Source organism: Oncorhynchus masou, chromosome 28 (assembly GCF_036934945.1).
Source record: "Oncorhynchus masou masou isolate Uvic2021 chromosome 28, UVic_Omas_1.1, whole genome shotgun sequence".
Lineage (NCBI taxonomy): Eukaryota > Metazoa > Chordata > Actinopteri > Salmoniformes > Salmonidae > Oncorhynchus > Oncorhynchus masou.
In genome coordinates this window covers 36,029,347-36,093,874 of record NC_088239.1, presented here as the reverse complement: position 1 = coordinate 36,093,874, position 64,528 = coordinate 36,029,347, and the positions used below count along the sequence as shown (strand labels likewise).

Sequence of the window (64,528 nt, the reverse complement as noted above, 5' to 3'; positions counted from 1 at the left end):
TCAACATTTGAATATGAACTGGAAAAGATTCAAACAAAACAATCTATAAAATTGATATCTGATGAAATGTACGGTGGTGAAGTTGCATACTTGACCCCAGCAGATACTAAAGTACTTATAAAACATTTACTCAGTACACAACTGTCAGAAAATGTCAGAGATACTGCATGGTTGATTTACATTTACATTTACATTTAAGTCATTTAGCAGACGCTCTTATCCAGAGCGACTTACATTGATTTCTGTATAACGTTTCCCATTGTGTGCTGTAGTAAAGAGGAGCTGTTTTGTTGAAAGTACATTTTGTCCTATGCCGAATTGTAGTGATGAGAGTTTAGAACACCTTTTATTGAACTGCTACAGAACTAAGTAAATATGGGACCTGATAAGAAGTAATGATTTCGATGTATGTATAAATCCCAAGAAAGTATTTTACTGTGTTTTTGATACTCCCATGGATGACAATACTAAAGATCTATGGTGGACAATAATATACACTTCCGTTCAAAGGTTTGGGGTCACGTAGAAATGTTCATGTTTTCCATGAAAACTGTATAGAAAATATAGTAAAGATGATGACAAGATTATAATGATTTTAAATTGACATAATAATTGTGTCCTCTTCAAAGAATCCTCCATTTGCAGCAATTACAGCCTTGCAGACCTTTGGCATTCTAATCCTCAATGTGCTGGGGTAATCTAAAGAGATTTCACCCCATGCTTCCTGAAACACCTCCCACAAATTGGATAGGCTTGATGGGCACTTCTTACGTACCATACAATCAAGCTGCCAACCGAGCGGGCCAATCAGACTGTTGGTCTTTTACATGGGTAACCCTGCGTCTTGGTCAGAACAGCTCCCCTGGGCAGAGTACGCACAACTCGCTTCCCTCGTCTGCTACCGGTCTAAAAGCTCATAAGGGTTGAGATCCAAGGACTGTGCTGGCCACTCCATTATAGACAGAATGCCAGCTGACTGCTTCTTCCCTAAATAGTTATTGCATAGATTGGAGCTGTGCTTTGGGTCCTTTTCCTGTTGTAGGAGGAAATTGGCTCCAATTAAGCACCAGTCACATGGTGTTACAAAATGGAGTGATAGCTCTCCTTCTTCAAGATCCCTTTTACTCTGTACAAATCTCCCACTTCACCACCACCAAAGCACCCCCGGAACATCGCATTGCCTCTACCATGCTTGACAGGTGAAGTCAAGCACTCCTCCAGCATATTTTCATTTTTTATGCATCTCACGAATGTTCTTCTTTGAGATCCGAACACCTCAAACTTAGTTGTCTGTCCAAAACACTTTTTTCCCCAATCTTCCTCTGTCCAGTGTCTGTGTTATTTTGCCCATTTCTTTTTATTGGCCAGTCTGAGTTATGACTTTTTCCTTGCAACTCTGCCTAGAAGGCCAGCATCCCGGAGTCGCCTCTTCACTGTTGACGTTGAGACTGGTGTTTTGCGGGTACTATGTAATGAAGCTGCCAGTTGAGGACTTGTGAGGCGTCTGTTTCTCAAACTAGACACTCTAATGTACTTGTCCTCTTGCTCAGTTGTGCACCGGGGACTCGCACTCCTCTTTCTATTCTGGTTAGAGCCCGTTTGCGCTGTTCTGTGAAGGGAGTAATAATTAGTGTTTATGAGATCTTCAGTTTCTAGGCAATTCTTCGCATGGAATTGCCTTCATTTCTCAGAACAAGAATAGACTGACAGGTTTCAGAAGAAGGTCCTTTGTTTTTGGCCATTTTGAGCCTATAATTGAACCCACAAATGCTGATGCTTCAGATACTCAACTAGTCTAACAAATGCCAGTTTTATTGCTTCTTTAATTAGAACAACAGTTTTCAGCTGTGCTAACATAAATGCAAAAGAGTTTTCTAATGATCAATTAGCCTTTTAAAATGATAAACTTGTATTAGCTAACACAACATGCCATTGGAACACAGGAGTGATGGTTGCTGATAATGGGCCTCTGTACGACTATGTAGATATTCCATAAAATAAATCTGCCAGCTACAATAGTCATTTACAACATTAACAATGTCCACACTGTATTTCTGATCAATTTGATGTTATTTTAATGGACAAAAAAAGTGCTTTTCTTTAAAAAAAAAGGACATTTCTTAGTGATCCCTAACTTTTGAACAGTAGTGTACATTGTGATCAATAAGATTTGGAAGATGTATGATGACTACAAAATAACTTTTTGTCCCCTCTAAATTATTTTTAAACAAATGAAAACGGAATTAAAAAGAAGGAAGCTGGACTCAAAAAAACAAGTTGACCTACAAAAACTTCCATGGACACTATTAAATATGTAAATCCTGGTCAGTAGCCTAATGATGAACCCATGTATTAATGTAAAAACAGATTTGTACAGTATTTATATGAATTAATCTATTATGTTTGCAAAATGTGGGATTTTTAAAATGTAAAAAAAAAAAAAAAAGCAAAATGTATAGAATTGCCAGAAATTGCGTTAAAAATGCAAACTTTTATTTCAGCTCCATGGCAAAATTTGTAGATTCGCAGAAAAATAATCTTCTCTCCACTGCCATGATGAGGGCCTCAAATTTTTGTACTCAGGGCCTACAGAATTCAGCCCATTGCCACACCCCCTGTCACGCCCAGCACCTAAACCTGTTTTTCATCCAGAAAAACTCCTGCATTGTTATAATTTCATTATTGTAGTCCATTTTACATAATTGGTCACAAAAGCCCATACTTCAATCCAGGGACGCAACTTTAGTTTATAATTTTTTTAAACTTAAACATTCCAAACAGCCTACCCGATGCTCGGAGGGGTCCGCATGGTCCTAAAGCACACCGATGCCCCATTTTATATCACATTCCAATTATAAAACTGAGGGGGGGCAAAAATGCAATTTCAGAATGTGAAGTCCCCAGTGAAAGTGGCACCCCTGCTTAAATCTATATTCTGTTAACTGTTTTGAAGGGTATTATTAATCTGTGTTTGATTTTGTCTTTCGTCTGTGTTTTTTTCCACCGCTCAACCCTTATGGTGGTTCACGACTCAAAAGACACCTCAACATGTGGGTCACGAATCAAAAAAGTTGGGGAACCCCTGCATCATCTCTCCTCCAATATCAGAGATGTGTAGTTCCTAATCTGCATATTGTTATTATAGAGCCCACCGGGAAAATGAATTCGATTCACCATTAACTTATTACAACATTAACATACTGTAACACCTGACTTAATTATTTTTGTTTCCACTTGGCCCTAAACCTGTTACTTACATGATAATTTGTTACATTACATAGTTGGAATGCAATGTGTGTGTTTATGGAACCAGATCAATGTGTAAATGGGCCCATGTTGCCTCCTTGGCATGGCCCCTGTAGAATTATAGGAAGGGCTGCGTGTTCTTTCATGTAACAGCAAGGTGATACTTGGAGTATGAAACTGTGCAAACAGGCCACTCGGACGTTAAAACATACATAGTGATTCATGCAGCTTTCTAACTAGTTCTTGAAGAGAGCTGTTTGTGTTTTTAAAGGGATGACACATTGCATTTCACTCATGGTGGAAAGGCCTCGTCTTTATCAATGTAAATCAACTGAAATGTGTTGTTGTGCAGCATCTTTAGTCCAAAATCTTTGGCCCAGAGTTCTCATGTTAACCGCGACTGCGCGGGACCAACATGACATCAATTCACTGCATTGTCACATAGTGATTCCCCTAGCTGCCTGGGTTCCCTCTCTTCTCTGTGAAGTGCTCTGTCTGATGTCATCTCTGGCACAGGACGTATTGAATTAGCTATGCCACACTCACACACACACACACACACACACACACACACACAGAGAGACAATTAGCCATGCCGTCTCGGCAAAGACACATTCAGACAGATGACTCAAATATCACATGCAAGAGGTCACATCTGATGCGAAGCCATGAAAGTAATAAAAGTAGCAAAAGAAAGCACTGCAGAAAAAAAACAGTCCATGTCTTTACTTTAACATCTTTATTAACTTCACATAATAAGTTATTGAGACTTTCACATAAAGTCTGTCCCAAATGGCATCTTATTCCATATATAGTGCACTGTTTGACCAGGGCTTACACTACATGACCAAAAGTATGTGGACACCTGCTCATCAAAGATTGCATTCCAAAATTATGGGAATTAATACGCTATAACAGCCTCCACTCTTCTGGGAAGGCTTTCCACTAGATGTTGGAAGATTGCTGTGGTGACTTCCATTCAGTCACAAGAGCATTAGTGAGGTTGGGCACTGATGTTGGGCGATTAGACCTGGCTCGCAGTTGGCGTTCCAATTCATCCCAAAGGTGTTAGAGGTCAGGGCTCTGTGCAGGCCAGTCAAGTTATTCCACAGCGATCTCAACAAAACATTTCTGTATGGACCTCGCTTTGTGCATTGGCAAGCTGAAACAGGAAAGGGCCTTCGCCAAACTGTTGACACAAAGTTGGAAGCACAGCATCATCTCGAATGTCATTGTATGCTGCAACATTAAGATTTCCCTTCACTGGAACTAAAATGAAAAACAGACCCAGACCATTATTTGTCCTCCGCCAAACTTTACAGTTGGCACTAAAATAAAGTATCAAATCAATTTGTTTTGTTATTTGTAAACTCAGGTTCCCTTTTTCTAATATTACGTTCTGATAACATTCCTTATCAAAAATATGCAAAAATAGAGAACATCAGAAAGGGGGAAAATACTTTTCCACAGCACTGAATACTGTATAGATAATAGGGTACCATTTGAGACACAAATAGTAGAATCTGTTGGAGACTGTAGATTGCGTAGATACTGTAATTACATTTCCCCACAGAACAGAAGCTCAGTAGCTTATGAAACTGCGGTTGTGCGGCTTGTTTCACAAGGAAGTGGATCAAAGTGACTGCAGTATCAACAATAAGCAGCTGTTTGCACTGTCGGTTCAGAGGTGAGGAGCCTTACATGTTCTCCCTTTGTTGAGTATCCCCTGTGGCCCCACTCTCCACAAATGTCCACAGATCCCTTACCTTACAACAATAATCAGATCCCACAGCTGCAGCCCTCTGATCTCTGGAGTAGATGCCTCTCTGGGTGACTTTGCACCACCAGGCTGGACTCAGGTAATACCTTGGTTCAAATAATACTTAAAATCTTTCAAATACTTTAAACGTTTGCATTAGCCAGCATGCGGTGCCAAATTATTAAAAATAGTATTTGAACCCAGGCATGGCTGCGGGCAGGTTTCAAGATCAGACCAGAGACGGACCACATAGTTGCTGGGCTCCCTCCCTCCCTCTCTCCCTCCCACTCCATCTGTTATCTGTTACAGGAGGCGCTTACCTCTGTGAAACCCAGTCATTTAAGGATTTGCTTTGTTGGTGTAGAGCTAGTTTGATTATGGGTTTATTACGTGCCCGAGGAGGACTGAAAGTGGTTCAGTGGGGGTACACTACCAGACATCTACTGTGTCATACAACATGACAGATAGTGTTATTGCGTCTGGGCCCTGGTCAAAGTACTGCACTATAGGGAACAGGGTGGCATTTGGGATGCAAACTGTGCGTTTGTACCATATTGATTTACGCAGTTGCTATATTTAGAAATTGCTTTATTTAAATGTTGCTGTTGTGAAAGCAGAGTTTCATAAAAGACAAGCTTTCTGGAGGAAAAAAATGAGTAGATTTAGATAGTGAGGGATAGGTTACAGCAATCTTCCTTTCTCATTCATGTATCGTCCACAAAATGGATCATTCCCATCTTTCAACATACTTTTAAAAGGTATTGAGAGATTTTGTTTTGTTGTTTTTACTTCAACCACATGTATTAGATAATAACTCAGTAGCACATTGCTGTGTTGCAGCTAGACCATGTCAGAAATGTTGAGCGTAGTTTCAAAGGGTGCTGGTTGGTTCACCGGACATTGGTGTCAAAGGCAATCAAAAGTGATGACCATTGGAAAGTACCGGGAAAAACAGCCTGTGTCCCAAATGTCATCATATTCCTTATATAGTGCACTACTTTTGACCAAGGCTCATAGGGAATAGGGTGCCACTTGGGATGCAATTCTGTGTCTGGACTAGTACTATGGCCCGATTGTTTGGGTTGGTTTGGGACATCTTGTGGTTCTTTGTGATAGAATGTGAGGATAGAGTAGCCACAGGATAGTCTTGGGTTCCTGAAATAGTCTGTTCAAATTATAGGTCCGGAGTAAGGCCTCTGAAGGGAAATGGATGGTTTTGGTGCATGGAGGATGCCTTGCATGAGGTTAGTTATTACAGATGTAGGACCTTAATTTGAGCAAGTTTACTACAGCAAAAAAATAATCCTGAAGCAAAAGGATATGTGAATTATTAGGTGGATTATAATTAATGGACATTTTTGTAGGGTTGATCTATTTTTCATAAGGGACAATCAAGACTGAAATTTCAAAGTGGAAATTACACACTTCAGAAGCATTTTCAAACCTAAAATACATTACATGTTTTAAATTTCCTGCAACAGTGATCAAATTAAGATCCAATATCTGTATAGCTCGGCCAATTTAAGCACATTTCTTTAATCAAGAAGAGAAATCTGAACCCTTTCGATGAATTCTTAGTCAAAAGTGGTACACTCCAAAACATGTATAAATTATCTTACAAACTAGGCTAGATTGTTATTGACAATTATTTTTGAGAACTTGCCCTAGACCAAGCCTATAGGATATGCCAACCAAATGCTGGACATTAAGTGCTGACATGTTTAGATTGGGTTTGTCATTGTTGACTTGGTAGAGCATGGCACTTGCAATGCCAGAGTTGTGGGTTCGAATCCCGTGGTGGACCAGTATGAAAATGTATGCACTCACTGCTGTAAATTGCTCTGGATAAGAGTGTCTGCTAAAATTACAAAAAATAAATAAATCACACCTCCCACACTAACTTTATAAACTGTCATTATTTGTTTTTTGATTCATGAGTTTGATGGCTCAGTGTTAATTTTTAGAATTTACTGCCTAAGTTTGCCCAATGAAGAAATCATTTAAATAATTGGCAACATCAAATGGTTTTGTGACAAGTAAGCCATCTGATTCAATGAAAGATGGAGTTGAATATGTCTTTCTGTTTGCTTTGTTTTGGTTTCATAATACAGTTTCTTCTTCTTTTGTTGAGTTTGGTCACATAATGTCTCAATTAGCAGGAAGTCAGCCAGTCAGATGTGCAGCCATACTTTTTAACCACTCCTTTTACCCCATCTCTTCAACCATACTTTTTTCAATTCCTCATCATAATTGGAAGAAGCAATTTCATCAAGTGTAGTGTCTCGATGCTCCTTATTAATCAGATCAGACCAACAAATATTTTTAACATCATCCACATAAGAGCAAAATATTTTAGCAAAATATTTTATGTGACCTCTTATGCATTATTTTAGATGCAGCTTTAAGAACTTTCCTGGATTTAGCCAATATATTGTGATCACTGTATCCAATGGGTAAGTACAGTAATGGGCATGGATACAGCTTTAGAAAAAAGTTCTACAGTATCAGTAAAAATGTTATCAATACCTGTGGATGATCTTGTTCCTGTAGTGTTGATTAATAACCTGAACCAGGTTGCAGGCACTGGTTACAGTGAGAAGCTTCCTCTTGAGCGGACAGCTTGATAAAAAACAGTCAATATTCAGGTCCCCAAGAAAGTAGACCTCTGTTTACACACACTATCAAGCATTTAAATTTTTTTTATTTCACCTTTATTTAACCAGGTAGGCAAGTTGAGAACAAGTTCTCATTTACAATTGCGACCTGGCCAGGATAAAGCAAAGCAGTTCGACACATACAACGACACAGAGTTACACATGGAGTAAAACAAGCATACAGTCAATAATACAGTGGGGTGGCAGGGTGGCCTAGTGGTTAGAGCATTGGACTAGTAACCGAAAGGTTGCAAGTTGAAATCCGCTGAGCTGACAAGGTACAAATCTGTCATTCTGCCCCTGAACAGGCAGTTATCCCACTATTCCTAGGCCATCATTGAAAATAAGAATTTGCTCTTAACTGACTTGCCTAGTTAAATAAAGGTAAAATAAAATTTCACACATATTATTTAAATACTGACTGTTAGCACTTGGTGACCAAGAGAAACTCCCCAAAAGAGAAGGCTTAGATGTGCCAAGTGAACCTGCAACCACAACACTTCAAACTGCTCTATCAACAAATTCATGATCTAAGTGAGTCTCATAAATGGCTAATATATACATTTTATCCAATGTTAGCAAGTTATTGATTTCATGAACATTATTTCTAAGGCTAAATATATTAATATGGACTATTTCAGCCCTTTCCTGGGTAGGAAATCATATGGAAAAGAGCAAACAAAGCAAGAGGAAAAGTATTTGACCACTATTGGCCTGTCACCTGGGCCTGTGCCTCACTTTGTCCTCAGACTCCATCCAGGTCTCATGTGGAGATTCTGAAATTCCATCCACAACCATTTTTTCTGCCTTGATTGTCCCTCAAGATAATCTGATTTCTCTGTCATTGTTATCATGGATTCACATACAGAATTGATGTCCTCTCTCAATGACTTACAGATTTCTGTCATCTTGGTCTGTAACCCGAATGAATGTGTGCAGTTTTGTGAGAAATCAGCATTTGAGGACCACATGTGCCCAGAGTGACAGAAACCTTACCTTAGGTCCAGGACCAGCTCTGTCTTGATGCCTTTGGGTTGGTGAGCCCAAGCGGATTAGTAGTTGTTCAGATGGTGACAAAAATAAACATACAAAATGGAAACCTACAAAACAGACATACCCAAACGAAAGACTCAAACCAAACGAAAGGCCTTAAGACCACCAAATCAACCAGCAACCTCATGGCTCTCCAAGCTGGCACTCTGACTGATCACTCTAATTGGCAGCACTTGGGCAAGGTTGCTGCTGCACCCTGGGGGAATGGAGTGTGGAAGTGTAACCTGGATAGTGTGTTTGTCTATGGCCTAACACTAACCTCCCCCCTATCATAACAGCTGATCTAGGATCTTTGAGATCATAATAAGATTATACGGACAGGGGGAACCTGATCCTAGATCAGCACTGCTACTATGAGATGCTTTATGAATACGGGTCTAGAACTGAACGAGGCAGATCATGGAGAGAGAGGATAAACATGCTTGACGGGTGGCACTGAGCTACGCTATGTTAAAGATAATATTGGATCGACCGGCTTGATCTGGTCTCATGTAGCAAAATTTGAACTTGTATTTTTTACATTGGATAAAAGTAGAGACTCAAGAGTTAGAAAATGGTATATCATACACTACAGTTGCGGAACAATGGGAAAGCAATTCTTCTTTGAAAGTTCATAAACTTGTAACCTCACTTTTGAGGCCCTTGAATGTTTTGTACATCTACTGGAGAGCTTTTCTGTGTGTACATCGTTTACACCCTCTTAAGCCTTAGCCCCACCCACCTGTTTAAGGATTCACATGTGAGGTCATATACTAAACAACCAAATATTTCAAGACTAAAGGCTGGTTTATTCTAAGTTTATCGACAGTTATCGCAGTGACATCATGAACATTCTATTGTCGTCCGACATCAAACTTGACTGATGCTGTCATTATGAAATAGTATAAACGCAAAAACTACATGGTGCATAACATCAGCAGCCTGGTAGTCCAAAAAACGAGTGTATTTTAACACCGATAAACCCACACGTTTAAAAATGAATTTAGTATATGTCAATCTAGCAAACCAGGCAACTAAAAGCAACTTTCTAAGCTATGTTTTGGTCTCTTTCTAGCTTGTTCAAATAATCACCATATCATATAGCTGACAACGTCTTCACTTCAGCTCATTTGACTTGATTATTACAGGAAAATAACCTCACTACAAGATCATTGTTTCCAAATAATTATGAGCCAATTACAGAAAATAGCTTTGTGTGACAATTTAAAAAAAACTTGGATACGGTCTAGTTGGCCTAACATTATATCTTAATTGGACTTTGGTGCAGGTCATGTTCTTCACATTACCGTCTCTGGTAAACACATAATATGTCAAATACATTCTAAGCGTATTTGTCACACGCAAAGGATACAGAAGGTGTAGTGAAATGGTTACTTGAAAAGTTGAGTATTTTGTTTGGACATGTAACTAGCTAGCTAGCTAAACAATGAACCATAATCCCAACTCATAATGTTACTACCCTGCATGAATCTGCAAGTAGCTAACCAAGCAGGTTCCATGTTAGCTAGCTAGCTAGCTATTATAAGGCCATAACTAGCAATGCAAATGGCTCTGAGATTTAAATAATATTACTACACAGATCATATACGTAACGGTAGCTAGCGAGCCAGCCAGCTAACATTAGCTAGCTAGCGAACAATACACTAACGTGAAATGAAAACAACTTCATGACAAAATGTGAAACGTAAAATATCTGAAAATGTAGCTAGCTAGACAATCTTAAACCATACATGGATGGATGCTTCTCCTGCTCTGTCACGAATGCCATGGTTGCCCTTAGTTTGAAGATGTAATCAGGAAACAGATGTTTTATACAACAGCCTTCTGCCTTCAATCAAACGGCAGACTTTCTATCATACTTTAATTCCATTGGGCATTCCACTGATTTCAAAATTCTGTCCTCTAGCAAGAAGAGAGTAACACTTTAGCAGATCTACTACGTGATATCTTTCAAAAAGGCTGTGTTGGAAATAATTACCAACACATACTGACCAGCTCATGCTATAGACAGAAGAGTGCTACATGGCAGACCAATCCAAACTCAACTCTCGGCATGTCCAGCCCATTCATTACGTCAGTCAATCATGGCTAGTGTGAAAGTTTCCTGTCTTTTCCCGTGGCTGAACCAACTAGGCCCGTAATTTAACCATTTGATTCGTATTTACAGATTGCATACAAGTTTGTTATTAAGGCACGTGAAATCCACATGTTCCAGAAGACATTTCTTCCCCCCCAAAAAATGTGAGGTTCAAATGCCTCTCCACTGCCATTTGGGATGCACGCCAGAACTCAGCATCGAGCACAAAGAAAGGCCTGGCATTACATCACCATCTGAATCCAGCTTGTTGCATATTACAGTGCATCACATCTTAAGAAGATATAGTTATTACAAATGAAAGTGAGCAAGAAAATTAAGTGCAGATATGAAGACAGCAAGGCAAAGACATAGCCTGAACAATGAGTAACAGATTGGTTCAAAAACAAACCAATGAACTTCAGTGACACTGTCAAACTCATCATTTATACATCTTGTTTTGTATTATATAAGCTTATGTACAGGAATTGCTAATATAGAGGACATTATGATATGATAATCTTAAATCCCATAACCTCATCCCCAAACTCAATTGCTAGAGCCGGGTGGTGGATGAGATTAGCCTCTCTCTCCTCTCCTCTGTTCAGCTTGTATCTCCAACTTCTCTCCTCCAATTCAGAGGGCCAGGTCTCAGCAAAGTCTACATGTCAGCCAAAGGTTCTATCTATACAGCTGTGGTATAGACCTACGGTAATTATTTATAAGGGTTTTATTGCACACATACAATAGAGACCATGGTGGGTCCCTTGTCACACACATACTGGACATGCACACTATGACTTGCCGTATTAATGTTGTTCTTACATATATAATGGCCCACAGGAGATGACTATGGGCTGCTGGCCACAGACTCAAACAATGGCTAGGTTACAGGAAGCAGATAAGTAAATTGAAGTTAAAGGAATACTTTGGGATTTTGGTAATGAAGCAGTTTTTTATTTCCCCAGAGTCAGATGAACTATTGGATACCATTTATATTTGTCTGCATCCAGTATGAAGGAAGTTCGAGGTAGTCCCTGAAGTCAATGCTAACTAGCGTGAGCGCAATGACTGAAAGTCTGTGGTATCTACTAGCATGCTAGCAGTTACCATAAACGTCCCATCATTGTGTTAGTGCTAATTAGCAATTGCAACTACTCAACTACTTTTGACCAGGGCCAATAGGGCGCCATTTGGGACGCTGGCTCTGTAAACATGAGCATATAGTTGGGTCAATCACCAAGGGAGCATAGTAACAGCAGGCAGAAGGGCCATTACAAATAAATTAGGCAATAGACCTATATTGAAACATTAGAATGGGTGAATCACAGACGTTATAACCTACTACTGGAATTCTTTCTGTTGTGGGAATACACAGGTTGAGGCAGACCGAAAATGCCAGTTCCCTCCCTCAGTTTTGGGGGATTCAGTTATTTGCAACATCTGTGTCAATATTATGGGGGTCTTTTGGTTTCTCTGTTCTTCTATGTGGTGGAAAAAAGAGAACAACTCTCCATCTGTGAACATTCAGCAATGAAAACATTCAGGTATGTGTGTATGGATGCGCGATTGCTGGTGTACTCCTACTGTATTTCTCTGTGTGTGTGTTTGTGTGTTAAATTCATGTGAGTTACATTCTCTTTGAAAGCAGTCTAAGAAGCAGAATATCTGTTCTATGTGCATTATTTCTATGCTTCTGTAACAGTATAACTTTAAACTGTCCCCTCACCCATACCCGGGCACAAACCAGGCACCCTCTGCACACATCAACAACAGTCACCCATGAAGCATCGTTACCCATCGCTCCACAAAAGCTGTGGCCCTTGCAGAGCAAGGGGATCCACTACTTCAAGGTCTCAGAGCAAGTGACGTCACCGATTGAAACGCTATTTAGCGCGCACCACCGCTAACAAGCTAGCTATTTCACATCCGTTACACTTCCCGTTCTTAAATTTAGTTTGAGTCTTTTACTTTTACATCAGCTTCAAACAGCTGAAAATACAATACTTGTGGTTTTGCTAAATATATTTCTAAGCAGTTTACATTTGACAATGGGTCTCTCTACACTATATAAATGCTTGTTTTGTCACAAACTGAAATTAGGCAAACTGTTCAAACATTAGCAACCAGGAAATGGTGGAGTGACTTCTGCATAGTACACCTTTAATTGCAAGGTTTTATTACCTTGTGTTTTACCTATTAGTTTCCCAATGGCATGGAGTTCGTTAGATGTTGACTTACCATTGTTAAACAAGGGCAAAATAAAAGTTAGTAACTACTTACCTAACTGTTAGCTAATGCTACTATCATGATCTCAATTAGTTAGCTAGGCTAATTGAAAAGTGAAAAAAAATCTGTCCCAACCTTAGAACACAAAAATCATCCAGCAGCACGACTGGTGAAAAATATATTCCTTGCCTGCCAATAGGGCGCTGGGGAACTGTCTGCTCCTGCGCCCCTGCAGGTGCCGCCCCCCGAATAGGCATGCTGCAAATACTCCCTACAGCACAGAGCTCTCTCAGCGGTAGATGCTGAGCGCAGGGAACTTGTACGACACGGCAACGCGACCCTACGCATCTCCAAGGTAAAAAATAAAACATGTCTATACATGCGTATTCTCAGGGTGATGATAGCCGTAGCCTATGTGTGTGAAATGTAATACAAGAAAACGACGAATTGTATATGGTATCGGGTAATATTTAGCTGTGTCCGCTGGATACATATTCGGCAGAGGGAGAGAAGGTTGAAGAATGCCGTTGGCATGAAGTAAACTGAGCAGAGGCGCATCTGCTAAGGATGCCTCGATTTGCAACCTCAGTCTGGCTGGCTGGTGATCTTCATATCTGCTGCATTTGATCTGTAGTTAGCTCACTGTGTACCGATAATAAAACGGGATGTAAAAGATATGATACAATTGGGGAATGAATGACTGAGCAACGGGGATCACGAACGAAATGACCATTTACAGATGTATTTTTCAACTTCCATATATTGAGTGCTAGCTAGCCTCGCTGAAGCAGTACCTGCAAAGGCGCTTCAGACATACCTAGCAACCTATACTGAACATTTAGCAAAATTTCGCCAGTTTACAATATAGCCAGCTATCAATAGCTTGCTGAAGATTAGAATAACAAACATTGTGGCTCTCTGTACAAGATAGTTTTCTAGCAAATGTTATATGTTTTTCCTAAAGTTTAACATGACCCCGTTGCTATCTTCACAGGGCAGTTATATTTGAAATATTTGTAACTAACAACAAATGGCAGTGAGAATAGCAATGACCCAGCCATGGGGTATGGTTGGTATGTCAAATACAGGCGGATAGCTTTGATGTTTTGTCGCACCTGCAACGTCTTCTCATTCACATGTGCTTCCACATTTACAACAACAACTAATCATCACTATTCTCATCGCTACACATTTATCCCATTTCGTCGAACTTTTAAAAACGTTTAAATGTTTTAAACCGCTTCGTTCTACAATAGAGTTATGCTGGTGGATTAATAGTGACAATTTAACGACAATAGAGACATTTACTTACAGATTTGAGCTGTAGGCGATGAGCATGTGACTGACACTGACTGTTGACAGACAGTGGGAGAACCTGCGAGTGCTGAAGTGTAAAATCTCAGGGAAATGACCTATGGCGATGATAACAGGCGCAAGGGGACAAGGTCAACAACTGATGGGATGGATGCTCATGGTCAACTAACTACGATAGCATAGGCTACTCCATTTTTAATGCGTTCATATTAGTCGGCCACACTACTTGTTAGTTCAGTCTACCACTGCAGCGAGGACCATCAGGTCCGTTTGTATTTCTTGTCCTCTTGTGAGTAAACAAAAACATAGCAAGATGGTGATACCTATATGCAACTTTAGGGCCATGATGAGTATTGCACAAAGAATGAACAGGGCAATGACTTGTTTCACTTCATTCTGACATTTCAGATTGTCTAGCCCATGGCTCATTCTGTGATGCTGTATGAAAACTTGACTCTACAACTTATTCCCACTTACTGGGTCTGTTTTTTGTCACCTAGGAGGAGAACTCAATATAAACTTTAGGGAGAGAGTGCGGTTGAAGGAAAGCAAAGAGGAAGAGAGTTTGCCAGGCGTCACTTATCTTGGATTACATGGAGAAAAGTAAGGTCTGCTTCCTGGAAAACACTGATAATGAAGGCCAAATGTAGCACGCCTATGTAAAGAGTCTAGTGATTTTATAATATTAGTAATAATAACCTCTATAACTGAGTGGTGACCAGTCCACGCAATAAGTTTTAAGATCGGCTTGTAAAATCACCAATGAGAAAACCAAAGCCCTATTGTGATTGTGTATAAATGGAAAATTATGCATACAGATGTGCTAGGCCATATGAAACGAAAGCATTCGAATGGAGTAGAGGGGGTGTTGAAAGCCAGCCAATATCTTTCTCTTGACCTTTCCCTTGGTGTCCTCTAGAGCAGCGGTCCCCAACATTTTTTGCACCACGGACAGGTCTCATATAGACAATATTTTCCCAGACTTTAGTTCAAGTAGGTCTACCGTGATATTACAAAAACATAAAGTGCATATTTTGATGACCATATAATAAAGACATTGCAACTCACCATGTCGCTGTTTGTTTCCCAGCAACAAGACGGTTGATTGTTAGACAGTGACATGTTCCTTGTGTCCAGTCTACTCTGTAATTTTGTTTTTGTTGCCGTCACTGCTTCCCAGAGATAGGATGTTGGGATTGGAAGCAACGTTTTAAGTGCTTTTGTGGCTCTCAGGATATTCAGCCTTGATTGAAAACCAGAAGGTCGGCAGAGATTAAGTTCTCAAACATACTTTTAAGGCCACCGTCATTTGCAACCACAAGGAGTTGATCTTCTTCCTGCATGGAGATGGACGATTCACCTGGAACATTCACAAATGGGTCACAGATCCATTCCTTCGCACTTTGTGGGTCGTTGGTGGTTGGGAAGTAACGCCGTTGACAGTGAAGCTAGGTGATTGCGCACCAGCTGGGAGAAAGACGGCCCAGTCTCAGTCTCTCCCAAAATCCCTGCTAATGTTTGGAACACATCAAATATGCCCCTATCCACTCACCGTCCCCACAGTTCCCGTTTTGCTTTGAATGCAACCACTTTATCTGCCAACTTACAGACTGTTGTCATTCTCCTCTGAAGTGACAGATTGTGTTCGTTGAGCAGGTTGAATATGTCGCACAGGTAAGCAAGTTTGTGACCCATTCCTTATCATTGAAATATGCTGGCAGTGGTGACTTTTTTAACTGAAAGAAGAAAAAAAACACACGCTTTTTAATTTTAAGTTCTGCCCACACATTTTTATAGTATTGAGGTCAGGGCTTTGTGATGGCCACTCCAATACCTTGACTTTGTTGTCCTTAAGCCACTTTGCCACAACTTTGGAAGTATGCTTGGGGTCAATGTCCATTTGGAAGACCCATTTGCGAGCAAGCTTTAACTTCCTGACTGATGTCTTGAGATGTTGCTTCAATATATCCATATAATTTTCCTACCTCAGGATGCCATCTATTTTGTGAAGTGCACCAGTCCCTCCTGCAGCAAAGCACCCCCACAACATGATGCTGCCACCCCCGTGCTTCACGGTTGGGATGGTGTTCTTCTGTTGCGGTTTTCTTCCATCTCCTCTTCTGAAGAGGAGGTGTTGCAAGGATTGGACCAAAATGCAGCATGGTAATTTTGATACATGTTTAATAACGAAAGAACACGAACAAAACAAGAAACGTAACGCAACAACCGAAACAGCCTATTTTTTTTTTTATTTTTTATAAAAAATAATGTATTATCTTCAGTACCATTCATTCTTTACAAATCATAATTTACATACATACACAAATAATGATAATTTTAATTAAACTAATTAAATTAAACTAAACATAAACCCCAAACAAAAACCTCAGGGGAGCATCTTCCCTCCCCGTCACCCTACAAAACACCTTTCCCTATCTCCCCGTCCCTAATCTATCCTGCCCTAAACCCCCTTCCACCTCTCCCGAGCAGCATGCTGCCCCCACTTCCTCTCCTCCCTCTTCATCCTCCCCCTCAAATCTCCTTCCACTCTCCTCACTATCCCTTCCACCCCACAATCTCTCCCTGTCTTCTCCATGTTCAGCCTTGCTTCCCACAGCCCCCGTTTAAAGAGACTCATGAGAAGCCAGAGCAGAAACCTGTCCCTATCCGTCCCTCTCACTCTCCCTACACCCTCTCTAACCTGGCCCACGTCAATACAAAATCCCCTTTACCAAACCTAACAACACCCGTGCCCTAGCCCATACTACTCCGGCAAAGGCACAGTCCCAAAAGACATGACGCACAGTCTCCTCCCTGCCACAAGAGGATCTTGGACAGGTGGGGGATTGCACTAAACTAAACCGGTACAAGATGGAACGTACCGGCAAACACTTATGAAGGCTCAACCAATTCAGGTCCTTGAGCCTGTTGTCCAGACCCCGCACCTGCACTCCCTCCCAGACCGCTTCCGAGATGCCTACTACAGGCGCCCGACTCTCTGCCTTTCTGACCTCCTCGTACAGGTGCCTATGATCTAAACCTACTCGGGCAACTTCAACCTCAGGGTGCGCACGCAACCACTTGGCCGCATGACCAAAGTGCCACGGCAGCTGTTCCGCCCCAGGACCCGTGTTAGACCACACCATTATGCTTCTCGCCTGATACGAGAAAAACACCCGCAGGAGGTAACCGGACGGGTGTATCACTGGCTGAGCAAGCTCCGTTAACAAGAAAGAAACAAAAATTGTGTCCAGCTTGAGGGGAAATGTGGTACCCCCTACCTTCCTCCCCGATGGGACAGATCATGCGTGCCCTGGCGACCCACTCATACCTGCCACTCCACATAAACTGAAACACAAGCTTCACTAGAGGCCTTCTCAGACAAGCCGGCAATGGGTAGATGTATGCCAAATACAAAAGCGACGGCAACACATCCACCTTTAGGACCAGGACTTTGCCCATAAAAGACAAATACCTAGCTTTCCACATTGCTAGCTTCCTCTGTACCACTGCAATACGCATGTTCCAGTTTAGCGTCGCAGAGCCGGAGGTCTCAAAATGGACCCCGAGAATCCTCAGGGCCCCCTCACAGAGAGATAACCCCCAGGCACATCCGTTCTACCGCGCCATCTTCCGAAAAACTTAACGGAAGACTTTGCATGATTCAGAACTGCTCCCGACGCCGAGTGAAATCCCCAAAGATGGCAAGGGACCTTGTCAGGCACGAGTCCTTGCACAACAACAAGGAAGTGTCGTCGGCGTACTGCGTCATCTTAACACGCAGTCCACCACTTCCAGGGATCAGCAGACCTTCCACCCCTGTGTCTGCCCTAATGGCAGCCCCCAGAGGCTCCATGTACAGAACGAAGAGGAGAGCCGAGAGTGGGCACCCCTGCCTGACCTCAGACGAGAGGTCAAAACGTCACCCAAGTGACTATTTACACTAACTCGGCACCCCGCTCCGACATATAATGTACAAATCCATCCTATAAACTTCTCCCCAAATCCTAATCGACCTAACACTCTGAATAAAAAGGATCTATTCACGCGATCAAAGGCTTTCGCCTGATCTAGCTGCTACCATAAAAGGCAGTCCTCTATCTTCAACCCAAGCGATGGAGTCCCTGATTAACTGTAGGTTCCATCTAATAGAGCGGCCCTCTACCCCGCACGTCTGATCCTCATGAACGACGTAGGGAAGGGCTGTGCGCAACCGGTCTGCTAAAACCTTTGCAAGTAGCTTGTAATCTACACACAGCATGGTCAATGGCCGCCAGTTGCCAAGGTCAGTTACTTCCCCTTCTTATATAAAAGTGACAGCACACCAACAGCCATTGATCCCCCGGGACCCCGTCTCAAGGATGGCCTTCAAGACTTCGAGGACCACTGGTCCAAGTATACCCCAAAACTTGAGATAAAACTCAGCCGGCAGCCCATCCATCCCAGGCACCTTCCCTTTTCCCATCCTCCTAAGAGCGCTCTCAACCTCTTCTAGTGAAATCTGGGCCTCCATCACTTCTCTAATGTCCTCCGGCAACCGCCTGGACAAGTGTTCTAAAAACACATTTCCCTGCTCTACATCTATTTCCCTTTCCTTAAATAAACCTTGGAAATGATCAGTTGTCACCCTGACCATATCCTCTGGTTCTCTAACTATACTACCATTTTCTTCCCTAACACCATGCATTACCTTCCTACTCTGTCTTGCCCTAACCAACTTAAAGAACATAGCAGAACAAGTCTCATTATGTTCTAGAAAGCCGCTATGCGCACGCTCCAGGAAAGCTCGAGCCTTCCGCTCCTGCAACTCCCTGAGCTGCGCCTTTAGGGTTGAGGATCTCTTCCAGTCAAACGACCCGCCGAGGTTGCCTGCCTCGTATTCGAGTTCAATTAACCTTTGGATACGATCCACCTCCCTCCTCTCCTCCCTTTTTTCCTCTTGCAATACCCTATTATAAAAGCCCTAATCCTCACCTTAACTAAATCCCACCACTCTAACACCCCCTCACACATGGACCGGAGACCCTCAAGCCTCCTAAAGAAAACATAAAACCCGTCAACAAAAGCCTGCTCCTCCAGCACATCCCGATCTAGCTTCCAGTACCCCTTACCAAAGAGGCAGACCGACGACCCCACCTGCAGGAGCACCCCGTCGTGATCCGAAAAGAAAACAGGCAGCAGCCGCCCAGACAACTTTCCCAAAGACCTGGGTACAAAAATATAATCGAGCCTCCGCTCAACCCCCCTGGAGTTACGCCATGTAGGACCGTCCATTTTGGAGTAGTGTGCATACCACCATCTACCAGACCATGGCAAGCCATTAGCCTAGCAATGGCGCCTGCACTGTTATCCCCCCTCTTCCTAAATCTGTATTAAAATCCCCCCCTATCACTAATTTCCTATTTGTAACACACAGGGGCGTCAGACAGTCCACCATCTCCTTCCTGTCTGCCACCACCTGTGGCCCATACACCACCACTAATCTAAATTTACAATCCCTTATTGTGACATCCACCCCTATAACTCTCCCCTGCATTACAACAAAGGAATCTTCCACTTTTACCTCCCTGTGCCCACACAAAATCCCTACCCCAGATGAGTGCACCCCCTACACCCCAAACCGACTCTCCCTTGTCCCACTCCCTCTTAATTCTACTAACATCCCTCCATCCCTCAGGTGAACCTCCTGTAAAAAACAAAAATCAAACCCCACACCCTCCAAATAACTAAAAACCACCCTCCTCTTAACAATATCTCTTAAACCCCTTACATTTAAACTAACAAAAGTAAAATTAGACTCCATGCAAAAAATAAAACATGTAATACACTCAAATACTAAACCCAGACAGAAAAAAACAAAAACAGGAGACTCACCCGATGCTCCCCTGCTCCATATCTACCGGTGAGAACACCATCTGCAATCCCGACATCCCCCCTCTTCCTCCATCACACCATCCCAGGATGCAGGAATAGTGTTTGGCTTCGGGGTGCCCTGCACCCTGGGTCTACCCCCACAATCTTCCCCTCCCCAGTGTTGCAGCTGGTTTGGAAGAAAATTGGGGAGGCTGAGTCCCCAAACAAAAACTCCCCACCTCCTCCTGTACCCAGTCCTGAGTCTTGTTAGGTGTGTCCCCACCCAAATGAAGTTGAGAGTCTTGGGAAACCAGCAGCAACCCAGAGGTTTCTCCCACCCCCATCACTCTCTTGGCCATCCCCTCCCCCTCACTGTCGGCCAATCGCACCCTCCTCTTCATTCTCTTCTTTGGTGATGGTGGCAGTGGAGAGATACCACCCCCTCCCCCCGCCAGCTCCTCCACCATACCCCTCATCTCTTCCACCATGTCACTTTCCCCCAGTCCACTTGCTCTTCCACCGTCTTCTTCTCTACCATTCCTCCCTCACTTTCTTCTCTCTCATTCTCCTCCACTCGGTTGCCTTCTTCCACCGCTTTTCCTGGTTCTCCTACTCCCGTGCCTTCCGTTTCCTTCTCTCTTCCATCCACCGCTTCTTGCTCCTCTTCCTTCCTTGTAGCCTTCCCCTCTGGACTTGTAGTCTTATCATGAGGCATGTTTCCTTCCCCTCCTCTTCTTCCCCCATCCCCCGCTCCTGCTCCCCCCCCAGCCGCAGACGCATATGACCTCTGACGGGCCGGGCACTCACGCCACAGGTGTGCTGACGAGCCACACCCATGGCATGTCTTAGGCTTGTCACAATCCTCGCCTCGTGATCCTCAGATCCACAAAATCTGCATTTTCTCATGCTGCACGAGGCGAAAATGTGTGCATAGGCCATACAGCGCCTGCAAAATGGGGGCTGACGTGCATAAAACAAAGTCCCCCTGTCAGCCCCAAGGGAGAACATAGCAGGAGGATGAAGGTATCCACCATGTCCCTTTGGGTCCTCCCTGAGGAGGGCCTGGAAACCTCTCCTCCCATTCCAAAACCCAAGGGAGTCTTTGAGGTGCCTAGCTGAGGAAACGTTATCCATGTATCTCCCCAGAAAAGCCCTCACCTCTTCATCCTTAACGTAAGGGTTATACATGTTAACAGTCACAACCCTAAAGTTATTCTTCGCCAGACTTGATATTTCGTAGTGGCACATCGGCCTCTCTCCTCCCACTGCTCTTGCCCTTCTAAGGATATCATCATGCTTTTCTTCAGAATATAGCGACGTCGTATGCTCCTCCAACGAGTTGCCTTGGAAACAAAACATGTCCTTCACCGTCAGCTTTAGAATCCCCATCAATATAATTCTTCCAAAAGATTCTCGTCCTAACGGCTCCAACTCCTTTTCCTTCCAAGCAAAACGACGTGTTAGCCAGCCCAATCCCAGGGATCGACCGTGATGATGTATTTAGCACCATCTCCGCAAGGAGAATGGCGCTCGTTCTTTTCTCTTCCGATACAAGAAAAAACGAAAATCCAAAAGTGACCGCAACTGTCCGGTGAAAACTAACACACAGACAGGAACAATCACCCACGAAACACTCAAAGAATATGGCTGCCTAAATATGGTTCCCAATCAGAGACAACGATAAACACCTGCCTCTGATTGAGAACCACTTCAGGCAACCATAGACTTTTCTAGAAAACCCCACTATACCACAATCCCAATACCTACAAAAACCCCAAGACTAAACACACCACATAATAAACCCATGTCACACCCTGGCCTGACCAAAATAATAAAGAAAACACAAAATACTAAGACCAGGGTGTGACATCTTCGGCTTGCCTCCCCCTTTTTCCTCCAAACATAACGATGGTCATTATGGCCAAAATTTATATTTTTGTTTCATCACACCAGAGGACATTTCTCCAAAAAGTACAATCTTTGTCCCCATGTGCAGTTGCAAACCGTAGTCTGTCTTCTTTATGGCGGTTTTGAAGCAGTGGCTTCTTCATTGCTGAGCAGCCTTTCAGGTTATGTCGATGTCGATTTTTTTTTCTGAGGTCTTGGCTGATTTCTTTTGATTTTCCCATGATGTCAAGCAAAGAGGCACTGAGTTTGAAGGTAGGCCTTGAAATACATCCACAGGTACACCTCCAATTGACTCAAATCATGTCAATTAGCCTATCAGAAGCTTCTTAAAGCCATGACATCCTTTTCTGGAATTTCCCAAGCTGTTTAAAGGCACAGTCAACTTAGTGTATGTAAACTTCTGACCCACTGGAATTGTGATACAGTAAATTATAAGTGAAATAATCTGTCTGTAAACAATTATTGGACAAATGACTTTTCATGCACAAAGTAGATGCCCTAAATGACTTGCCAAAACTATAGTTTGTTAACAAGAAATTTGTGGAGTGGTTGAAAAACGAGTTTTAATGACTCCAACCTAAGTGTATGTAAACTTCCGACTTTAACTGTACGTACGGTCACTGTGGGGACGACGTCGTAGATGCACTTATTGATGAAGCCGGTGACTGAGATGGTATGCCATCAATGCCATAGGCTGAATTACAGAACATATTCCGATCTGTGCTAGCAAAATGTATTTCTTTTTTTTAACCTTTTATATAACTGGGCAAGTTAGTAAATAACAAATTCGTAGTTACAATGACAGCCTACAAGGGCCAAACCCGGACGATGCTGATGCTGTGCACCACCCTATGGGAATCCCAAACACAGCCGGTTGTGATACCATCTGGAATCAAATCAGGGTGTCTGTAGTGACGCCTCTAACACTTAGATGCAGTGCCTTAGACCGCTGCTCCACTCGGGAGCGCAGTCCTGTTGCGTAGCATCCGCGTTATCTAGCCACTTCCATATTGAGCCAGTCACTGTTACTTCCTGCTTTAGTTTAGTTTCTGCTTGTTAGCAGGAATCAGGAGGATATAATTATGGTTAGATTTACCAAATGGAGGGCGAGGGAAAGCTTTGTATGTGTCTCTGTGTGTGGAGTAAAGGTGGTCTAGAGTTTTTTTCCTATGGTTGCACATGTGACATGGTGGTAAAACCTAGGTGAAATTTTTAAGTTTGCCTGCATTAAAGTCTTTGGCCACTAGGAGCACTGCTTCTGGATACACAGCTCGTTGAGTGCGGTCTTAATGCCAGCAACTGTTTGTGGTGGTAAATAGACGGCTACGCATAATATATATGAGAACTGTCTTGGTAGATAGTGTGGTCTACAGCTTATCATGAGGTACTCTACCTCAGGCGAGCAATACCTCAAGACTTCTTTAATATTATACATTGCGCACCAACAGTAGACATAACCCTGCCCCTTGTCTTACCAGACATAGCTGCTCTGTCCTGCCGAAGCAAGGAAAACCGAACCAGCTCTATATTATCCGTGTCATCGTTCAGCCACAGCTCCGTGAAACATAAGATATTACAGTTTTTTATGTCCCGTTGGTAGGATAGTCTCGACCGTAGAGCATCGAGTTTGTTTTCCAGTGATTGCACGTTGGCCAATAGAACCATTGTTAGTGGCGATTTACTCACTCGCCTCCGAATCCTCACAAGGCACCCTCGACCTTCTCCCTCTGTGTCTCTGCCTTTTTCTCAAGCAAATGACGGGGATTTTGGCCTTGTCTCCGGAAAGCAAGTATATCCTTTGTGTCGGACTCATTAAGGATGAGTAATCGCTGTTCTGATGTCCAGATGCTCTTTTTGGTCATAAGTGACTTTAGCAGCAACTTTATGTACAAAATAAGTTACAAACAATGCGAAAAAACGAACAAAATAGGAGCCCATAAAACTGCAGCCATCCCGTCCGGCGCCATTATAAGTGATCATTGATTCACAACAGATTTTTATTTAACTAGGCAAGTCAGTTAAGAACAAATGTTTATTTACAATGACAGCCTACCAGGGAACAGTGGGTTAACTTCCTTGTTCAGGGGCAGAATGACAGATTTTTACCTTGTCAGCTCAGGGACTCGATCCAGCAATCTTTTGGTTACTTGCCCAACGCTCTAACCACTAGGCTATCTGCCACCTAAAATGAAGCAGTAGACTAAAATGTATTGTCTAGACAGAGAACATATACTCAAACAACAGGCAGTGTGAGAGGTTAATGTTAGCTGTGACTTCTTCAGTTACGTTTGTAATAATGTTATTACAATCTTATTTCTCTGGCATTCTTAGATTGACACTTTGTTATCTTTTGGTAACATCACTGAAGTTTTTGAAAGAGAACAGAACAGACACTCACCATGTAAATAGAGAGGGAGAAACTCCTTGAGATGCGCCTAAACAAGTTTGTCTCTGGGGTTTGAGTTCAGTGTGTGCGTGTGCTTGAGCGAGAGAGAGTGTGTGTGAGTGTGTGCTTTGACACATACCCTCCTTTGGCAGGGTTGGTGTGAGAAAGTAAGGCCCGTTAGATGCCCCTGGGAGACGGGGGTAAAGAGGGAAGTGGCTCATTAATTCCGGCAGTACTCGAGGAGAGGAAAGGAAACGGCTGGTCAGCACAACCACAACTTTCCAAAGGCGTTGCATGGATGTAGCCTGGCTAAGTGACTCATACTGTACCAATTCACTTTCCATCACTTATCTCAAAGAACCATACAGCAATAAGTCAGTAAGCCAGAGAGACCCCCCCACCACCACCTTTTGGTCTGTTGTCCTGCACTCGTTCTGTAGGATGTTATTGAGTAGTTCATAAAATAGCAGCTGATGCAGATTTTGCCTTATCAAAGAGTATGACATCAGTCATGTCGTGATATCAGTCATTAATTTTGAGTTCTGGACATTTTGTCTCAGAAGTTGTTTTGATTTTTTCTCCTTTCTTACCCCCTTCACTGAAGACTGAGTGTTCAGCTGCCTGCCAAGTCTGTCCATACCTGATTAGCAGCGGGTTAGTGTACTGTAGTGTGTTAATCCTTTGATCACAGTGGTTCTGTCTGATAAAACCATGCCTCTGTCATCTCAAGGTTGCCCCAGAACATTGATGAGAACTAATGACCATGTAAAGACAAGCTGAGCAGTGGACAGGGTCAAAAACAGAAATATAATTACTAGAATGGAACATCTCCATTCAAGTCAACGTTCCATAATACTATTTCTATGTGTCAAAAAACAAAACAACATCTCCTTGGATATAGTGCTGGAGAGTTAGTCATATTTGATGCGATTATTTTGGGAACTGCAGAGAACTGTATATCAGGATCTTAAACCTGCTAATGTTTCAAACAGAGGCTTTTCAATACGTTCCAAGGAGTATTTTACACTGTAAATGTTATCATATGCTTGCATTGGCAATGTATTTTGGAACAATGAGATTCTGCCAATGCTTTTACATGTTTCGTTTTAAAACTGGAGTGGGGAGTAGACTAGAGGTCAATCATTTATGATTTTTCAACGCCGATACTGATTATTGGAGGACCAAAAATAGCCGATACCGATTAATCCGCCGATTTTTATATATATTTGTAATAATGACAATTACAACAATACCGAAAGAACACTTATTTTAAATTAATACATTAATAAAAGTCAATTTAGTCTCATAAATAATGAAACATGCAAAAACACAGTGTTAGAGAAGAAATTAAAAGTGTAATATGTGCCATGTAAAAAAGCTAAAATTTAAAAGTTCCTTGCTCAGAACATATGAAAGCTGGTGGTTCCTTTTAACATGAGTCTTCAATATTCCCAGTTAAGAAGTTTTAGGTTGTAGTTATTATAGGAATTATAGGACTATTTCTCCCTATACCATTTGTAGTTCATATACCTTTGACTATTGGATGTTCTTATGTTCTATAATATCGCCAGCCTAATCTCGGGAGTTGATAGGCTTGAAGTCATAAACAGAGCTGTACTAAAAGCATTGCGAGGAGCTGCTGGCAAACGCAGGAAACTGCTGTTTAATGAATGCTTACGAGCAAGCTGCTGCCTACCACCGCTCAGTCAGACTGCTCTATCAAATCATAGACTTAATTATAATAAACACACAGGAATACGAGCCTTAGGTCATTAATATGGTCAAATCCAGAAACTATAATTTCGGAAACAAAACGTTTATTCTTTCAGTGAAATACTGAACAGTTCTGTATTTTATCGAACGGGTGGCTTCCATAAGTCTAAATATTGCTGTTACATTGCACATCCTTCAATGTTATGTCATAATTATGTAAAATTCTGGCAAATTAATTACTCTTTGTTACGAAGAAATGGTCTTCACACATTTCGCAACGAGCTAGCTTTGTTACATGACACATATTGCACTTTTCCTTTGTCTCTAACACTGTGTTTTTGCATTATTTAAAGCAAATTGAACTGGTTTCATTATTTATTTGAGACTAAATTGATTTTATTTATGTATTATATTAAGTTAAAATAAAAGTGTTCATTCAGTATTGTTGTAATTATCATCATTACACATTTTTATAAAAATCGACCGATTAATCGGTATCGGCTTTTTTTGGTCCTTCAATAATTGAAAAATCATAATCGGTTGACCTCTACTTTAAACTAAACATTGACAAAGCCGCGGGGCCAGATGGATTACCAGGACGCGTAATCAAAGCATGCGCAGACCAACTGGCAAGTGTCTCCACTGACTGAGTCTGTAATACCTACATGTTTCAAGCAGACCACCATAGTCCCTGTGCCCAAGGAAGCAAAGGTAACCTGCCCCATAGCACTCACGTCAGTAGCCATGAAGTTGTTTGAAAGGCTCTGTCATGGCTCATATCAACAGCACCCTCCCAGATACCCTACCCCCCAACAGCTCCACAGATGATGCAATATCAATCCCACTCCACACTGCCCTTTCCCACCTGGACAAAAGGAACACCTGTGTGAGAATGGTGTTCATTGACTACAGTGCAGCATTCAACATCCTAGTGCCCACAAAGCTCATCACTAAGCTAATAACCCTGGGACGAAACACCTCCCTCTGCAACTGGATCCTGGACTTCCTGACGGGCCGCCCCCAGGTGGTGAGGGTAGGCAACAAACACATCTCCCACGCTGCTCCTCAACACTGGGGCCCCTCAGGGGTGTGTACTTAGTCCCCTCCTGTACGCCCACTACTGCGTGGCCAAACACGACTCCAACACCAGCATTAAGTTTGCTGACGACACAGTGGTAGACCTGATCACTGACAACGATGAGACAGCCTCTAGGGAGGAGGTCAGAGAACTGGCAGTGTGGTGAAACCTCTCCCTCAATGTGAGAAAGACAAAGGAGCTGATCGTGGACTACAGGAAAAGGCGGGCCGGACAGGCCCCCATTAACATCAACAGGGCTGTAGTGGAGCGGGTCGAGAGTTTTAAGTTCCTTGGTATCTACATCACCAACGATCTATCATTGTCCAGACACACCAAGAGGGCACAACACAATCTTTTCCCCCTCAGGAGACTGGAAAGATTTGGCATGGGTCCCCAGATCCTCAAAAAGTTATACAGCTGCACCATCGAGAGCATCCTGACCATTTGCATCACCACCAGGTATGGCAACTGCTTGGCATATGACCGTAAGACGCTACAGAGGGTAGTGCGTACGGCCCAGTACATCACTGGGGCCAAGATTCCTGCAATCCAGGACCTATATAATAGGCGGTGTCAGAGGAAAGACCATAGAATTGGCAGAGACTCCGGTCACCCAGGTCATAGACTGTTTTCTCTGCTACCGCACGGCAACAGTACTGGAGTCTTGGACCAAAAGGTTCCTTAACATCTTCTACCCCCAAGCCATAAGACTGCTGAACAATTAATCAAATGGTCACCCCCCACTCCATTTGTTTTGTACACTGCTGCTACTCGCTGTTTATGATCTATGCATAGTCACTTCACCTCTAACCTGTACCCCTGCACACTGACTCGGTACCGGTACCCCCTGTATATAGCCTTGTTATTGTGTTACTTTTTATTATGTTTTACTTTAGTTTATTTTGTAAATATTTTCTTAACGCTTCTTGAACTACACTGTTGGTTAAGGGCTTGTAATTAAGCATTTCACTGCAAGGTCTACACTTGTTGTATTCGGTGCATGTGACAAATAAAGTTTGATTTGAATTGATGGACGTAGTACACCATTTTCCAGCCAGGGTCCCTCACCCTCCGTTGTTTAATACAAGGCTGAGAAACAGGCAGACAGAGACAGACAGGCAAAGAGAGGATTGAGACAGAGATAAGCGGACACAGTGGGCTGGGCTCGGGACAGAGGGGACTGGATAGTTTCCCTGTCACACTACCACACCACCCGGCCATCTCTGAGTTATATATTCTGGGCTGGGTTAACGGTGTGGATGAAATATGGCCCTGTGTTTGACCATTTGTTCCATTTGGGCTCAGGTCCATGGCCCTGGTCAAAAGTAGTGCACTATATAGGTAATTGGGTGCCATTTGAGAAGCACTCCTTCTCAGCCTTCACCACAGCGTCTCAGAGAAACTTACAGGCTTGTCCTGTAGAGGAAGCTGATTGGAAAACACTTGCGACACTGGCACTGTTCCCTCAAGCCATCGACGCACATCCTCAGGAAGCGCCGAGCAGGGTCCGTTGGACGATGATGTCACAAAGCCAAACAATAAGGAGGCTGTTAGCGAATGTTTTTGGCCCCTCCCCCAGTGGTCTGGTCAGGTTTCCAATGATGTTTGGACTAATACAGATATGTGGCTCCTCTGAAGGAATATTTGAGGCAGGGAGCAGATGGGATGTCCTCCTCTGGGTCTCTGCTAGACCTGGGTTCAAATACTAATTAAAATCTTTCAAATACTTTTACAGTTTTCTTTACCCTGCCAGATGGATGGCGTTTGCCCTTTTGTAAATATTCTATTAGTTCCATTGTAACAGGATAGCTCAATCAAGCCTACCTTAAATGACGTAGTATTTTTTTGAATTTTTGCCTTGTAATTTCAGAAAATGTCTATAATATATCTCCGGTAATAGTGTAATGATAGTGTTTCACATTATTACTAACCCACCAGTGTTGTGATGTTGGCCTATTGATTTCTCCCAGCGGAGCGGCATCTGTTGGCAAGCGCGAGTTGAGCCTTTTACTTTCAGTTTTGGTCCACCTGCTTCAAACAGCTGTAAAAACAATACTTTTTGTTATTGAAGATATATTTCACCGCGATTTTAGATGGTACAATGATTCCCCACACAATTCAGTGTTTGTTTTCTCACATAAACTGAAATTTAGCAACCAGGAAATTGCAGAGAGATATATACCACAGCCACAAAGTGGAACCGCTTCCCATTTTGACAACCGATGTCGCTTTCGGCAGAAATCAATAGGCAGATTTTACAGCCAATCACAACACTGGTGGGTAAGTAATACTGTGAAACACTATCATAATATAATAGCAGCCCAATTCATAGACCGACACTATTTTACCTAGGACACAAATACCTAGGTGTCTGGCTAGACTGTAAACTCTCCTTCCAGACTCACATTAAACATCTCCAATCCAAAATTAAATCTAGAATCAGCTTCCTATTTCACAACAAAGCATCCTTCACTCATGCTGCCAAACATACCCTTATAAAACTGACCATCCTACCTATCCTCGACTTTGGCGATGTCATTTACAAAATAGCCTCCAACACTCTACTCAACAAATTGGATGCAGTCTATCACAGTGCCATCCGTTTTGTCACCAAAGCCCCATATACTACCCACCACTGCGACCTGTATGATCTCGTTGGCTGGCTCTCGCTTCATACTCATCGCCAAACCCACTGGCTCCAGGTCATCTACAAGTCTCTCCTAGGTAAAGCCCAGCCTTATCTCAGCTCACTTGTCACCATAGCAGCACCCACCCGTAGCACGTGCTCCAGCAGGTATATCTCACTAGTCACCCCCAAAGCCAATTCTTCCTTTGGCCGCCACTCCTTCCAGTTCTCTGCTGCCAATGACTGGAACGAACTGCAAAAATCTCTGATTCTGGAGACTCATATCTCCCTCACTAGCTTTAAGCACCAGCTGTCAGAGCAGCTCACAGATCACTGCACCTGTACATAGCTCATCTGTAAATAGCCCATCCAATCTACCTCATCCCCATACTGTATTTATTTATTTATCTTGCTCCTTTGGACCCCAGTATCTCTACTTCTTCTGCACATCCTACCATTCCAGTGTTTAATTATATTACTATATTGTAATTCCTTTTCCACCATGGCATATTTATTACCTTACCTCTCTTATCCTATCCTATATAGATTTTTCCACTGTATTATTGATTGTATGTCTGTTTATTCCATGTGTAACTCTGTGTTGTTGCATGTGTTGAACTGCTTTGCTTTATCTTGGCCAGGTCGCAGTTGCAAATGAGAACTTGTTCTCAACTAGCCTACCTGGTTAAATAAAGGTGAAATAAAAACAATGTAAAAAAAATGTTGAACTCCATTTTTAACACATCTGCTAAGTTACAATTCAATATCATAATTTAGATAAAAATAACCAATCTCTCTAGTAAAATAGTTTTGTAGCCTATGTCTATTTCTCTGTGCGCTGATAGTAGTGTTGATGGTAGCCTACCCTACTTTTTATTAGCTCAAAACAATCAGCTTGCTTGCAGGAGAAAATAGTCCCAAAATATAGACTTATAGAAATATAAGTTTCAGGGAAGAATGGACAGAGCGATATGCCATATGCGTTCATCATACCAGATTTCTCCTCTACCAAACCAGTCTTGTTTGCAATGAAACTTTCACTGTTTGCATATAATTACATCGGAGACGTCATGAATTGTAGCTTATTTTCAAAAGTTACATTTACACCCCAGACAGAGGCCAGGGGAAGAAAAATTTCAACTTTAACTCCTGGTTACTCTTCGGTGGCTTTACCCCAACAAGAGATGGTCACAAGTTCATCCCTAAACACTGCCTGGGTTTAAACATGTTCTCTTTTACAGAAAGTGAATAGGGCTACAGTCGTGGCCAAAAGTTTTGAGAATGATACAAATATTAATTTTCACAAAGTCTGCTGCCTCAGTTTGTATGGTGGCAATTTGCATATACTCCAGAATGTTATGAAGAGTGATCAGATGAATTGCAATTAATTGCAAAGTCGCTCTTTGCCATGCAAATTAATTTAATCCCCAAAAAACATTTCCACTGCATTTCAACCCTGTCACAAAAGGACCAGCTGACATCATGTCAGTGATTCTCTTGCTAACACAGGTGTGAGTGTTGATGTGGACAAGGCTGGAGATCACTCTGTCATGCTGAATGAGTTCGAATAACAGACTGGAAGCTTCAAAAGGAGGGTGGTGCTTGGAATCATTGTTCTTCCTCTGTCAACTATGGTTACCTGCAAGGAAACACGTACCGTCATCATTGCTTTGCACAAAAAGGGCATCACAGGCAAGGATATTGCTGCCAGTAAGATTGCACCTAAATCAACCATGTATCGGATCATCAAGAACTTCAAGGAGAGCGGTTCAATTGTTGTGAAGAAGGCTTCAGGGCGCCCAAGAAAGTCCAGCAAGCGCCAGGACCGTCTCCTAAAATGGATTCAGCTGTGGGATCGGGGCACCACCACTACAGAGCTTGCTCAGGAATGCAAGCACAGTGAGGCGAAGACTTTTGGAGGATGGCCTGGTGTCAAGAAGGGCAGCAAAGGAACCACTTCTCTCCAGGAAAAATATCAGGGACAGACTGATATTCTGCAAAAGGTACAGGGATTGGACTGCTGAGGACTGGGGTAAAGTCATTTTCTCTGATGAATCCCCTTCCGATTGTTTGGGGCATCCGGAAAAAAGCTTGTCCGGAGAAGACAATGTGAGCGCTACCATCAGTCCTGTGTCATGCCAACAGTAAAGCATCCTGAGACCATTCATGTGTGGGGTTGCTTCTCAGCCAAGGGAACACAGCCAAGAACACAGCCATGAATAAAGAATGGTACCAACACATCCTCCGAGAGCAACTTCTCCCAACCATCCAGGAACAGTTTGGTGACGAACAATGCCTTTTCCAGCATTATGGAGCACCTTGCAATTAAGCAAAAGTGATACCTCAAGTGGCTCGGGGAACAAAACATTGATATATTGGGTCCATGGCCAGGAAACTCCCCAGATCTTAATCCCATTGAGAACTTGATTTTACATGATTCCATGTGTTTTTTAATTTCATTGATGTCTTCACTATTATTCTAAAATAAAAATAAAAACCATTGAATGAATAAGTGTTCTAAATCTTTTGACCGGTACTGTATAAAAAAAAAATGTAAATATACATTTACATAAAAATTCAGACTCTTTACTCAGTACTTTGTTAAAGCATGTTTGTCCTGTTGAAAGGTGAACCTTCACCCCAGTCTAAGGTCCGGAGCGCTCTGGAGAAGGTTTTAATCAAGGACCTCTCTGTACTTTGCTCCGTTCATCTTTGCCTTGATCCTGACTAGTCTCCCAGACCCTGCCGCTGAAAAACATCCCCACAGCCTGATGCTGCCACCACCATGCGTCAATGTAGGGATGGTGCCAGGTTTCCTCCAGACGTGAGGCCAAAGAGGTCAAAGAGTTCAATTTTGGTTTCATCAGACCAGAGAATCTTGTTTCTCATGAGAGTCTTTAGGTGCTTTTTGGCAAACTCCAAGCAGGCTGTCATGTGCCTTTTACTGAGGAGGGGCTCCGTCTGGCCACTCTACCAGAAAGGCCAGATTGGTGGAGTGCTGCATAGATGGGTGTTCTTCTGGAAGGTTCTCCCATCTCCACAGAAGAACTCTGGAGTTCTGTCTGAGTGACCATCGGGTTCTTGGTCACCTCCCCAAGCCCTTCTACCCCGATTGCTCAGTTTGTACTGGCGGCCAGCTCTAGGAAGAGTCTTGGTGCTTCCAAACTTCTTCCATTTAAGAATGATGGAGGCCACTGTGTTCTTGGGGACCTTCAATGCTGCAGACATGTTTTGGTACCCTTCCCCAGATCTGTCCCTCGACATAATCCTGTCTCGGAGCTCTACGGACAATTAATTTGGCGGGACCTTATATAGACACTTGTGTACCTTTCAAAATCATGGCCAATCAATTTCATTTACCACAGGTGTACTCCAATCAAGTTGTAAAAACATGTCACGGATGATAAATGGTAACAGGATGCATCTGAGCTCAATTTCGAGTCTCATAGAAAAGAGTCTGAATAATTACTAAATAAGGTATTTCTGTTTTTTTATTTAATTTAAATGTGCAATCATTTCTGAAAATCCATTTTCACTTTGTCAAAATTGGGTATTGTGTGTGATGAAATTGTTTTATTTAATCCATTTTAGAATAAGGTTGTAATGTGGAACAAGTCAAGGGGTCTGAATACTTTCCGAAGGCACTGTAGAATCTACAAGTGTTTGAAGGTCGATTGGAGGGATGCAGCACCATTCTTCCACGAGAAATTCCATAATCTTTTGTTGTTGTTGAAAACGCTGTCTCAAGCACCACACACATAATTGGGTTGTGCAGTTTAAAATTAACAAATTGTCACAGAATCAAATTATTATTTTGGTCCAAAGACTAGAAAATACATTACAGATTATATTGGGATCCATATTGATCAGGCCTGTACAACCCGCTTGCTTGGTGTTCTGATTGATTATGAATTGTCATGGAAACCACACAAAAAGACAATAACCTCTAAGTTTGCCAAAATTTGGGGATACTTGGCAAAATGACATATCCCATAAACAGAATCACTGCTTTCAAGTCTCTATCACACAATGATCTTCCCATTCACACATTATATCGGCTAGCACACACCATACCAAACTACTATCAATCTATCGCATGCAGAAACACTAAAATCATCTGCCAGTTTTAGAGACCGTTCAGCATCACTTTTTCAAAAATTAGGACTCCTGAATATTTATAAAATGTATTATTTTCAATTTGCTCAATTTCTTTACGGGACTTTAAATCACTTATTACCCTCATCTTCATAAACTATTTTACAGCCACATATGAATTCCGTAACTACTCAACAAGAAACAGACAACAGCTAAGTCACCCATATTTAAGAACCAAATTCGCAATTCCGAACTAACTATAGAGGCCCTATGATCTGAAACTGATTTTACCAAGCTATCCCTGTCGTTGTTTTAAACAATGTTAAGAGGCACCGTCTGTCCATCACAGTTCTACACCCCAGTAGCTTGACTGCTGGGAGGGGGGATCTCTTCTAACCATGGTAGCCAAAATAATAGGCAACTGAGCATTTTTATACATGACCCTAGGCATGATGGGATGTTAAGCTTTTTTCCATTTTCTTTAACAAATAGTAGGCTATGGCATACGCTCACATAGGTCTACCTCAATTTGCGCACTGGTTTTCCCTTCACGGACAAAGAGGTATTTAAGGAGTGGGGACACTATTGGAGGAATTGGCCGATGAATCTATAGATGGCCTATAATTTCATCTGTCAAACAGGTAGGCTTACGTCTTATTTCTTAAATAGCCAGAAATATGCTCCAAAACAAAGCCCTCTTGTTGTTAGTTAATTTGAATTAAAATGAAGACTGTTAATTAGTAAATTAATTACTTGAATTAGCCAAAGTTTTTGCGCCACGTGCTTTCTACCTCCCCATTGCATCGCGTGTGCTGCTTCACATTTCAGCACCACAAAGCTGTCATGGAAGTTACTAGAATATGGCTTGTTGTGAGGTCAATAACTCTGATAAAAAGCTTCACCATGGGCAATGAAACATTTTGTTTTGTGGCCTTTGGATAGGCAAATATCAAAGGCGCGAGTGTGAGGAATATGACCTCGGAGCCGATGGCAGCAACCCATGTGGGTACTGTGACGTAGGCTAGTGTATAAGGGGCATGAACTGTCACTTAGGCTTATAAAGTGCCTTGCAAAAGTATTCATCCCCCATGGCGTTTTTTCCTATTTTGTTGCATTACAACCTGTAATTTTAAATTGATTTTTATTTGTATTTCATGTAATGGACATACACAAAATAGTCCAAATTGGTGATGTGAAATTAAAAAGATGTAATGTTTCGAAAAATTCCCCAAAAATAAAAAATGTAAAAGTGTATGTAAACTTCCGACTTCAACTGTATGTATACACCCCCTTTGCTATGAAGCCCTTATATAAGATCTGGTGCAACCAATTACCTTCAGAAGTCACATAATTTGTTAGATAAAGTCCACTTGTGTGCAATCTGAGTGTCACATAATCTCAGTATATATACACACCTGTTCTGAAATGCCCCAGAGTCTGCAAGGGGCACCACCAAGCAAGCGGCACCATGAAGACCAAGGAGCTGTCCAAACAGGTCAACAAAGTTGTTGAGAAGTACAGATCATGGTTGGGTTATTAAAAAATATACAAAACTTTGAACATCCCACGGAGCACCATTTAAATCTTTTATTAAAAAATGGAAAGAATATGGCACCACAACAAACCTGCCAAGAGAGGGCCACCCATCAAAACTCACAGACCAGGCAAGGAGGGGCATTAATCAGAGAGGCAACAAAGAGACCAAAGATAACCCTGAAGGAGCCGCTAAGCCCCACAGCGGAGATTGGGGTATCTGTCCATAGGACCACTTTAAGCCACAGAGCTGGGATTTACAGAAGAGTGGCCAGAAAAAAGCCATTGCTTAAAGAAAACAATAAGCAAACACGTTTGGTGTTCACCAAAACGCATGTGGGAGACTCCCCAAACATATGGAAAAAGGTACTTTGGTCAGATGAGACTAAAATCTATTTTTTTAGCCATCAAGGAAAATGCTATGTCTGGTGCAAACCCAACACCTCTCATCACCCCAAGAGCATCATCCCCACAGTGAAGCATGGTGGTGGCAGCATCATGCTGTGGGGATGTTTTTCATCGGCAGGGACTGGGAAACTGGTCAGAATTGAAGGAATGATGGATGGCGCTATATACAGGAAAATTCTTGAGGGAAACCTGTTTTAGTCTTCCAGAGATTTGAGACTGGGATGGAGGTTCATCAGCAGGACAATGGCACTAAGCATACTGCTAAAGCAACACTCAAGTGGTTTAAGGGGAAACATTTAAATGCCTTGGAATGGCCTAGTCAAAGCCCAGACCTCAATCCAATTGAGATTCTGTGGTTTGACTTAAAGATTGCTGCACACCAGTGGCTCTACAAAGTATTGACTATGGCCCAGAGCTATAATAATAATGTCAGATGTTGTCATCTCGACAAAATTGTTTTGATGTGAGCGTATGTCTGCCTGCAGATATTTTGACTGTGAAACCTTTTTTTATAGAGGGCTATCAAGTAGAAACAGCTTAACACATTCTTTATATAGGCCTACAGTCCACTATCCTTTCTGCTTAAGCTATCTGTTGGATACTATCAATCTAGACTGCACTGTTGTTGCTTGTTTTTGTTATGTTTTTGTAATTTAAAGTAGCTATAGACCTAACCTTAATTTCCTGAATAGGGCTCTTCATCTGTGTCCTCCCATCCCTAATCTAGGTCTCTCTCTCTCTTATATCTCCTTCTCTTTCTCAATTCAATTCATCTCGCTCTCTCCTATCTCCATCTCTTCCTCCCTCCTACTGAGACCATGAATAAGGATCTGACACCAAACTGTCAACCTGGAAACTGTCATCATCCTCCTCCAACCTTCTGGCTTGCATCCCAAATGGCACCATATTCCCTGTGTAGTGCACTACTTTTAACCGGGTCCCATTGGGGTCTCATCAAAAGTAGTGCACTATATAGGGAATATAGGGAATAGGGTGCCAATTGGGATGCAACCCACGGTATAGTAGCCACTAGCCACCAGATGCCTTCTTCTCTTCTCCGAGATGATCTAAAAATGCCTTTTATTTATTTCATTACAAATAAGTCATGCCCTTACCAGAAGAACACTTTACTCTAAAATAAAACACCCTGCTTTATTATAGGGTGGGAATTGCCACGGACCTCACAATATGATGTTATCACGATACTTAGCTTCTGATTCTGTATGTGATATATAGTGATTTGATGTCCCAAACGTTTTGCTCACTATATGTCTCCTGCAGTGGAACAAGTGAGAGCCATGAGAACATTTGTTTTGGAGATAAAAGTACTCAAAACATGTTGGCACACCATTTAAAACACTTTTAAAGAATATTGAGAACAAGCTATAGGATGAGAACTACCAGAGTTTTGGTGCAGGGACAGCCTGACTTATGCAAGCCTACGGTAACTACCTAGCAAGAAATGAATAATTTTTAACAAACCAATACTTGGAGTCATAGTATCGATATACAATACATTTTTTTTTATCCCCATACCTACTTTATTAATTGGACACTAGTATTTGTAAGCTATCTAGTAATATAACAAGTAGTTGTGATTTGGCTACATTCATTTTCCATTTCACCTACTAGGCTACATAGAATGAGAGTACAGTTCTGTGTAATGCCAGGTCTGGTCTGGTCTGCATATGGTTTAGATTATTTTTTTTTAGCTTACTGAGCAGCTAGTCTACATATGTTATCCATAAAGAAGATAATTAATTTAGTTTTGAAAGAGTAAAAATTATTTAAAAAATTACCAGATCTGCAATATTCAATATTTTTGTTACTTCTGCTGCTGATTCTTGTTACTTCTGCTGCTGATTCTTGAACAATCTCTAACGCCATCTAACTCACACACTGTACGCATTGTTAACAAAACACAATGTTGTTGTCGTTAGGGAAAGAGGAAATCAAATGGGCCATTGTTGTGGGCTAGCTTCTGCTGTCGTGGTTTTTATTTGATATCAAATGCCAATTCCATTGCATAAGAGAATTACTGGTGGGTGATTCCAGCGTTATGATGTTACATTTGCATGCAAAATCCCAACTTCAGATCACAGAATGGACAAACAAAATAGCTGATCGTGGACTACGGGAAACAGAGGGCCGAGGACACCTCCATTCACATCTATGGGGCTGAGAACTTCAAGTTCCTCAGTGTCCACATCACTAAGGATCTATCATGGTCCGAACACACCAACATAGTCGTGAAGAGGGCACATCAACACCTCTTCCCCCTCAGGAGGCTGAAAAGATTTGGCATGGGACTTCAGATCCTCAAAATGTTATATAGCTGCACCATTCAGAGCATCTTGACTGGCTGCATCATCGCTTGGTATGTCAACTGCTTGGCATCCGTCCGCAAGGTGCTACAGGGGATAGTGCGGACGGCCCAGTACATCACCGAGGCCGAGCTCTCTGCCATCCAGGACCTCTATACCAGGCGGTGTCAGAGGAAGGCCCAAAAAATGGTCAATGACTCCAGCCACCCAAGTCATAGACTGTTCTCTCTGCTACCGCACGGCAAGTGGTACCGATGCACCCAATCTGGAACCAACAGGACCCTGAACAGCTTATACCCCCACGTCATAAGACTGCTAAATAGTTAGTTAAATAGTTAACCAAATACAGTGCCTTGCGAAAGTATTCGGCCCCCTTGAACTTTGCAACCTTTTGCCACATTTCAGGCTTCAAACATAAAGATATAAAACTGTATTTTTTTGTGAAGAATCAACAACAAGTGGGACACAATCATGAAGTGGAACGACATTTATTGGATATTTCAAACTTTTTTAACAAATCAAAAACTGAAAAATTGGGCGTACAAAATTATTCAGCCCCTTTACTTTCAGTGCAGCAAACTCTCTCCAGAGGTTCAGTGAGGATCTCTGAATGATCCAATGTTGACCTAAATGACTAATGATGATAAATACAATCCACCTGTGTGTAATCAAGTCTCCATATAAATGCACCTGCATTGTGATAGTCTCAGAGGTCCGTTAAAAGCGCAGAGAGCATCATGAAGAACAAGGAACACACCAGGCAAGTCCGAGATACTGTTGTGAAGAAGTTTAAAGCCGGATTTGGATACAAAAAGATTTCCCAAGCTTTAAACATCCCAAGGAGCACTGTGCATGCGATAATATTGAAATGGAAGGAGTATCAGACCACTGCAAATCTACCAAGACCTGGCCGTCCCTCAAACTTTCAGCTCATTCAAGGAGAAGACTGATCAGAGATGCAGCCAAGAGGCCCATGATCACTCTGGATGAACTGCAGAGATCTACAGCTGAGGTGGGAGACTCTGTCCATAGGACAACAATCAGTCGTATATTGCGCAAATCTGGCCTTTATGGAAGAGTGGCAAGAAGAAAGCCATTTCTTAAAGATATCCATAAAAAGTGTCGTTTAAAGTTTGCCACAAGCCACCTGGGAGACACACCAAACATGTGGAAAAGGTGCTCTGGTCAGATGAAACCAAAATTGAACTTTTTGGCAACAATGCAAAATGTTATGTTTGGCGTAAAAGCAACACAGCTCATCACCCTGAACACACCATACCCACTGTCAAACATGGTGGTGGCAGCATCATGGTTTGGGCCTGCTTTTCTTCAGCAGGGACAGGGAAGATGGTTAAAATTGATGGGAAGATGGATGGAGCCAAATACAGGACCATTCTGGAAGAAAACCTGATGGAGTCTGCAAAAGACCTGAGACTGGGACGGAGATTTGTCTTCCAACAAGACAATGATCCAAAACATAAAGCAAAATCTACAATGGAATGGTTCAAAAATAAACATATCCAGATGTTAGAATGGTCAAGTCAAAGTCCAGACCTGAATCCAATCGAGAATCTGTGGAAAGAACTGAAAACTGCTGTTCACAAATGCTCTCCATCCAACCTCACTGAGCTTGAGCTGTTTTGCAAGGAGGAATGGGAAAAAATGTCAGTCTCTCGATGTGCAAAACTGATAGAGACATACCCCAAGTGACTTACAGCTGTAATCGCAGCAAAAGGTGGCGCTACAAAGTATTAACTTAAGGGGGCTGAATAATTTTGCACGCCCAATTTTTCAGTTTTTGATTTGTTAAAAAAGTTTGAAATATCCAATAAATGTCGTTCCACTTCATGATTGTGTCCCACTTGTTGTTGATTCTTCACAAAAAAATACAGTTTTATATCTTTATGTTTGAAGCCTGAAATGTGGCAGAAGGTCGCAAAGTTCAAGGGGGCCGAATACATTCGCAAGGCACTGTACCTACCTAGACGTTCACTATTTTTTCACTTTTTGTGACTCATCACATACACTTCTACTACTGTTTACTATCTGTTACTTTATTCGTAGTTATATGTACATATCTATCTCAGTTACCTTGTACCCCTGCACATAGACTTGATACTGGTACCGTTTGTATATAGCCAAGTTATCGTTACTCATTGTGTATCAATACTTTGTATTATTACATGTTTTACTTTTCTAGAATTTGTCTATTTTCTTTCTCTCTGTATTGTTTGGAAGAGAAACCACTCCTATGCTGTCTTGGATGTGTGCTTAAGTTCATTGTCAGGTTGGAAGGTGAACCTTCGTCCAAGTCTGAGGTCCTGAGTGCTCTGGAACAGATTTTCATCAAGGACCTCTCTGTACTTTGCTCCGTTCATCTTTGCCTCTATCCTGACTAGTCTCCCAGTCCCTGTCACTAAAAAGCATCCCTACAGCATGATGCTGCCACCATCATGCTTCACAGTAGGGATGGTGCCAGGTTTCCTCCAGACATGATGCTTGGCATTCAGGCCAAAGCGTTCAATCTTGGTTTCATCAGACCAGAGAATCTTGTTTCTCATGCCCTGAGAGTCTTTCGGTGCCTTTTTGGCAAAGTCCAAGCAGGCTGTCATGTGTCTTTTACTGAGGATCTTCCGTCGGGCCACTCTACCATAAAGGTCTGATTGGTGGAGTGCTGCAGAGATGGTTGTCCTTCTGGAAGGTTCTCCCATCTCCACAGAGGAACTTTGGAGCTCTGTCAGAGTGACCATCGGGTTCTTGGTCACTTCCCTGAACAAGTCCCTTCCTCCCCGATTGCTCAGTTTGTTTGGGCGACCAGCTCGAGGAAGAGTCTTGTTGGCCTCAAACCCCTTCCATTTAAGAACAATGAAGGCCACTGTGTTATTTGGGACCTTCAATGCTGCAAAAATGTTTTGGTACACTTCCCCAGATCTATGCCTTGACACAATCCTGTCTCTGAGCTCTACGGACAATTCCTTCGACCTCATGGCTTGGTTATTGCTCTGACATGCACTGTCAACGGTGGGACCTTATATAGACAGGTATGTGCCTTTCCAAATCATGTCCAATCAATTGAATGTACCACAGTTGGACTCCAAGTTGTAGAAACAGCTCAAGGATGATCAATGGAAAGAGGATGCACTTGAGCTCAATTTCAAGTCTCCTAGCAAAGGGTCTGAATACTTATGTAAGGTATTTCTGTTTTTATTTGTAATAAATTTGCAAAAATGTATGATGTAGATTGTAGATTGCTGAGGATTTTTTAAAAACTTTAATCAATTTTAGAATAAGGCTGTAACATAACAAAATGTGGAAAAGGTTAAGGGGTCTGAATACTTTCTGGAGGCACTGTATATATAGAAATGGACATTTAGCAGTTGAATGTAGACACAAATATAATATTTTGTTGAAATACAATTGTTCTGAAATATTATATCAACATTTGCAAATTAGACAATATACATGTGCATATAATGCCAATCCACTTTTCTGAACACTTGATGAAGTCAGTATATTTTGGGGGGCTTTCATTTATAAAAGACATTCCAGGACTAGTCACAGATTGTTTTTCAACAACCTTCTCATCTTTCTACGCAAACAATACTACTGCCATGCATCAGAAATGCATTTCAGCCTAACCTTTCCAAGAGAATCCTTGCTAGAACATGTCATTTCAAAAATATCAACAATTGCTTCTGCAAAGGATTCATATAGAATTCATCTTAGAACAATCACACACAATATGGTGAAAGCACAAGCTTCTAAAGTTAAGATATTATACATCGATTATCCATCACATCCACAATCAGATGTTACGGAAATCATAACGCTACAAAAAAAAAAAGATACTGACAATGAAAAGAGAGAAACCAATTAAAGACGATGTAAAACCTTGGTGAAAGTTCGCTTCACAGTGACAGTTTGAAGATGATCTGATGTAGTCTTTTTACAAGACTGTAGAACACACAAACAAAGCTCAAGATACTTCAATTTGGTCTGCATTGCTTCATTAACGTCTCATCTTCATAACTTGGGCTCCTGAGTGGAGCAGCGGTGTAATGCACCGTGCTCAGTGCTAGAGGCGTCACTACAGACCCTGGTTAGATTCCAGGCTGTATCACAACTAGTCGTGATTGAGTCCTGTAGGGCTGCGCACAATTGTCCCAGTATCGTCCGGGTTAGGCTTTGGCCAGGGTAGATTGTCATTGTAAATAAGAATTTGTTCTTAACTCACTTGCCTAGTTAACTGAAGGTTAAATAACTAAATAAATAACACTGGGAAAACAAGTTCTGTTAGCCATGAGTAGGGCCAGTTGGTTTATGTGTTTTTTTTTCAGACCTCTTGGCGTAATGGTTAAGGCGTTGGTTTGACAGTCACTCGACCTGGGTTTGAGTCCTGGTCGGGGCTACCTCCCGAATTCACAACAATGTACTTCAAATGGTTGGTTTCAATTACTCACCCCTTATTGACCCATGTTTAACTACAACTCTTCGTTGGAGAGGATCTGCTTGAGCAAAGTGAGGTGTAGAATAACTGATCTACAAATAGTATTCCCTGCCAAATAATAGGTTTTGTGCAATTAAGATTCGTAGAGCTACGCCTTCCCTGGCATAGGGGATCCCTCTACCAAACACTCACGCACCACTAGACATTGATTGATTGATTCATTCATTCATTGGAGACCGCTTGTGTCAGTTAAAGAACATTTCCTGGTATTTTCCTACTTGCAACAAACCTAGTGGATAATGCTGGAAATACCAGTCAATTTGATTTTTTAGTAAAACAGCCAAAACAACTGGCCCTAGAGACTAGAGGTCCACCGATTAATCAGAATGTAAGGGCCGATTTCAAGTTTTCATAACAATCGGTAATCAGCATTTTTGGACACCGATTATGGCCGATTACATTGCACCCCACGAGGAGACTGCGTGGCAGGCTGACTACCTGTTATGCGAGTGCAGCAAGGAGCCAAGGTAAGGTGCTAGCTAGCATTAAACTTATCTTATAAAAAACAATCAATCTTAACATAATCACTAGTTAACTACACATGGTTGATACTATTACTAGTTTATCTAGCTTGTCCTGCGTTGCATATAATCGATGCGGTGCCTGTTAATTTATCATTGAATCACAGCTTACTTCGCCAAACGGGGGATGATTTAACAAAAGCGCATTTGCGAGAAAAGCACAATCGTTGCACGAATGTACCTAACCATAAACATCAATGCCTTTCTTAAAACCAATACACAGAAGTATTTTTAAACCTGCATATTTAATTAAAAGAAATTCATGTTAGCAGGCAATATTAACTAGGGAAATTGTGTCACTTCTCTTGCATTCTGTGCAACAGAGTCAGGGTATATGCAACAGTCTGGGCCGCCTGGCTTGTTGCAAACTAATTTGCCAGAATTTTACATAATTATGACATAACATTGAAGGATGTGCAATGTAACAGCAATATTTAGACTTATGGATGCCACCCGTTCGATAAAATATGGAACGATTCCGTATTTCACTGAAAGAATAAACGTTTTCTTTCCGAAATGATAGTTTCTGGATTTGACCATATTAATGACCTAAGGCTCGTATTTCTGTGTGTTATTGTACTATAATTAAGTCTATGATTTGATAGAGCAGTCTGACTGAGTGGTGATAGGCAGCAGCAGGTTCGTAAGCATTCATTCAAACAGCACTTTCGTGCATTTGCCAGCAGCTCTTCTCAATGCTTCAAGCATTGCACTGTTTATGACTTCAAGCCTATCAACTCCCAAGATTAGGCTGGCAATATTAAAGTACTTATTAGAACCTCCAATAGTCAAAGGTATATGAAATACAAATGGTATAGAGAGAAATAGTCCTAAAATAACTACAACCTAAAACTTCTTACCTGGCGATATTGAAGACTCATGTTAAAAGGAAGCTTTTTTACATGGCACATATACAATACATTCAGTATTGTTGTAATTGTCATTATTACAGATATATATAAAAATAGTCCGATTAATCTGTATCTGCCTTTTTTGGTCGTCCATTAATCGGTATTGACGTTGAAAAATCATAATTGGTCGACCTCTACGAGAGACAAGGCATCCTACTCTATAATGGTCAAAATTCATACAATTTCCTACTTAAATGTTTCAAATAAAGCCTGTACTCCAGCATATAGATGTTAAGGATCATTGTGAATGTAGTTTCATTCGGGAATGACTACATTTATTTGTGGATGCTCAGGCTGACTTTCCTGTGTAATTGCCCTGGTATTTAAACTGAGCTCGACATGGGACATGAGGGGAGGAGTGTCACGAACGGAGAGGAAATCCTGATCTCGATGTTGACTTATGATGGTGAAGATAAGCCCCATTTGGAGATGCTAACTGGCTGACAGTAATTACAATTGTGGGTTTATGATTTTAAGTAGGTCTTAGATAGGGCAGCAGGCAGCATATGTTATGGATCATACTCAGTTTTGATCATATTATGACATTGCCGAATTACACCAAGTCTGTTTGTGTGTGTGTCTGTAAACTGCTGATAAACCAGAGGCTGAAGGGGTTATTCATGTGCAGGAAGGGAGTAAAGGGTGTGTAACACTAATTTGATCAAGAGGTATCTGATCGCTTTCCCAAATCGCACACCGTTTCCTACATAAGGATCTCCTTGACCATAGGAATCTGGTAAAAAGTACTGCACTATGAATAGGGTGCCGTTTAGGACAAAGTCTCTTTGCTAATGGCCAGGGTGGTTTATCACTTCACTTGTTTCCTGCAATAAATGGAGGAAGTATCAGACATCCTTAGGGCTAGGCTGGTTGAACTATTTAACCCACTCAGGTTTTAGGCCTAGCAGTTAGAATATAGCATTCGTACAGATGGAATGTGGTTTGCAATTAAAATGTGGTTTGCACATAGTGTCATATCTGTCAAGACTTGGATACATTTGTTGTTTAGGCCTAGCTAATAGAGACTTTGTATCATTTTGGATTTAAGATTGTGAAAACAAGTTTGCAGTTTAAGCTGAATTTGACAGTGAGTTAATTCATCAGTAATCAAATCCAGTATTTAGTTTTTTGCAATGTTGGAAAATACCATACTCACTTACAAAAATGTGCCTGTCCGTGTACAATACTCAACATTTAAACATGAGAAAGTATCACTGAACCAGAGCCAAGAGTCAATCCGCTAATACTAACAGGTTTAAAGTTTTAAATGAGAAAGATAATCGCATTAGAGGGCTGATCATACAAAGAGAGAGAGCAGCATTTCACACACCTAGAGTAGAGAGACACGTAATAACCTAGCTAGTATCACTACAGACTCTAATGCTCAGGTGGAAGACGGGTCAACACAGTTACACAATGTTGCCAATCAGGGGCTATCAAGTGTTTCAAAGTATGAGTTCTGATTTAGGATCAGTTCCCCCATCTAGAGGTTGACCGAATAATTGGAATGGCCGATTAAGTTTTCAAACAATCGGAAATCAGTATTTTTGGACACCGATTTGGCCGAAAAATTAAATAATAATTTTACACCTTTATTTAATCTTTATTTATTAGGCAAGTCAGTTAAGAACACATTCTTATTTTCAATGACGGCCTAGGAACGGTGGGTTAACTGCCTCGTTCAGGGGCAGAAAAAACGATTTTTACCATGTGAGCTCGGGGGATTCAATCTTGCAACCTTACAGTTAACTGGTCCAACGCTCTAACCACCTGATTACATTGCACTCCACGAGGAGCCTGCCTGTTACGCAAATGCAGTAAGCCAAGGTAAGTTGCTAGCTAGCATTAAACTTATCTTATAAAAATCAATCAATCATAATCACTAGTTAACTACACATGGTTGATGATATTACTAGTTTATCTAGCGTGTCCTGCGTTGCGTTTAATCGATGCTGTGCGTATCGTTGCTCCAATGTGTACCTAACCATAAACATCAATGCCTTTCTTAAAATCAATACACAGAAGTATATATTTTTAAACCTGCATATTTAGCTAAAAGAAATCCAGGTTAGGAGGCAATATTAACCAGGTGAAATTGTGTCACTTCTCTTGCGTTCATTGCATGCAGAGTCTGTGTATATGCAACAGTTTGGGCCACCTAATTTGCCAGAATTTTATGTAATTGTGACATAACATTGAAGGTTGTGCAATGTAATAGGAATATTTAGACTTATGGATGCCACCCATTAGATAAAATACGGAACGGTTCCGTATTTCACTGAAAGAATAAACTTCTTGTTTTCGAGATGATAGTTTCCGTAATCGACCATATTAATGACTTACGGCTCGTATTTTTGTATGTTATAACTAAGTCTATGATTTGATAGAGAAGTCTGACTGAGCGGTGGCAGGCACCAGCAGGCTCATAAGTATTCATTCAAACAGCACTTTCGTGCGTTTTGCCAGCAGCTCTTCGTTGTGCTTCAAGCATTGCGCTGTTTATGACTTCAAGCCTATCAACTCCCGAGATTAGGCTGGTGTAACTGATGTGAAATGGCTAGCTAGTTAGCGGGGTGTGTGCTAATAGTGTTTCAAACGTCACTCGCTCTGAGACTTGGAGTGGTTGTTCCCCTTGCTCTGCATGGGTAACGCTGCTTAGAGGGGGGCTGTTGTCGATGTGTTCTTGGTTCGAGCCCAGATAGCGGCGAGGAGAGGGACGAAAGCTATACTGTTACACTGGCGGCAGGGTAGCCTAGTGGTTAGAGCGTTGGACTGGTAACCGGAAGGTTGCAAGATCAAATCCCCGAGCTGACAAGGTACAAATCTGTCATTCTGCCCTTGAACAGGCAGTTAACCCACTGTTCCTAGGCCGTCATTGAAAATAAGAATTTGTTCTTAACTGACCTGCCTAGTTAAATAAAAGGTAAAAAAGAAAAAAAGTGCCTATAAGAACATCCAATAGTCAAAATGTATATGAAATACAAATGGTATAGAGAGAAATAGTCCTAAACTTTCTTACCTGGGAATATTGAAGACTCATGTTAAAAGGAACCACCAGCTTTCATATGTTCTGAGCAAGGAACTTTTAAACGTTAGCTTTTTTACATGGCACATATTGCACTTTTAATTTCTTCTCCAACACTTTGTTTTTGCATTATTTAAACCAAATTTAACATGTTTCATTACTTATTTGAGGCTAAATTGATTTTATTCATGTATCATATTACGTTAAAATAAGTGTTAATTCAGTATTGTTGTAATTGTCATTATTACAAATAAATGGAAAAAAACCACAGATTAATCGGTACCGACTTTTTTGGGGGGGCCTCCAATAATCGGTATCTGTGTTGAAAAACCATAATCGGTCGACCTCTACCCCCGTCCTTATAATTATGATCTAAAACTAAAGGCAAAACTGATCCTTGATCAGCACACCTAGACACTTTGTGAATGCGGAGCCTGGTCTTCAAGACATTGCAAAAGCTGCATACTGTAGGCCTAGGCTACAGTATGCAGTAAGGCTAGGCTACAGTAGTATGTTGTAATGTAGGAATACTTTATAAACATGCTTTAACTTACTCTACAGTAGTACTACCCAGTACTACCCAGGCATATTACCAGGCTTTCAGGCATATTACCCAGGCTTTCAGGCATATTACCCAGGCTTTCAGACATATTACCCAGGCTTTCAGGAATATTACCCAGGCTTTCAGGCATATTACCCAGGCTTTCAGGCATATTACCCAGGCTTTCAGGCATATTACCCAGGCTTTCACTCATATTACCCAGGCTTTCAGGCATATTACCCAGGCTTTCAGGCATTTCATTACCCAGGCTTTCAGGCATATTACCCAGGCTTTCACTCATATTACCCAGGCTTTCAGGCATATTACCCAGGCTTTCAGGCATATTACCCAGGCTTTCAGGCATATTACCCAGGCTTTCAGGCATATTACCCAGGCTTTCAGGCATATTACCCAGGCTTTCACTCATATTACCCAGGCTTTCAGGCATATTACCCAGGCTTTCAGGAATATTACCCAGGCTTTCAGGCATATTACCCAGGCTTTCAGGCATATTACCCAGGCTTTCACTCATATTACCCAGGCTTTCAGGCATATTACCCAGGCTTTCAGGCATATTACCCAGGCTTTCAGGCATATTACCCAGGCTTTCAGGCATATTACCCAGGCTTTCAGGCATATTACCCAGGCTTTCAGGCATATTACCCAGGCTTTCAGGCATATTTTCAGGCATATTACCCAGGCTTTCAGGCATATAACCCAGGCTTTCAGGCATATTACCCAGGCTTTCAGGCATATAACCCAGGCTTTCAGGCATATTACCCAGGCTTTCAGGCAATATAATATTACCCAGGCTTTCAGGCATATTACCCAGGCTTTCAGGCATATTCCCAGGCTTTCATATTACCCAGGCTTTCAGGCATATAACCCAGGCTTTCAGGCATATTACCCAGGCTTTCAGGAATACCCTTAAGGCTTTCTGGAGCTGCATGACTGGCTGGGTGGGTAATTATTAAAGCTACGCCCCAGATTAGGATTTGGATGTGGATAGAGGCCGAGACACACACACACACACAGTCCTGGTGGTGCAAGCAACCTGAAGCACGCAAGATGAGGGGAGCACCGCTAAGACTGTTACATCAATCCCCACCGCTGATTTACCAAACATGGGCTAGCCAACCAACCGCTGCCTCAGGTCTAAAGGGAACACTGTCCTTATTACTTCAGTTATTATTACATAGTTATTACATTATATTTATCACTAGTAGCACCGTTATTACTATTATCATTAGTAATGATAATTATATTTTGGGTTGCTCTGACTAGTGTTGTCGATTTTCCTCTCCCACTGTCTGCATGTGGTGGGCTTAGTATCAGAGCTCTGTCTCGGACTGAGATGGAGAGAGTCCTGCTGTGGGGCAGAGAGGAAAGGAGAGAAGGGAAAGAGAGTAAAGGAAGGATGGGGAGAAGAGAGGACAGAAAAATAATGGGGAAAGGTGACGGGAGTCCTGTTGTCGGGCAGTGAGGAGAGGTGGAACGGGGAGAGGAGAGGGAGGCAGACAGAGTGGTTGGTTCGTTCTCTCCCCTCTCTTCTCTCCTCGCCTCCGTCCAGTTGGGCAGTTCTCTGAAGAGAAGGACACAGAGACAGAGGGATAATGATATTAATGGCACCTTCCCTTTCACTCTTTCTAACTCTCCCCCCTCTCTCTTTCTCTCCTGTTTACCCAGTGATGGCCTCATCAGCTGCGCAGCTGTGCTCGGGCTCCTGTCGCTGCCTCTAGGAACCAGGTCTGAGTGACACCCCCCTCTACCAGTCCCCTACAACCTCATCCCAAAAACAACACCAGCAAAACAAATGCGACCATGTACAGCGTGGATGACCTGCTCATCTCACATGGATACAAACTGCCCCAAAAAACCTCTACCTCTACTCCTGCTGCCTCCCCCACACCCCCCTCCTCTTACGCTAACAAGCGTTACGGCGACCCGTCCTCCTGCCACCAGGAGCTCTTAGAGGGCCGGTCCGGTGGTGGTCATGGAACAGTGAACGGGTATGAGATACAGTCTGGGCCAGGGGTCTATGTGTATAGCAACAGCACTAGCACCAGCAGGCGGCCCCAGCCACCGGCCCCAACCAAAGGTGGGAGGGACAGGAATAGCCAACCACAGAGGAGGGAAGCGGACAGCGGTAACCAAGGTGACGCGCACTCCATGGGCGATTCTCTCACGACAGATAGCGGGTGAGTCTGCTGCACAGAGCTTGTTTGGCACAAATAGATTCATGCAAAGGTGGACTCCGTCAGTCAAGAAGTTCTGCATTGGGAGGTTGCTCCCTTTCTCTCTTTACTACGCTTTCCCCACTCTCCCACTCTCCCTCTTCTTCTCCTTCTAATAGACAGGGAGTTGGTAATGCTCCTCCCCCTCCCTCCCTATTCCTATCCCTCTAGTAGACAGGGAGTTTGGCTAATGTTCCTCTCTTCCCCCCAACTTCCTCTCTACCTCCTTCCCACTATAAAGCCAGTAGACAGGGAGTTGGGGTAATGCTCCTCCCTCGCTCCTCTTCTCTATAAAGCCTGTCCCTCCCCCTCCCTCCCTCCCTCCCTCCCTCCCTCCCTCCCTCCCTCCCTCCCTCCCTCCCTCCCTCCCTCCCTCCCTCCCTCCCTCCCTCCCTCCTCCCTCCCTCCCTCCCTCCTCTTCTCTATAAAGCCAGTAGACAGGGAGTTGGGGTAATGCTCCTCCCTCCCTCCCTCCCCTCCTCTATAAAGCCAGTAGACAGGGAGTTGGGGTAATGCTCCTCCCTCCCTCCCTCCTCTTCTCTATAAAGCCAGTAGACAGGGAGTTGGGGTAATGCTCCTCCTCCCTCCCTCCTCTTCTCTATAAAGCCAGTAGACAGGGAGTTGGGGTAATGCTCCTCGCTCCCTCCTCTTCTCTATAAAGCCAGTAGACAGGGAGTTGGGGTAATGCTCCTCCCTCCCTCCTCGTCTCTATAAAGCCAGTAGACAGGGAGTTGGGGTAATGCTCCTCCCTCCCTCCTCTTCTCTATAAAGCCAGTAGACAGGGAGTTGGGGTAATGCTCCTCCCTCCCTCCCTCCTCTTCTCTATAAAGCCAGTAGACAGGGAGTTGGGGTAATGCTCCTCCCTCCCTCCTCTTCTCTATAAAGCCAGTAGACAGGGAGTTGGGGTAATGCTCCTCGCTCCCTCCTCTTCTCTATAAAGCCAGGAGACAGGGAGTTGGGGTAATGCTCCTCCCTCCCTCCTCTTCTCTATAAAGCCAGTAGACAGGGAGTTGGGGTAATGCTCCTCGCTCCCTCCTCTTCTCTATAAAGCCAGTAGACAGGGAGTTGGGGTAATGCTCCTCCCTCCCTCCTCTTCTCTATAAAGCCAGTAGACAGGGAGTTGGGGTAATGTTCCTCCCTCCCTCCTCTTCTCTATAAAGCCAGTAGACAGGGAGTTGGGGTAATGCTCCCCCCTCCCTCCTCTTCTCTATACAGCCAGTAGACAGGGAGTTGGGGTAATGCTCCTCGCTCCCTCCTCTTCTCTATACAGCCAGTAGACAGGGAGTTGGGGTAATGTGTTCTGGAGTCTTAATCTGCCACATGGGACAGTTGTGTTGTAAACAGACTAGAGCTGCTGCTACTGCTGATAGACCCCAGCACCACCGCCTGAGCACGCCCAGTTCTACAGACAGAAACAGCATCCCAAATGGCACCTTAAATCCCTATATAGTGCATTACTTTTCACCAGGACGTAAATGGGGTCCATAGAGCTCTGTTCAAAAGTAGTGCACTGTATAGGGAATAGGGTGCCATTTTGGACGCATCCAGACAGATAGGGATGTCTGCCCGGCGTATCGATAGCCTCGCTCTTAGTCGCCACACATAGAACCTCCCTCATGCACACAGCATTTAAATATGTAGGCTATGCGAAGAAGAGATGCCTCCTGCTCTATTTCATTCAGTTCACGGGTTATGCAATGGAAACCTTTCCCGGGGAATGTCCCCGAGTGTTCAAATGTACCATTGTTACCGAGGCACTTTTTCTTTCGTCTCTGCCTTTTCTCCTTGTCAGCTCGAGTAGCCTAGTTTGCAGTACCAGTCCTGGAGGATTGTGTATTGTATAGCTCTGTCGATACAAGGACGGTTAATAGCACACATCAGTCATAGAGATCCTATAGCTTAATTCATTTTACATGTAATTCTATGATATCAGTGCCCAATGCCACTCAAGTATGTACTATTTGCTTATGGAACAGTCGTTTGACCCTGAATACAATCCATGGATACGTTGATGATATTAGGCAACATAATACAACCTGCATATCCCCGACCCTTGCCTCAAGTCCAAACAGTGCATTTGATTTGAAAATGCAAGATAATCAAATGTGCCACTTTTTGAAATTGTTGTTTGCTGGGGTGTTTTCAGCTCAGTTTTAGAACGTACATATGGAATATTCCTAATCTTTCCACGAGGTGGTGCAGATAATATCCACTGAGGATTGGCTAACTAGGCTATACTATATTATGGGATGCAGTGGAACTTACCTAATGGTCATGCCTGCCTGTACTGACATCAAATGAAAAGGGCAGATCAGATCATGGATGGAAAATCAGCCTCCCTCAGCCCATAGGGTGCACACATGTGCATGTTTGTTAACACGTTCAGTAGGAATATCCAGAAACAGAGATGTTGAGCTTGCAGAGAGAGATGATGATAAACACAGTGCATTGTTCTGCAAATAGGATATGCCGTTATAAAGTCTTCAGATACAGTGCACTATCAGTAGCAGACTGATAGCAGACTGACTTTAGCCTGTCTGTGGTGGTCTAACTCCCCCTAGTGGTAGAGGGGCTCAACGACAGACACATCATCACATTCATCTACTGGAGAACTATTCCTGATGTGTCCTGTGTGTGTTCTATGGTCTATGAGCGAAACCACTGGTTCTCAGTTCTAATACTGTGTCTGTTCTGTGTTCTAGGTTCTGATACTGTGTGTTCTGTGTTCTAGGTTCTATGAGGGGCCCAGAGGCGTGTATTCTCATCACAGGGGCCCCAGAGACTTGTCCTACTGGAGGAGGAGGGGCCAGGACTTTAGCATCCTCCTGGACTACGCTGACTTCAGAGAGCCCCGAGGAGGTGGTACCTGTAGGAGGACAGAGGGGGTGCAGCAGCAGCAGAGACAGGAGGTGATTTGATTCTATGATTTGTTTATTGAACAATTCAAAATGAAATAGTCCTCTATAGTACACTACCTTTGACCAGAGCCCATGGGTGCACTTAAAAGTAGTTCACTATATTGGGAATATGTTGCCATTTGTGAACGAGCCAAAGACCATTGTGGTTCTGTCCTCTGTCTAGGAGCCCCCGGAGAACTGCCAGCAGCGTGAGAAGCAGAGCTGGGCAGCCCAGTCCCAAGCTCAGGTCCAGGCCCGCTCCAGGCAGAGAGAGGCAGCACTGCAGCAGTGGAGGATGACCGCCGTGGACAGGAAGTGTCAGAGCCTGGGCACGGACGAGTGGCGGCCCGCCGTGGTGAGCTTCTCCTGCCAGCTTTCAGACTGCGAGGGTGAGAGGTGGTCTCAGGCTCAGGAGCAGTATCTGCAGCAGCGCCACCTCCGCACACCGGATGGTGCTATGGTTGTAATGGGTCCCAGGAACAAAGGGAAGTCCCAGTCTCTGCCTAGGATGCTGCAACCGGACAGCCTGCAGTACGTGGAAATGTCTGGGTCTATTGGGTCTGTGCCTGGGCAGGACGTGCACAGGAAGGTCAACGGCCACCCCGTTTTTCATTACGACCCTTACAGCATATATAACCACAACCAGGCCGGGGTAGGGGACAGGGACAGGTGGCCTGAGAATGACAACAGACCCTCCAGTCAGACTAGTATGACTAGCCAGGTCAGCCAGGTGAGTCAGGCTTCTCAAGTACCAAAGGTCCGGTACAGCCGTCCCCTGCGACCTCCGTCCTACGAGGTGCATCAGCAGACCCGGGGGAGCTCCGAAACGCTCTCAGGAGAGCCAGAAGCAGCATCAAGCCCCCAGCCCCAGGCCAGGGACAGAACCCCACTTCCTCACCCCAGTATAGGTGACCCCAGGCTGGACTATTATACACAGGATGGAGGGTCTGGCACGGAGCCTCCGGGGTATATCCCTCCCCCATCGTATCCCCCCAAGAGAGCTCCTCGACCTATGAGAGGAAGCCATGGAGGTCACAGGGACTATGGAGAGGTCCCTGTCAACTACAGGTAAACAAATTATGTAGCTTACCTACTCATGATTTTATATTGCTTTTTTTTCATTTGCTATTGGAGCACTTTAACATTATTTTCTGTAATGAATAGCACTATAGAGGCGAATTTGCTAAATGACCAAATTAATGTAAATGTACAATTTAGAAGTTAAATAAATGACAATGTGTTATTATCAGGTACCACCAGATGTACCAGCAGATGCGTGGGACCCCAGACCCCTGGTTTGGTAGCAGGCACACCGGTAGAGGAGGGTCCGGGCCGGAGCCTCACAGAGAGAGGAGTGTACCCCACAGGAAGCAGCACTCTACTGGCTACAGTAAGCAGCAGCACCAGCCGGTCCTGGGTCCTGGCATCCAGTACATCCCCTTCGACGACCCACGCCTCCGACATGTGTCCCGGGGAGGAAACTCGTCTCTATGTGGCCGAGGTAACTCCATGACGGACGCCGACAAGATCCGCCACATCCGTAACTCCACATCCTCCGAGCTTCCCAGTGTCACCGTGTCAGACCACTCGTCTGATGACAGTGCCTTTTTGTCATCCGCTTCCACGGGGGCCCCACCGCCACTTGCCAGCGCGCCAGACCCGGCCAGTCCCATGCCGCTGAGGTCTTCTAGCGACTATGACAATAACAATAACAGGTGGCAGCAACAGCAGCAGCACTGTGATTTGCACAAAGAGACTGGCTCACTAGATAACTTCCCAGCAGCAACTTCCCAAAACTGTAACAGGTATAATCCTAAACCAAACCAAGGTGGTCCCTCTGCCTTCCAGCCACCAGCCCCTGCTCTGCCAGTGTGTCACAGCTCCAGCTCAGATCAGGGCTTCTCAGAAACAACCATCACACAGGTGAAGAAGATAGTTCCAGGAGACTCAGGAGTAGACAACCTCAACAGGAACTCTAAGAGGAAGGCTCACAGTGAGACCATATTCTGCCTGGTGTCTGTCCCCATCCACATGCAACAAACCAATAAAGACTCAGTCTCAGCAGCAGACCAGAACAATAACGAGAATATGCCTGCCAGTCTGCCAAGTATTCTGCCAATCGTGAGCGTCATCTCCACAGAAGACAACCAAAACACTGTGGTCCAATCCAAATCAGAGAACAGCCAAAGCCTCTGTAGCAAGTCGTTATCAGACATGGGTCTCAAACCCCCCTCCCACACCAGCAGCTTCACCTCAATGAGAAGCACCAGGAAGGGTCCTCTGAGGAAGGAGATAGTAGATGCCTGGTCACTCCAGGCCAGTGCTGACAAGGAGCTGTGCTACGCCGGCTCCTGGCCCGGGGACCAGTACAGGAACCAAGAGACCCAGACCAGCTCACCCGTGGCAATGAAGGGTACTGGGGGGACAGGTCAGCCTCAGAGTCCCCCTGGAGGACAGGGACAGGGGGGGCAGGAGACAGGCCACCCAGCCTCCGATACCACCATGGACAGTGGTGCAGGCACCGACTGCAGCTCCGGCTCGTATGGTGTGGACTATCCCATGAAGGGCCAGAAGAACCTCCACCTGTCCAGCAACAGCGCCTTCTCCTGTCTCAGTATCAGCCCGGCCCAGCCCCTGTCACTCCCACCCCAGCCTCCACCCCCTGTCCCTTGGGAGGGGAGAAACCAACAGACCTCCACATCCAGGAAGACTGGTGCTACCACCTCCAACACCATCAAACCCCCAGTCAGTGCCAATGCTAACATCCAGGGCCAGGTGGCATTCGGCCAGTTCCTGCTGAAGCCGGTGAGCCGGCGGCCGTGGGACGCCATTGAGGAGCTGGAGAGTTTCAACAAGGCTGCAGGCGTAGATGTAGACCAGGTCCAGAAGAAAATGAAGGTCCAGCCCAGGAAACCCAGTGTTGACCAGTGTATAGACGACCTGGACGAGGTCTACAGGACCATCATGGAGCTGAGCGGAGAAGACACACAACAACAACATCAGCACATAGCCCCTCCACATCCGGACCCTGAGAGGGAGACGGTTCGCCTTCCAGACCAGCGCCTGAATAACAAACCCAACAACAACATCCCTACCATCATGCCAAGGCTAGACAGTTGGGGCCCTGGCTCTACCATTGACCCAGACAACAGGGAGGTGAGGAGTGCTTTCTCCAGGCCTCAGCCCCAGAGCAGAACTAGCATCCTCAGGCTGAAGAGAGAGGACATGGCTCCCACTGCCACCCTAACAGAGTCCACTGGCTTCCGAGACTACAACTCCCACAATGCTAAAGGTGACCCCAGGGTAACCTATGACTCCAGAATGACCTACAGGCAGGAGCTGGACATCCCCGTCGCCAAGGAGTCTCTACTGAGGGACGTGGGGCTCACGGTCTACACTGTCAATGGAGGCACCATAGAGCAGGGCCAGGATTGTGGCCACCCATTCACACTGATCACACCATTAGACCACAATGAACTATGCCAGAATGTACAGCTATCAAGGGAGAACAGAGACAGAGACTTTTTTGCCAAGAACAACCAGGTTGAGGTTGTGCACATCAGTGATGGCACTAATAAGGAAGAGCTTGGCTCCCCTAAAGTAGTGGAGGGAGGGAGGAAGGTAAAGAAGGATAACGTGCCCATCGTGCCACCCAGATTTAGGGGGCATGAGCCCAATCTGAACATCCGCAGGGCCCGGAGTGAGAACAGCAGGTCGCCCAGAGGTGAAGGGTCACAGGGGACTCCACACACCGGCAGATTGACTAGGGAGGCAGCGTTTGCATTCGAGGATGACGTCTACAGATACAGCGTCAGCTCCGATCCTCTGAGTTGGCGTAACGAGGCTACGTTGGCAGATATACACCTGGAGACCCTGCTGATCAAGGAGAAGGCAAACACCATCCCCACAGAGGACCTGAGTAATCTATATGAGGTGAAGTGTGCCAAGGGGATCCCTGAGAACGAGACAATGGAGCAGAGAGCAGCCAGGATATTGGGGATAGATGTAGCCCCCGATTCACTGCGGGGGATGGTCCAGGAGAGAGATGCGGACCAGAGAGAGGAGGAGGAGTCACTGCAGGGGGTTGTAGAGGAGAGAGAGGATGAGGTGTCACCACAGGGGGCTGTCAAGGTGAGAGAGGAGGACAGGCAGTACAGAGAGAATGAGGGAGAAACTGTCATAAGTGAAACACAGGAGCACAGAGACAACACAGAGACTGAGAGAGAGGCCCAGGAACTCAGTCCAGAAGGAGCACATGCTGTGGAATCACTAGGCGGGGTCGAACAGAAAGTGGAGGAGCACAGAGACAACCCAGAGAATGAGGACGAAACTCTAATAGGAGAAACACTGAAGCACAGTCCAGAAGAAGACAGAGATAAAAAGCATGTGAGAAGAGAGTACGAGCAAGTGATGAAGGTACAGGTATCCGTGGTTACCTTGGAAGAGGAGACGATAGAAGAAGAGGAGGAGACGAGAGGAGGACCCAGTAAGGATGACAGCTTATCAGTATGTGAGGACAAACATTATGGAGGAGACCGAGAGAGATTAAGCCACCCCTCCATGGTGCTGGACCTGCCAGAGTTCCCCCCTAGCAGCCTCCCCTTGTCTCTGCCTGTGACCCCAGACGAGGAGCTGGCCCTTAGCTTGCTGAGTGTGGGTGGAGGAGGGGAGAGGAAGGGGCACACTGGTCGAGCCTCCCCCAGGCTCTCATCCTCGAAGTCGCTAGGCTGCACAGATCCACAGGTCCACTTGGATGAGGTGTTCTCAGTCTCCTGCATACTTATCAGGAGTTTAGACTCAGGAGAGCCAGAGCAGGAGACAGAGACGGAGGTAGTGGTAGTAGTACAGGTAGAGGCTGAGCAGGAGAAAGATAAGGGGATGAGCCAGGGAGAGAGAGAAGAGATGGAAGAGGAAAAGTTGAGGCTAGAGTCAGAGCCGGAGGGGAACGAGATAGACAGGGCAGACAAGAGAGAAGATGAGAGGATAGTGTCGGGAGAGGAGAAAGAACTGGAGGAGGAGGAGGAGTTGAAAATAGAGGAGAAAGAGCAAGAGTTGACAATCAAGGTGGAGAGAGAGCTAAAGGTGAGAATGGAGGAGGAGAAAAGTGGGAGTCAGGTGGAAGAGGACAGAGAAGTGCAGGAGGGGGAGAAAGAACCAGAGGAGGAGGATAATACAGAGAGGCAAGTGGAGGAGGAAGAGAGAGAGCCAGAGGTGAAAAGAGAGGAGGAGAGGAGTGAAGAGTCAGATGATGAACAGCAACAGGAGGTTCGGCCAGAGCCGGTGTCCAGGCCAGTGAAACCTCCTCTCCTCCCCAAGCCTGTCCCCATGCCTCGGCACGGTGGCACGGTGGCTAAAAGAGAGATCACCCTTCCCCTGAGCTTCAGTGTCTCTTCCTGTGGCTCCTCTACAACCCTAGAGGAGGACGAGCTGCTCCCAGGTAGGAACATGGACACACACACACACACACGCCTTTAACAATAATACATGTAACTGTTACATATTTATATAGGACTTTTCATACACTGGGGGAAAATAATCACAAAATCTACATTATACACATGTATGTTAAGTTCTTTACTTCATCTTTGTGTAAAACTCTTTGTATCCTGTTTTATTTAAAGCTTCATTTTTATCATGTTTATCACAAGAGGGAGCTGTCATCCTACCATAACATGAAGGATCAGGATGGAATTTAGAAAATATTTTACGTACATACTGCTGGAAAATGTTTGTGTGAGCTGGGAATCCACAGAGACACGGGGACTTACTGAAACACATTGTTTTAGAGATAAGATGGATTTCCCTAGCCTGGTCCCAGATCTGTTTGTGCTCTGCCAGTGTGGCATGATAATGAGTGACCAAGCATTTCCCTAGCCTGGTCCCAGATCTGTTTGTGCTCTGCCAGTGTGGCATGATAATGAGTGACCAAGCATAGGCTTGATAGCACAAACAGACTGGCAGTAAGGATTTCCCTCGTTACTATATATGGAATATCATCATGAATCTGACTGGATTGTGATTGATGCCATTTTTTCTCCTCAGACTCCTATGATCCTAGTCGAGTGGAGAGAGTGTAGCCTCTGACCTCTATGAATACCTTCGACAACTGGGGGGAATCGGCTTTGATCACCGCTCCGTCCGTCCTCCCATCCGTCCGTCAACTTTCCAGTCAATGCCTTGGTTAATGCCTATCTAGTTCTTTTGAGCTCTATGGGGACTGGTTAAAAGTACTGCACTATATAGGGAATAAGGACAAAACTTAATCTCACTCAATGCCCCCCCACCCACTGTGCCCCCTTTTCACCAATATAAGCATTGTTTAAGCAACAGCAACAGTCCATAATATGCCTGGCTGACTCTGACCTGGTGCTCCAATGGACCTTCCGACTGCCAAACAAGACAATTACTGGGACCCATCTGTCCTCTGGCCTTCATCCTTCTATTCACACTCCTCATCCTCCTCTTCACCATCTTCCTCTCCTTCCAGACGCTTCCAGTCATGAGCCAACTACTGTTGCTTAACGGGGTGATTTTCCTACCCTGTCCTGTCTGGTATTTTTTTGTGTTGTTTGTGCATCCCATATGGCACCTTTATAATGTACTACTTTTGACTAGGGCCCCGGTCAAATGTAGTACACCGTATAGGGAATAGGGTGCCATTTGGAATGCGGGTTTGGTTTTCTTGGATTTGCATGTCTGCCATCGACTGTCTCCCAATACAACAGCACTGTGGTTCCTATGAATGTAAAGAAGTGCTTATGCTTCTCAAATACAAACAAATGCTTTAAGACGAAACCACAATAAGACAAATGTCTCGTGTTACAATCAGTGTTACCTACGTACACCAAATGTAAATAAGAATTATAGAGGTTTAAGGTTTTGTTCCAACAGACTTTTGTGATGTTTGTTGTTGAAAAACTGTATATTTTCTTACCTGTGTTTGAAACTTTTGTACACTGAGTATACAAAACATTAAGAACAACTGCACTTTCCATGACAGACTGACCAGGTGAATCCAGGTGAAAGTTATGATCCCTTCTTGACGCCACTTGTTAAGTCCACTTCAATTAGAGTAGATGAAGGGGAAGAGAATGGTTAAAGAAGGATGTTTCAGCCTTGAGACAATTGAGACATGGAATGTCTACCATTCCGAAGGTGAATGGGCAAGACAAAACATTTAAGTGCCTTTGAACGGGATATGGCAGTATATGCCAGGCGCACCAGTTCGCGTCAAGAACTGCAACGCTGCTGGGTTCTCCACACGCAACAGAACGATCCACCACCCAAAGGAGATCCAGCCAACTTGACACAACTGTGGGAAGCATTGGAGTCAACATGGGCCAGCATCCCTTTGGAACACTTTCGACACCTTATATAGTCCATGCCCTGACAAATTGAGACTGTTCTGAGGGCAAAAGGGGGGTGCAACTCAATATTAGGAAGGTGTTCCTAATGTTTGGTATACTCTGTGTATATGTTGAAGAAGAATCTGTTTTTGAAGCTATACTCTTGAGATGTTATTACCAATTGATACTTCTCTCCTGTTCTCTACACTTGTGTGTTTGTGGCTTGGCCGTGAGGCCTGAGAATGTACTTATATGTCAGGCTGGATCAGATTGATTGTTTTTGCTGTTTTGCCAACTCCTATATGGAAATTGCCGTGAGAGTTGGTGTGACAGCAAAACAGATCTGGGGCCAGAAGTTTACATACACCTTAGCCAACTACATTTAAACTCAGTTTTTCACAATTCCTGACATTAAATCCTAGTAAAAATTCCATGTCATAAGTCAGTTAGGATCACCACTTTATTTTAAGAATGTGAAATGTCAGAATAATTGTAGAGAGGGTGATTTATTTCAGCTTTTATTTATTTCATCACATTCCCAGTGGGTCAGAATTTTTACATACACTCAATTAGTATTTGGTAGCATTGCCATTAAATTGTTTAACTTGGGTCAAATGTTTCTGGTAGCCTTCCATAAGCTTCCCACAATAAGTTGTGTAAATTTTGTCCCATTCCTCCTGACAGAGCTGGTGTAACTGACAGGTTTGTAGGCCTCCTTGCTCGCACACGCTTTTTCAGCTCTTCCCACAAATTTCCTATGGGATTGAGGTCAGAGTTTGTGATGGCCACTCCAATACCTTGACTTTGTCCTTAAGCAATTTTGCCACAACTTTGGAAGTATGCTTGCGTTCATTGTCCATTTGGAAGACCCATTTGCGACCAAGCTTTAACTTCCTGACTGATGTCTTGAGATGTTGCTTCAATATATCCACATAATTTTCCTCACTCATGACGCCATCTATTTTGTGAAGTGCACCAGTCCCTCCTGCAGCAAAGCACCCCCACAACATGATGCTGTCACCCCCTTGCTTTGTGATTGGGATGGTGTTCTTCGGCTTACAAGCGTCCCCCTTTTTCCTCCAAATATAACGATGGTCATTATGGCCAAAGAGTTCTATTGTTGTTTCATCAGACCATGGGACATTTCTCCAAAAAGTACAATCTCTGTCCCCATGTGCAGTTGAAAACCGTAGTCTGATTTTTTATGGTGGTTTTGGAGCAGTGGCTTCTTCCTTGCTTAGCAGCCATTCAGGTTATGTCGATATAGGACTCATTTTACTGTGGATATAGATACTTTTGTACCTGTTTCCTCCAGCATCTTCACAAGGTCCTTTGCTGTTGTTCTGGTATTGATTTGCACTTTTTGCAACTAAGTATGTTCATCTCTAGGAGACTGAACACGTCTCCTTCCTGAGCGGTATGACGGCTGCGTGGTCCCATGGTGTTTATACTTGCGTACTATTGTTTGTACAGATGAATGTGGTACCTTCAGGTGTTTGTAATTTGCTCCCAAGGATGATCCAGACTTGTGGAGGTATACAATATTCTTTCTGAGGTCATGGCTTATTTCTTTTGATTTTCCCATGATGTCAATACAAAGAGGCACTGAGTTTGAAGGTAGGTCTTGAAATACATCCACAGGTACACATCCAATTGGCTCAAATGATGTCAATTAGCCTATCAGAAGCTTCTAAAGTCATGACATCATTTTCTGGAATTTTCCAAGCTGTTTAAAGGCACAGTCAACATCGTGTATGTAAACTTCTGACCCACTGGAATTGTGATTACAGTGAATTCGAAGTGAAATAATCTGTCTGTAAACAATTGTTGGAAAAATGACGTGTGTCATGAACAACGTAGATGTCCTAATCAACTTGCCAAAACTTTAGTTTGTTGACAAGAAATGTATGGAGTGGTTGAAAAACGAGTTTTAATGACTCCAACCTAAGTGTATGTAAACTTCAGACTTCAACTGTATATAACACTGTGGTGTTTGTCACTCAGAGCTATACTGTTGTTGCACAGGGCTTCTCTTGGGGCTGCTTTGAGTGAGCAGCCGAGAGCGTGTGTATTAAAGGCCCAATCCCAGAACGACCCTTAGATAAAATACGTTCTAGGGGTCCATTTGGGATGGGGCCTAAGAAATCTCATTACACATCCATGTGTTACATCTGTACAATTTGCTACTAAGAGTACCAGGGGTTGCACTGCTTAGTAATGTTATTGGTCCCGTGTCACCTGTCTGTGAGTTGCTGGTGATTTTGCATAGGTGGTATCCCTCAGGGGTGAATGTGAGGACCGTTACATTTTATTTACAGTGGCACCCCCCAAACATGACTCTGCCATAGTGTGTCAAGACTGTGTTAGGGTGGTGTGACAGGTTAGAGTTTGTTTTTTTCAGCAACAGCAATCGCAGCAGTTTTTCATTTCACAAATGTATTTATGTTTGTTAATCACACCTCACACTGTACAAAATAAAAAAGTGTATTTTAAAATATTTTCAAATGTTAAAAAGGTTTATAATTAACCGTGCGATTTAATTTTCTCACATACGTCCATGTGAATATGTATTTTTTTGTAATTAATGAATTTGGTGTTGCAATGAATGATAGACATAACATCTCAGTGTGCCTTGTACACATTTCTGTTTCTATGGAAAAAGTCAATATTAGTGCACTATTTAGGATATAGGGTACCATTTGGGATGTACCTCATGTTTATTTGTGTTCAACACGTACAATTTATGTACTGTAATTTAGCTAATTTCTTCATTTCAACTGGACATGTTGTCATCCATTGTTAATTGTATATGGATAAGACAATTTTTAGTTATTTTGGAAATCAAAAATATATATTTTTGAATTAACTTTTCTGATATATACTGTAAAATGTAAATTTATGAATCTGATATATGTAAGCGTTGAACATATCAAACGCCTTGTAAGCTGGCAAAGAATTCTTCACTTTCGGATTTACTTCTAATTGTTATACACCTTGATGTTTCTGTTAAAATAACTGACTTGCATATTACACAAGCCTAAATGCAAGTCATTGTGCATTATCAACCAGTACTGGTTGAAAGATCTAGTTCTGAACCAAAACAGCTTTCTGTGTATAAAGACTTAACATAAACAAACAATTTTTGTCTGCTTGCTACAAACAGTGCTATTTTCTTTACCCCTTGTTTGAAGTTACATGGTATGGATGAATGTTACTTTAACTGGTTCAAGACATGCATAAGCAGGAAGTCAATTTGAGCTTTAGTTTGTGATACTGTATTCCTGATATCAAGCACAGGATAATGTTGATACCCTAGAATTAGAATGATTCTAATTCTAAGAATAATTTCACTTCAAAATGATTTGAATTCTATGGTTTACGCTACCAGCACTCTGTCCTTCCCTGTAACTCTAGGCTAGGTTCCAGGTGGACTATAGTTATGTGGACATTGTAATAGACCTTTTGTACTGTAAGGTATTTGTTACATAGACTATTGTTGCACATCCTGCTGTGATATTTTCTATTTTCATACAGTCTTTACATCTTGTTTTGTTTGTTCTTGCGTGTAAATGCGTTAGATGTTATGGAGAGAAAGGTATTTGCTTATAATTGCATTTGGTACTATAGTATACCTGATAAGCAGCCATTATATATTTCATATAATGCATATTTTATTTTCTCATTTTTTTCCGGCAAGTATTTAAAATGAAAGCAAGGTATTTTTTTGAGTATTCTAAAAAGGGAACTCTGTGTTTAAAGGCACATGTTTGTCTGTATTCATGGTATGATCATTAGAAATGAGCATACATACAGTCATAGTGTGCTTCTTTTGTATAACATTGCCGATTATTAAATCAACTTTGCATGTAAGCTATGCCTCTGTTTTGTATTAACACTTCTGGGCCTCGCTACCCCCTTACTACGCCAATGAGCAGCCATTTTGACTGTAACATTCTAACAGTATGATAAATAGATTTAATATATGCTGTCGGGGAAATTATCTTTTGGTTGTGTTAATGAAGGTCTTGGGTAACATTCGAATACGAAAAAAAATATGTATTTCAAAGAACACAATAGCATTTTCATTAGTTTATTTTACTGTAGGTGATCTGCTGCAAGGTTATTCTTGGAAATGTTGATATTTTGAAATAGAGCTCATATCTTACAAAGGTAGGGTAAGTGTTTTGAAAATATATATATACATTAAAATCAGCAGTCCACACAAAACATGAAACATAATACAGAATTGCATAATACAGAACATCATTAGACAAGAACAGCTCAAGGACAGAA

General features: G+C 43.2%; 1 protein-coding gene across 1 annotated transcript; it reads left to right on the top strand.

Moving 5' to 3' along the window:
• The first annotated feature begins 13,307 nt into the window (after window positions 1-13,307).
• Window positions 13,308-64,099, top strand: LOC135517538 (uncharacterized). Its single transcript, XM_064941936.1, has 6 exons — window positions 13,308-13,370; window positions 49,445-49,956; window positions 52,724-52,901; window positions 53,074-53,957; window positions 54,140-58,326; window positions 58,932-64,099. Exons 2-6 carry the CDS (start codon window positions 49,580-49,582, stop codon window positions 58,964-58,966), a joined length of 5,661 nt encoding a protein of 1,886 aa, XP_064798008.1. The 5' UTR covers window positions 13,308-13,370; window positions 49,445-49,579; the 3' UTR covers window positions 58,967-64,099.
• The last annotated feature ends 429 nt before the right edge of the window (window positions 64,100-64,528 follow it).

What these genes read in the sequence shown, in the direction of transcription:
- LOC135517538 (XM_064941936.1), top strand. Translation starts at nt 49,580, where the DNA reads ATGTACAGCGTGGATGACCTGCTCATCTCACATGGATACAAACTGCCC. An exon ending in TCTCTCACGACAGATAGCGG is followed by an intron (nt 49,957 to 52,723) that starts GTGAGTCTGCTG and finishes TCTGTGTTCTAG; the next exon opens with GTTCTATGAGGGGCCCAGAG. An exon ending in AGCAGCAGCAGAGACAGGAG is followed by an intron (nt 52,902 to 53,073) that starts GTGATTTGATTC and finishes TCCTCTGTCTAG; the next exon opens with GAGCCCCCGGAGAACTGCCA.